General features: G+C 36.9%; 1 protein-coding gene across 1 annotated transcript; it reads left to right on the top strand.

The window, feature by feature from the left end:
- The first annotated feature begins 7752 nt into the window (after nucleotides 1–7752).
- LOC121382711 (conserved oligomeric Golgi complex subunit 1-like) lies at nucleotides 7753–38670 on the top strand. The gene is made up of 28 exons (XM_041512259.1): nucleotides 7753–7832; nucleotides 8438–8482; nucleotides 9176–9242; nucleotides 9787–9896; nucleotides 10297–10366; nucleotides 11210–11389; nucleotides 12298–12345; nucleotides 14089–14175; nucleotides 14738–14882; nucleotides 15331–15387; nucleotides 16233–16292; nucleotides 16799–16880; nucleotides 17248–17353; nucleotides 18123–18227; nucleotides 18892–18986; nucleotides 19832–19990; nucleotides 22786–22959; nucleotides 23322–23414; nucleotides 24774–24878; nucleotides 26016–26108; nucleotides 27367–27460; nucleotides 28017–28094; nucleotides 29769–29845; nucleotides 32722–32914; nucleotides 33592–33723; nucleotides 34436–34633; nucleotides 34924–35086; nucleotides 37885–38670. The coding sequence occupies exons 1-27, from the start codon at nucleotides 7765–7767 to the stop codon at nucleotides 35068–35070; spliced, it is 2868 nt and encodes a 955-aa protein (XP_041368193.1). The 5' UTR covers nucleotides 7753–7764; the 3' UTR covers nucleotides 35071–35086; nucleotides 37885–38670.
- The last annotated feature ends 26616 nt before the right edge of the window (nucleotides 38671–65286 follow it).

Here is a 65286-nt window from a genome sequence, read left to right as displayed (position 1 = left end):
GACTATGAGTACATACTGGTTTCACTGATGACTATGTCAGTACATACTGGTTTCCTGTGATGACTATGTGTCAGTACATACTGGTTTCCTGTGATGACTATGTGTCAGTACATACTGGTTTCCTGTGATGACTATGTGTCAGTACATACTGGTTTCCTGTGATGACTATGTGTCAGTACATACTGGTTTCCTCTGATGACTATGACAGTACATACTGGTTTCCTCTGATGACTATGAGTCAGTACATACTGGTTTCCTCTATGAGTACATACTGGTTTCCTGTGATGACTATGTGTCAGTACATACTGGTTTCCTGTGATGACTATGAGTCAGTACATACTGGTTTCCTCTGATGACTATGAGTCAGTACATACTGGTTTCCTGTGATGACTATGAGTCAGTACATACTGGTTTCCTGTGATGACTATGAGTCAGTACATACTGGTTTCCTCTGATGACTATGTGTCAGTACATACTGGTTTCCTCTGATGACTATGTGTCAGTACATACTGGTTTCCTCTGATGACTATGAGTCAGTACATACTGGTTTCCTGTGATGACTATGTGTCAGTACATACTGGTTTCCTGTGATGACTATGTGTCAGTACATACTGGTTTCCTCTGATGACTATGTGTCAGTACATACTGGTTTCCTCTGATGACTATGAGTCAGTACATACTGGTTTCCTGTGATGACTATGAGTCAGTACATACTGGTTTCCTGTGATGACTATGTGTCAGTACATACTGGTTTCCTCTGATGACTATGTGTCAGTACATACTGGTTTCCTCTGATGACTATGTGTCAGTACATACTGGTTTCCTGTGATGACTATGTGTCAGTACATACTGGTTTCCTCTGATGACTATGTGTCAGTACATACTGGTTTCCTCTGATGACTATGTGTCAGTACATACTGGTTTCCTGTGATGACTATGTGTCAGTACATACTGGTTTCCTCTGATGACTATGTGTCAGTACATACTGGTTTCCTCTGATGACTATGTGTCAGTACATACTGGTTTCCTCTGATGACTATGAGTCAGTACATACTGGTTTCCTGTGATGACTATGTGTCAGTACATACTGGTTTCCTCTGATGACTATGTGTCAGTACATACTGGTTTCCTGTGATGACTATGAGTCAGTACATACGGGTTTCCTCTGTTGACTACAAGTCAGTACATACTGCTTTCCTCTGATGACTATGTGTCAGTACATACTGGTTTCCTCTGATGACTATGTGTCAGTACATACTGGTTTCCTGTGATGACTATGTGTCAGTACATACTGGTTTCCTGTGATGACTATGTGTCAGTACATACTGGTTTCCTGTGATGACTTAAAGAGTCAAAATTACCAAATGTTTGACATCCAATAGCAGATGATTAATTAATCAGTGTGCTCTAGTCGTGTTGTTAAACAAAACAAACTTTCTCTGTGTGTGTGTGTGTGTGTGTGTGTGTGTGTGAGCATCGATGCTTGATTGTTGTATTTATTTTCTGTCATGATGATCTGTTTGTAAATTTATTTGAAAAGTGTTTGGAAGAGGCCATGATGTACGCTTTTGCTTATTGGCCAATCTTAAGCAGTGTTGCTGACAATAAAAAGTTTTTCAAATCACAATTAGCACATTGGTTCTTTTGTAAAGTGATCAGATCTTTGTTGTTTACTATAGTATTAAAAAAACTAAACAATTCTCATTTATAATTTATATAATACTCCATGACAAGTATTCACATAGCCCATGACACATCCAGGTTCAGTTTGAAACAACTAGTCTTAATTATAGATACATGTTTTATCAACATTAGAATACTTTCTCAAAATGTGAAAGACTTAATTTTCAGTAAAGAGTTAGACATTATGATAGTCATGTTTTCAGTTATAAATTGTATATATGCAACTAAAGTGAGTTTTAATTTGTAGTGTAATTACCACTGTTCAAGTAATGAATTAACAAGTATAAGTACCATATTTACTTTATAATAAACTGGGACCAGCTATTCCAAGAATTAATTTGAATAATGTTTTATTTCTCCAATCATAATCAAACTGCATACCACAGTCTTTGATGCACTAGAAAACTCCAAATGGGTATCTACTAGTATCAAATTGAGATAATGTTACGTAAACAATTATATATTTATTATTATTATTTTTTTAGCCATTATTGGTCCATCATGAGGAATTCACCCCCATTAAGAATCCTGAGTATGGGCCTGGTATTGTCTATCCACCGAGGGAGATTGATCCTTTGACCAAATAAAGCGAGAGCTCAACCACTCGGCTACTACTGAAAGCAGTTTACAGTTGGCTCCCTTGTGTACATGGTGCAAATAGCTCACTTGTTGGTTTTGTACAGATCCATGTTTGAAAGCTAACTATTTGGAATAGGAAGTTAATTAGTGATGGCCGAATAGTTATTTTTAAAAACCACAATTGGTTTTCACCAGCAGTGCAAATGTTTTATCTATAATGATATGATGCTTAAGTTTGCTTTTGAGAAAAGTGGGCCACGATCAATTTGAGTAATTTTCAAACAAGCTGATTTTGTGAAAAGTTTAACATCTAAACCTTTATTCAAATGAGTGTTTTTGTAAGGTTTGATGAGCACAGTTTCCATAAATATATGTGTGATATTCGCCAACTCCTGCTTGGGTGTGGTTTGTATGGGTATGAACATTCGTTAGTTAAAAATGCACCCTAATCATGCAATTTTGGCACATTATGATGAAAGTAACACAAACATTTAACTAAAAATATTTTAAATGAGTTCTCTTTATAATAAATTTATTACCCTTTTTGTAATTTCTTCATGACTAAAAATACCGGAAGGACTGGCACTGTCACTAACCCTAACCCTAACTCAATTTATGATAAGTATTTATATTGTTCTTTATATGTGGCAGTGCCAAAGGAAAGGCCTACCAAAATACCTGTATCTTTCATTATTTTAAAACCGTAAGTGGTCATTTAGAATGCCAGGGGGTTGGAATGCATAAATCACGGCTGAAGATTCACAAATAACTGGTCTTCTACCACTCGGTTCGATCCCCGTCAGTGGGCCCATTGCGCTATTTCTCGCTCCAGCCAGTGCACCACTACTGGTACAAAAAAGGCCGTGGTATGAGCCATCCTGTCTATGGGATGGTGCATATAAAAGATCCCTTGCTGCTAATCGAAAAGAGTAGCCCAGGAAGTGGAGAAAGCGGGTTTCCTCTTTCAATATCTGTGTGGTCCTTGACCATATGTCTGACGCCATATAACCGTAAATAAAATGTGTTGAGAGCGTCGTTAAATAAAACATTTTGCTTCCTTCCTGCTACCACTCGGTTAAACTGTGATGGGAGACCATAAAATGAAGACATTAGAATTGTCTGCCCTTGCCAACATGGCCTCTGACAGAAAGATGGGTGAGTTCCTGGTAGCGTTTGGATCGTGTTGATGATTGAAATCAATCAATTAAATGTAGCACGCACGTGCATAAACTACACAGCTACTCCAGTTAGAGACTGACATGTAAATATAATGGACACGGATGTCCGACACGTCAGAATTAGATCGGTTGCTCAGTAGGGACGTGGAGGTGTCAACTCTGATCCCACCGGCGTAACCGGGTGGGCTACCCGATTGTTTTTAAATCTTTAGTAGTAACTTTGGGAAAGAGTTCGACCCGTACCCCTCGGTATAATATGCGCCCGTTCCCCCCCCCCCCCTTTATTATTTTTAGTTAGGGTTAGGGCTAGGGTTAGAGTTACGGGAAGGTGGGGGGGGGGGGGGGGCGGCAGATATTTTTCTGTTGTATAAAGAATTGCCGAATAAACAGAAATGACAGAAAGTAAAATTAATTAGTTAAAATCGATTAAATCTGCAATCGAGAACGATAGTTAGTGGAAACAAAAGACCAGTCTGATCATGTGACACATTTGGCACCAAATAATGGCTTTTCAGTCGGAAATTGCCGAGTCGATCACAAATAAAATGTTTTCATTGCTCAAATAAAATATAACTTTTATTGCATGTATCAAACATACAAATGGACAGAGGTATGGTTAAATTACGTTACGGTAACTGTCGTAAGCTACTGAAGTTTTTCGTCATTTGCTTTTTCATACACACAATGCGGCTTGTTTCCTTTGATGTCCAGTGTGCAGAATGATGATTATTTTTGAGTGGAAAAAAGTATGCATTTAGAAATAGTGGAGATAAGTGCGGGAAAATGTAGTAGGGTGCGGGAAAATAAAGAGGGGCATAGAAAAATAAAGGAAGGAGGCAGAATGTGAAAGGAGGGTGGCAAAATGCAATAGCGGGGCAGGCCACTCCGCTTAAATGGAGAAGTGAGAACACTGGGCCTACCCCAGTAATTAAAAAAATCCACTACTAAATATAACTTATCTTACTGTAATTTCACTTGAAATCCATATTTTGTAATAGGTACAATTTTTTAATCACAAGATTTTCTTCAAACACATTCAATTTTTTTTTTTTTAATAGGAATTTTGCATTGGAATTTTTCCAGCATTCATAAAACGGGAAATTCATGTACCCAGTTTATGGTTATTGTAAGGAGATGCAAAATGACATTGGAATACTGACGTCGTTCAAATTCAAAATTAGCTATATTATTACAGTGCTTCACCACATTCCCCTGCGTGTGCTGTAACCTCACCGTCGTGCAGGGGTGTAACATTCTCTTTGAGAATGGCCAATACAGCACAAAATTGAAGTTTTGAGTAAAATTCAGTATCCGTAAAATTCTGTGATATTTGTGTTTTTGCACAGTTCTTTACACTGTTTTTGTTTAAGTCTTGAATTTTTATATTGATGTTGATCATCACTTTATTTATTTGCATTACCATAGTTTGACACCCAATAGCCGATGTATTTTTCGTGTTGGGGTGTCGTTAAACATTCATTCATTCATTCATTCACCACATTAAAATAAAAACTTGACTACAAACATTGACCATGTCAAATTTCTGTAACAAGCAGACAACGCTGTTTACAGGTTGGCATTTTAAAGTTTTTCATAATTCTAGACAAAATATTAATTTTAAGTTTTAAAAGATGAAAGAAACAAAAAGTACCTAAGTTTGTCAAATACTGTATATCATATCACAAAATTACCGTTGGATATATTTTATTTATTGTCAACGAAGCCAAAACAAGTGTCCTAAAAGTGACTGTTGTCAACCTTAAAACAACAAACAAAAAAGAAAAGAAAAAACCCAGGCAAGCAATTCCCCCCCCCCCCCCCCCCCCCCCCCCCACCCCCCAAAAAGAAAAAAAAATTGAACAACACGGGGAGAACCCAAAACACCCACAACAAAATCACCCCTAAAATGACACAAAACAAAACTCCACCGAATAACAAAACCCACCACTAGGCACTACTATTCCATCTGAGAATGTGCTATCATTTTAGGAATAACCTAGTTGTAAAATGCTCACCTGATGCTGTTGGTCTAGGATCGATCCCTGTTGGTGAGTCCATTGGGTTATTTCTTATTCCAACCAATGCTCAACAACTGGTTTATCAAAGCCTCATAGGTTATATTATCCTGTCTGTCTGAGGCTGCACATAAAAGATCCCTTGCTGATTAGCAGAAAGAGGGGCCCATTGCATGGTGGCAGCTGGTTTCCTCACTCATTATCTGTTTGATCATTAGCCATTATGTATCTTTGAGGCCATATAATCATAATTAAAATGTGTTAAGTGCATCATTAAATAAAACATTACTTAAGGAATAGTCTGGGAAAGGCTTTTGAAGTGCTGTGCATATTCAAGACTATTAAATGTTTAAGTGAACAACTACATTTGTACTAAAGTACTAATCAAAATTATACCCATGTGATTTTCCAGTCTTATATATTAGTTATGAAAATCTCTAGAATGAAAACCATAAAAATGTGTCAGTATTATCATGACCTGTTATGGTATTCAAACAACTGGTAGAAAAAATTACAATAAATGACCTGTTATAGATAGAAATATGAGATGTATTTACAATTTTACTGCAAAACATGTAATTTGGAACAGACTATAACACCCAGGTTTATATTGATTACACTTGACAGGTGAAATCACAAGTACTAAGCTAAGCAGAGAGGTGGTCTCAGGTGTGTTCAATATCAAACTTGGTGTTATAGTCTGTTTCATATTACATATGTTTTGCAGTAAAATTGTCAATAAATCTCATATTTCTATCTATAACGGGTCATTTATTGTCATTTTAGGTACCGTTTTTTTTAATACCGTAACAGGTCATGATAATACTGACACAATTTTATGGTTTTTATCCCAGGGATTTTCATAAATAATATATAAGACTAGAAAATCACCTGGGTATAATTTTGATTAGTACTTTAGTATTTTTATGTTTAAAATGTGATAGTACGAACAGTAAAAATTTGATGGCTATTATACAATTATACATAATGACTACTGTTAATTTAGTTTAACACCATAAATACACCTGACAAGAAGGTAGTCACATGATATTTAGTGTGTTATGTCATGTGTTAAGCAATGTATTGAAGAATATGGGTTACACAGTTATAAACTAAAACTTTTTTCAGGGCTAGCTCAGGATCAGCAGAATTTTTTTTCAAATTATCTAGAGAAAACTTGAAAAACTGCAGAATTAAAAATATTATTTCATGAATTATTTTGCCAAATTAAAATAAAATTTTCTAGTTTTTAAAATTCACAGTTGGTGAATTTGGATAGTGCCAGAGCTATCACTGCCCTTGTCCAAAGTGAGTAGACTTTTTTATATGCCCATCTATGATGGGCTGTATTATGGTATGACGTTGTCCGTACGTACGCCAGTCTGTTAACTTTCTCTTGTCCGGACCATATATTGCATACGTACTAGTATGCATACAGGACCATCAAACCTCACATGTAGGAACAGCTTGGGATGGCAGTGTGTCGCATACTATTACTAGGTCACTGTGACCTACTTTTCATGGTCTACTGCACATAACAGTAAATCCTTGTCTGGACCATATCTTGCATACAGGACTATCAAACCTGACATGTAGGAACAACTTGGGATGGTGGTGTGTCGTGTACTATTACTAGGTTACTGTGACCTACTTTTCACGGTCTACTGCATATAACAGTAAATCTTTATCAGGACCATCAAACTACATGTAGGAACAACTTGCAATGGTGGTTGGTCCAAAACAAACTGTTCATCCACCCCATTGCAAAAAGTTGACATTAGAATTGAATCATACCCGTAACATTAATTAATATAGATATGGTTTTCCATCAAACTCCTGATACATGTAGGCGTATCATGTACCTCACTGGTACTCGTGTTATGAATGATGGGCTTCTAGAATTTTTATAAAATCCACTAGCCATTGGATCAGTGATTTAAAAATTTACTAGCCACGATTAAAAATTCACTGACCATACTTTACTTTAAGTTAATAATAGTTTACTAAATACAGGAAATTCATATTTACAAAATAGACATAACTGCAACATTTGACGCAACAAAATTCACTAGCCATCGGGCATGGCAATATAGTTATTTACTAACCTAACATTGAATATCATTAGCCATGGGAGTGGGGCTACCATAATCTAGAAGCCCAGGATTATACCTACAGCTATAATAATAATAATAAAAAACGTTCAGTGTAATTTTGATGACTTTTGTGATGACATTTTATAAATTGCATGTTTGTTTGGTAATTATATGGAAGCTGTTTGTATCTTGGTTACAGCATTGCCTCCCCAAGAGATGGACATGAATGCGTTGTTTGAGAACTTGACCATAAGTGAAATCAGAGAAAAAGAGAAAAGAAACAGGTATATATTTGTGTTAACTAACACTTTTTTTTCTTTTTTTTTCTTGCAAAGTATTTACATATAATGATACATGTACATTTATGTATTATATTATATTTAGACATACATACATGTGTATGTGTGCAATATAATTATATACATTTATATCTGCAGGAAACATTTTATTTTAAAAGTATTTGATTAGGGACAATTGGTGATCTGCTGAAAATTGAGTAGCAACCACTTTTTAACATTTTGGAATTGTGTTACATGTACTGATCTCTGACATTTGCGTAGCAAATCGCAACACATTGCCGAACAAAAGGAGTATATCAATTTATGATTTAAATAATAATTTAAAAAAAATTGAATATGCCTATCAGTATTTGGTTATTCTTCAGTTCAACCAGTTATATAGGCCTCTATGTATGTGTTTGTGTGTATGCTGCACACATAAAGTCTTATTTGTGCTGGTACATTGGATTATATTAATCTTTATTGAACAGTGTATTATCGTACAGGAATATCGTTTATCTGCAGTCTGATTACTTTACTTACGGTCTATGCAGTTTACTCTTGTTTTCTGTATACATAATTATATAACCATTATTATTGTTATTTTATAGACTGGATATTGAAAGGAAGAAAGAAGATTTGAGAGTGATGGTTGGGTAAGTAGCAGTTCTTATAAACTGGTATGTCCTCGAGAGATAGTATACTGCACAGTATCATTTTCATTGTTATCACATGATCAATTTGAGTTTTTCCTTGTTCAGATTACTATGATTTGTATGAAAGCAGACTATAACATGTTTATAAGCTTCCTAACTACTTTGTGGAGACATGATTATTAACATGTTGCAGATCCTTTCTAACAGTCATCTATTAACTGGCTACACCCGACTTACCCCAAATGTTATGCAATGAAAGGTGAAACAGATGTGAATTTTGACAGTCCTGTCCTGTTGGTGACATCTGATCTGCTTATTTAGCCATGTATTAATATTGCATATCATTTAATATGTTACAGTGCAAAATTACTGTTGTGTACATCAAAGAAAAATATTTTGTTACCTGCCTTTTCCTCATTTCTAATGTTTTTGTGTTGGGAGTCCTTGTTTACTCAAACAAAAGTATTCTGATGTCATGTCAAAGTTCATACATTTACAGATTGGTCATAAACAAATTGTATGTATGTAAATAGACCTGTTTAAGCGTTATATAATAAAAATTTTAAAGAAAAAAACAACGTGTTTAATAGTGTAGTATTTATTGACTGGTTTTATTATATTTTTGTCAATTGGTATTTGTGATGACAAGTTGCAATAATGAGTTAATGTTTTAAAATGAAATGAATGTTTCAGAGAAAGGTATCGAGATCTGATTGAAGCGGCTGATACAATAAAGGACATGAAGGACAGTGCAGAAAATGTGTGTATCAGTTTTTCTTCATTTTTGACATTCATCATTGTAGAAACATTTTACTCAACTATGCGCCATAACTAAGAAATATTGATTAGTTTCATATATTTTTTATAGGAACTTTTCCTTAAAAAATGTCCACTTTTGTCATTACCAACAGTTATTGCCAGAAAGGGAGAACGGTCACTCTAGCTACCCTCCACACTCACCTAGAGCAGCAAATTGATCACCTTGCTGTACAAATTTTAAGAAGTTTTATTTGAATCTTTATGTAATGTCTTGTCTAACACCATTTCAGAAGAGTGATATAGAGGTTGCTTTGAATTTGCTCATGACTTAGTTAAAACAGTAAAAAAATATATTAAAAATGAAGATGGGTCTGTCTTAGTCACTAGACAGACCCATCTTCATTTTTAATATATTTTTTTAATGTTTTAAAAAAATTGTCCAATAAAGCAGAAAATATCTGATTTTTCAGATGATGTAAATCATAAACATTCTTACCAAATTGTTTCCCATTTCATCCACGTATTGCCTTTTGGTATATTAACAGGTGACAAAATCTATTGGTCACATGGAGGAACTGTGCAACCAGATCAGTCAGAACTGCAAGGGGAAGGGCATGTCCTGTCGCTCAGCAACCAAGTCTGACAAACCTGTCACGTAAGTCTGATTATTATTAGATACGTTCCCATTTTTAATCAGATGAGAAGGGGCATGTCCCATCATCTGGCAACCAAGTGTTGTCACCTAAAGATACATGCAGGTTACTAGTTTGCATCGTATGTAGAAGGGTATACCCGACATGTTTATCATATAATGGCAGTCTGTCATGTAAGTGAGTTATAAATAATATTGTATAGGTTATAAAATTTGTATCACATGAACTGATGATTTAGTAAAATATATAAAGAATGGGTATGCCTCACTTCAAATATTGTTCATATGGGCTGTTGGTTTTTTTAAATTATTAATTCAGGGATTTATTGTTATTGAGGATCATAACAAAACACTTCCTATATCAAAATCAATTTTTCTGTATGAATGTGCTTACTAATTCCAGGAAGAAACCAGACTCAGATTTCTACGGAATTGCTACTCAGATCAAACTTCTGTTAGATATGCCAGAAAAGGTTTGCTTGAGCCAAGACTTTTACATTTTCTATTCATACATTAACTTGCCCTCTGATCTATAGCATATTTCTCTTTTACCTGGATTGGTCCAAATATTCGAATAGCCAATCAAATGACAAACATTTTCTAATGAGCCATGGGCATCTTGTTCCAGTCACATGTTCGCTATACTCTTTAGGTTCTCCTTCTCTTATACAGTCTGGGTGTCTTTTCTTTTGCTCTCGCCATCTTCTTTTCATCAGTTAATTATTCTTTATGATAACGCAAGCAGAACATCCATGTAATCTTTCTACTAGAATAAAAAGTTAAATGTTGTACAAACTGTTTACAAAATATTTCTTTTTATGATGAGTTTTAAGTTACTTTTAACACTTATCATCTGTATATTTCTTACCTTGACAACCACCTCATTTAAGAAAACTAATTTCATTTTGTTATTTGTTTCAAAACTAAAGTGTTTTAGTGTCAGTTCTGGTGCCACATAGTATCAGAGATGAAATACCTTTGGAATTTTCCCAGAAACCAATATTTTAATTTGACCTCAAAACTGTTTCTATCCTTGCTTGATAAAAAGCTCACAAAACTAATTACTTTTTTTTATCTTTGTAATATAGTATATTTGGTTGTTATTGTCGTGATTCAGATATAGGTTTGGAATGTAACTCAATAGTAGAGTACTTTCCTGAGATTCTGTGCTGGTTTCCAGTAAGAGTAGCCTACAATGTATGTGACAATGGTGGGTTTCCCCACCTTCTCTTTTGATTAACTGTCGTTATAGCCATATGTTTAAAACTCTTCTGAAATAATGTAATCAAACCTTCCTCTTCTCTGCTTTGTCTCAGATGTGGAGCAGTGTCGACAAGCGAGACTATCTGAGTGCAACCCAGCTCTACCTCCTGGCTCGCCACATAAACACCAGCCTCACGCTGGACTCTCAGCGACTCGTGAACATCCTCTCATGGTTTCCTGTGCTGTCCAGGCAGTGGGCAGCCATCAGTCACTTCAAGACGACTATACTTCAGGTAAGGTTCATGATAGGTGAGCCGTATGCTTATAAAACTTGAGGAATGTGTGCTCTGGCAAAGACCTGTAGTTGTGACTTTAATGTCAAGGATGGTTTTTAGCTTAGTCATTTGAGTGCTTGCTTAAGGTGCATGCATCTCAGGATCAAACCACCACGGTGGATCCATTCAACTGATTCGAGTTTTTCTCGTTCCAACCAGTGCACAACAGCTGGACAAAGGCTGTGATGTTTGTTTTTCTGTCTGTGAGAAGGTGCATATAAAAGATCCCTTTTTGCATTGGGAAAAAAAATGTAGCGGGTTTCCTCTAATAACTATGAGTCAGAATTACCAAATGTTTGACATCCAATAGCCGATTGTTAATTAATCAATGTGTTTCAGTGGTGTCGTGAAACAAAACAAATTTTAAACTTTTTTAATGTCATAAGCATTACATATAGCAATGTCGAGTTTACATTTGAGCCATGAGTTCTGATTGGAATAGGTTGTTTTATGTTGAATAATATAATGCAATTGTCATATGTTATAGTTGGTAACAATAAAAAAGATAACATATGTACATATTACAGCATTATGGATATGATCATACAATGGAGTTGTAAATATAATTGGTGTGTGTGTGTGTGCATGCTTACATGTATGTTTGTGTATTTGAGTGCATGTATATCTGAATGTGTGCATAATTATATGCATAAGTATGTGTTTTAGTGTACATATGAGTATGTTTACTACTTTGTTTGTTTCAATTTGCATATTTCATGGTGTGCTGATCATGGACATTAGAGAAATGAAAAATAAGTTATTGTTAAGACTAGACAAACATACAGGAAATGTACCTGGAATGAATTAATTGTTAACAATGCTAGTGGTCATATTGATTGTCATAAAGTAGTGTAATTGTATTTCAGGGTTGCCGAGACTTGCTGCAAGACACAAGTGGAATGCACAGTGATCAGGTTGAATCATCTCTCACTTTTTACATTTGCATTAGGAGAAATGTAGCAGGTTTCCTCTGATGACTTTGTGTAAAAATTACCAAATGTTTGGCATCCAGTAGCCGATGACTAATTAATTATCAGGGTTGAAAATTAACATGAAAAACATGGTCGCCAGCAGAGCCAGTTGAAGAAAAATCTTACTGGCCCTTCTCAAATTCAACTAGCCCTCCAATTATCACATTGAAATTTAACGGCACAACCAAAATAAAAATTCGAATGTACTTTGTTCTTTATTGAATAATAACCATATGTTCACTGTATATAGTCTGTTTAGTTCCGTTTTAAACCCATACCAACTCAAATAACATGTTTTTAAAAAAGAAATCCAGTATAAATAAAAATGTTTATTTACAAATTACCATTAAATTATACAGATTAAATCTGGTTTTTAATACAGGGGTGAAGACAAAATGCAAGCCAAGGTATACAGCTTGACTTACATTGTCTGTTTAGTAAAAACAAATAATGCAGTACAAATAGAATAAAAGTAGAACCGCATGCTGTTGTATATAAACACTAGTCGGGGGTGGCAGTCCTCTTAGTAGGTATGCAATAGGGATTAAGTAAACTTTGTGGTGATGCAAGAGGGTGTAAAATCTACAGTAAAGGATTTCCTTGGGAGTGGCTGTCCTACAGACGAATCACGCACGCATGTACGTTTAATTTGGCTATTATAAATCCTACAGTAGTATACTACTAATAAAATAAATATCGAAAGGAAAATAAATCTGTAAAAAACTACATTTTACCAAAATATACAATGTACATGTACTTAGTTAAAATATTACAAAGCATAAAAAGGTACTTATTGTTTATTACAGTAATATGTGCACAGTTATGTCATCATGTAAGTCTTGGTATCACTTTAGATCTGATCTGTTCATATTTCATGCAAATTGCATAAACTTAAAACAATACTGACAACAACAATCAATTAAATGACCTATGGAATAAGCCCTGTAGTAATGGAAAATTTCATTGTTATTTTTATATTTGCGCATGCCTTCACGTTAGTGTGAGTTAAAACTACAAAATACATTTTGATTTTGTTCCAGAATAATGTAAGTGAATTAATTATAATTCCTTGTTACCATAAGATTGAATAACAATTGTAAAATAGTAGCTCTATTAGATAATTATGGCATATAGTCCTTTCCAGTAAGCCGACAACTTCCGGATTAAAAAAATATATGCAGTCTTCAATACGTTTTGAGCTCTATTTTTAGAAAGACCCGGCCCAAAGCCACACTGGTACTGTTAAAATATAGAGCATGTTCTATGTCTTCTTCTACCAGATCTGTAGTTCGCACCAAGACAGACACAGTGTGTTTTGTTGGATTCGAATCGGTTTCAGTGTCTTTCTTTTTGAACTGGTACCATACTCGCCAGATTGCCCAACAGAATACCTTTGTAAAATTCTTAAGTCTCCAATAAATAAAGGTCGCCACTGACGAACGGGCGACTGCTAATTTTCAACCCTGAATTAATATGCTCTAGTGGTTTTGTTAAACAAAACAAACATTTTATTATTAATGTTCATAATCTTCAAACTCTTACAGTGGTCATCCTGTTTAAAAGATTTTATTAAAAAATAATTTTTACTGTAACTGATATCTACATCACAGCTGTCATGGTTGATTGCAACTATTTTGTTTGTTGTATTCTCTGTGATGAATGACATAAAATATGTTGTTAATACAGGAGATTGCTGAGTTCCTGTGCTCCATCCTCTTGTTGGAAGACAGTACACCCAGACAGGTGTTTAACGAGTTTCTCCTCGCACGAACAGTAAGTTGTAACACTTGTACTTTCATTGTATCTTTTTCATAAAAAGGTTAACCAAATTAATTTTCAACATTGCAAAAAACTGCAAATTAAATTGGTGTCTGCATTGTCTGTCATTTTGCAGGATATTTCCAAAATATACACTCATGGTTTTCTGAACATTCTTTTCCCCAGACTTTGTGGTTGAAAATTATATGTTTGTAAGCTGACCCTCAGTTGTCACTATCACTGTTATTGAAGTACAACATGTCTATGATGAACTCTGTAAGTATGTACAAATATAGATAGTGAAACCACTTGGGTATGAATGTCAGCTTCAGTAGGTAAAGATTATAAAAACACAAGTATCACCACATTATCTGGGTCTTTCTTGTGAAAAAGGCCCTTCTTGTGTGTAAATCATGGCACCAAACATGTATTTTTTGCTAAAAGACTTTGGTCTTGAAAAGAAAAAACCACCTGATTATTATACTTTTGTACCAGAGTATTCTTATTGTTACCTTTGTGTTTATTACTGTAATAGTTATCATTGTCTTTTTCACATACCCTTTGTTTTTGTTCTCAGAAAGCTTTGCAGGCTGTGCTTCACCCGAACCAGCAGGGTAACATCAAGGATCAGGTGTGTACGGTTGTACGGCTGCTGTCGGCCACCATTCACCAGATCCATGCGGTCTTCTATAACTGTGAGAAAAACACTCAGCAGAATACAGGTAGAGACACCACGAATATCAGATTCTATTGTGTTGGTTGGCAGAATTAAAATAAAAATAAAATAATAATGCTGAAAAAATTATAACCATTGAAAGTAATGGAAGAGAAGAAATTACAATTAAAGAAGAAGAAAAGTGCCATAGATAGCTACGGCATGTGTCCAGGACAGTGTACTTCAATGCTAATTGAATATAAAGTAAAAAAATATTTCAAAAGGAATAAACTAAATATCCACTTATTTGTGATTTGTGTGATAGTTACAACATGTATGTTCCTAGATCCTGAGGATTTACTAACATAAACACCAACATATGGTGTATTTCAAATAAAGAAACACAACAATCATATTTCTTATTTACTTAAAAAAAAAAAGCCACTAAGTATAAAAATATTGTTACAATGTCTTGTATTCTGTTGGAGTATGATAATTTTTCATGTTGTTTGCAGGTACTTGCAATCTGTTGGCTGACACCCTGAACAAGGTTACAAGCAAATCTAAAGAAGGTTTGTATTGAATAATACTTTTAATTGACAGCCTCTGTCAGGTTATTTATATATTGTTGGGATTATTTTGAAAAAAAAAAATGAACTATCAATTTTAAGAGGACCATTTTTCAAAAACTGTTTTAATTATAGGCGCCATCTTACATCAAAACTAAGACAAAATGCCCGAACAGCCTAGGTTGTAAATTTGACCAAATATATCAATAATGAAGTGAATATTCATTATATTTAGTAAATTGTTACATTTTTGTACTGAGGTATACGTCTTTAAACTTTGCAGAAAAAGAACTGGACCTAGTTTTTTATCAACAATTGTATAAAAATTATGTATTATATGACATTGTTTTAAACCACCTGTAAGGAATGTGCCATAACAATATGGTTATATCTATCAAAGTACATAGTAAGAATTTGTGAAAAGATGTCATGAATGTCTTTCTATGAAATATATTATTGATTTGTGTTTTTATTGTTATAACAAAGGGGAACTATTTACTATCAAGTTAATATTTTGATTGTACCTACTGACTGAGCTCAATCATGCTTATTTGTATTAGTAAGTTACAGTTTGTGAATAATGTGAGTACCTTAAGAAAGATTTGGAACTTATATGGTTGTTATAGTATTTCCTATTTGTTCCATAAATTCTATACCTCAGTCTCACAAGTGTAATAATCTTGATATATTTATCACATGTTTCAGATGGGCATCTGTCTTTTAAACTTTTCATTTCATTTATTGCTAAGACCAACAACAAAAACAACATTTAATTTATTTTTTTAAATACTGTTCACTGAAAGATTTTTATGTTTTATTTTATTTTATTATTATTTTTTCAATTTTAGGTAGTCTTCTGGATTTGCATGGAACTATATCAGCCAAATGTCTACCTAAATCTGTAAGAGGTGAGGCATATTATCTACTTAATTATATTAGTGTTTTATTATGTTAGTGTCCCATGACTGGTGACTATAGAAAAGTGCATAATAGGTATATTTTTGTTAGCTATAAACTACTAGTATCCAAATAACTTAAGTTGTTTTATGTTTCAGAGAAAAAAATACTGTTGGTTTTTATTTTCACGTTAACCTTACCTCTAAACAGTGGCATTGCACCCTATTCCAATAGATTGGTCCTAACATCCCAACAGCCAATGAAAAGCTCACTATAAACCCCTTACATTTTTTGTCCATTTTCCAAATACTTTTCTCCAATGTTATTGTTATCCTTGAAAATTAATAGAGTATTCTATGTATTCATCATTTCATGGGCAGAACTCTTGGGCGAAGTTGAAGGTTATGCCCACAGCAGGCATGCTTGAACAGTTTTCTGAGGGAAGCAAGCCAAAAGTGACCCATACCTATACCACATATATATTCATAATTCTATGAACTCCTTTTTTTGTGTTCAGATTTCCATCCAGTACTGAGGGGTGTCGGCTCAACAATCACCTCACAACACCTACAAGACAACTGTCAACACTGGATCAGCACGTTTGTTAATTTCTCACATAATTACTGCAGCAGTAATAGATAGTTATTACTTCGTATCTGTCAAACACTTACTTCTGACATGGCTTTGAACAACTCTCTAATTCAATAATACATCATTTCTCGTGAAATGGGTTGGTTTTGTGATGTAAAAAAACAAAGTTAAAATAAAATGTTCAAATAGTTGAATAGCGAAAGCCAAAAATATTATAAACTAGTAGAGACTAATAATCCTAGATAAAACGGTATAGGTAAATAGAAAACATTTTTTGTTTCATGCTCTCTTCAGATTTTAAACTTGATTTCTTGTAGTTTATTTATCTAATTAATTTGCATTGCATTTTTATTATAAAGCTTTTTTTTAATGTAGCTGTGCCCAGGATGTGAAGTCTGGAGTTGGCATGTTACTGAGTTTTGTGAACTCTGTCAAGAGACTGGCAGATATTCGCGACACTGTCTGGGAGCTTCTAGCACAGGTGTGTAACTATTACATTGTTTACCTTTGGAAAATTATGAGAGCTGAATACAGCAGTGGATCTTAGAGTGTTCACTTAAGATGTTTGAGCAGCAGGATGGAGCTCAGTGGTAGAGTGCTCACCTGAGGAGCGATGGGTCACCAGATCGATTGCCCTTGATGGACTCTGGTTGTTTTTCTCATCTCAGTCAGTGTCCAGAGATGAAAGTCTATACAGTGTTTCCTGGTTTTCTCAGTTTGTCCAAAATTATTCATATTCTTCGTTCAAAACTTATGATATGGTTTTGGTTGATGCTTTGCATACATTCTGAATAGGGGTCTCCAGTTTCAGTCATTGTACAGCCCTAACCCTAGGGCCAATCTCAATGCCTGACCACCTATATTAAAATGTCCAGATCTTAATTATTTTTTTTATAATCCACTTTCATCGCTGAATGTAAGAGTAAGCCTGTGTGGTGGCTGCGGTTTTCCTGTCTCTTGAATAAGTGTCAAAAATACCCATGTGTTAAATGCTATATATAAAATAAACATTTCAAGTCGAGGTATTGTCAAATGTAGTATTATGGCAGCCATCTTGAAAAAAAGTGAACCTCGTCGGCATAGATTTTTCTAGACTTTTATATTTTTATTCTGGAGACCATTCTACAAGAAAACTGAATAAAAAACCTTTTGAATTGCAATTTGTTATAGGTTCATCATAATTTTGGCTGGACTAATAGTCTGTTTGTATTGCTTCTACAACAACTGAAATGGACTGTGTTTTGTTTCAGGATGCTGACCTAGAACGCTGGGACATGATTTGTGACCGAGTGTTGACAAACCGACTTCATATCTGGCCTGACTTCCTGCAAGTTCTCTTCACTGACAGAGTGATGGTAAGTTACTGTTGTCACCTTCATCACCACACACCTTCGTATTTAGCCACACTTTGTACACCTCTTTGTGGTGGGTAGGGGGAGTTGGGGTGGGGGGATCTTCTCGCTCTGAAGAGTACTTGCTTGTGGTGTCTGGGTCATGGGATCAAACCTCCTCATTGGTCCTATTTGATTTGTTTCCCCCTAGTCTGGAGTATTGAAGGGCTTGACATATGCTGTCCTGTCTGTTAGAAAGTACATATAAGAGATGACTTGCAGCTAAGGGAAAAATAAAGCAGGTGTCAGAATTATCAAATGTTTGCCATTTAATAGTTGTGATTAATAAATCAGTTAGTTTAGTGGTGTTTCTCTTCTTCATTGACAGTGTTAACCTACTTATTGTTTGATTGTTTTTCCCTTTAATACATAACCTCACCTCTCTCTACCCATGTACTGAGATATTCCAACCAGTTCATGGACAAATATACTCATTCTAAAAGTTCAGTTTAAGTATTAACGAAAAATAAAAACAATTAAAGTCTTGATGTTTTTTAAAAACAATACTGAAAGATGTATCTCATTTTAAATATTTCATGATTGTACATGTATGTGAGCTTCTTTAGAGATTATAGTTTATCCTTATATCAAGTGATAATTGTAACTTACGTGTAATTTCTTGTGACAGGCATTGATTCAGTACCAGCTTGACACAACAGCAGAGTTCACTAAGAGGAACATCTCAACAGTTATGATGAAACTGACCTCAGAGGTCAAGGACAGGTCAGTGAATATATAATTGCGATTGGCTGAGTATATATCACCCTCCTTTCCCCCCAGCCACAACCACTGCCACTTAACTGGTACATCAAAGGCTGTGGTATGTATTGTCCTGTTTTACTGTCCTCTCTTAGTGAGAGTCCATTTATAAGATCCATGGAGCAGGATGTAGTCCAGTTTTAAAGCTCTTGTTTGATGTGTGGTCAGTTTAGGATTGATCACTGTCGATGGGATCATTGGGCTATTTCTCGTTCCAGCCAGTGCATCACGACTGGTATATCAAAGGCCGTGGTATATGCTATCCTGTCTGTGGGATGGTGCATATAAAAGCTCCCTTGCTACTAATGGAAAAATGTAGCAGGTTTCCTCTCTTAGACTATGTCAAAATTACCAAATGTTTGACATCCAATAGCCGATGATTAATATAACAATGTGCTCTAGTGGTGTCATTAACAAAACAAACTTTACTTTACTTTACATTGGGCTATTTCTCATTCCAGCCAATGCACCATGATTGGTATATGTGCTATTATATCTGTGGGATGGTGCATATAAAAGATCACTTTTTACTAATTGAAAAATGTAACAAGTTTCTTCTTTAAGAGTATATGTCAAAATTACCAAATGTTTGACATCCAATAGCTGATGTTTAATATATCAATGTGCTCTAGTTGTGTCATTTAACAAACTTTTAACTTTAAAAGATTGATCGCTATTTTAGTGATGACTGTTTTTTTTTTTATCTTTCTCTGTGTTGACCAAATGTCAAAATAGCCATATTAGACTCCAAATTGTTAAAAATGTGTTGTGGTGTTGTTAAACAAACATTTCTTTCTTCCCTTTCACAGCACTATGCGCTATGAGATTGACGTTTCTGAATACGTGTGGACAGAGACACCTGGTGACATTCCTCAGAACTCTGTGTGGATTCCGACAGCCGCCAAGACTCTAGCTGATGGCGGAGGCCTCATGTTGAAGGCCAGAGCATACACTCCAGTAGTACAGAGGTAACTCATCAGGGATCAAAATGTTCACTGTTTAGTTATCTCATGAGCGTACACTCCAGCGGTACAGAGGTAACTCATCATGGATCGAAATGTTCACTGTTTAGTTATCTCATGAGTGTACACTCCAGTAGTACAGAGGTAACTCATCATGGATCGAAATGTTCACTGTTTAGTTATCTCATGAGTGTACACTCCAGTAGTACAGAGGTAACTCATCAGGGATCGAAATGTTCACTGTTTAGTTATCTCATGAGCGTACACTCCAGCGGTACAGAGGTAACTCATCATGGATCGAAATGTTCACTGTTTAGTTATCTCATGAGTGTACACTCCAGTAGTACAGAGGTAACTCATCAGGGATCGAAATGTTCACTGTTTAGTTATCTCATGAGCGTACACTCCAGCGGTACAGAGGTAACTCATCATGGATCGAAATGTTCACTGTTTAGTTATCTCATGAGCGTACACTCCAGCAGTACAGAGGTAACTCATCATGGATCGAAATGTTCACTGTTTAGTTATCTCATGAGCGTACACTCCAGCAGTACAGAGGTAACTCATCATGGATCGAAATGTTCACTGTTTAGTTATCTCGTGAGTGTACACTCCAGTAGTACAGAGGTAACTCATCAGGGATCAAAATGTTCACTATGTAATAAACAATTTTATTACATACCTATTCTTCTTACTATAGTGATAAAGACGTTTACAAGTATCACACATATATTTATGTGCAATCTGGATCAGAACTTGTAAATGGGGAATTCCCTTTTTATTTTTACTGGAGTTAGCTCCTTTTTATTAAACGTTTATTTTTATTAAAAGCGTAAAGGGTCATGTCAGATTTACAAATTACATGACATCGTATTTAAAACATTACATAAGATTGCCTCAGAGTGATTAATATATTTAAGAAAGTGTAGCTATGACGTTAATTAAAAAACATTTTTGTAAAAAATAAAAGAAGGTATGTAATAAATACAAAACTTCACATACGTTGTTTTCGCTTCCTATTTATTGCACTTGTTTGTTTTGCACAAGAACATATCACTCGACTGCTATGCGGTCTCATGTTATATATTCTTGCGCAAAATAAACTTGTGCAATAAATAGGAAGCGAAAACAACATATGTTAAGTTCTGTATTTATCTCATTAGCATACACTCCACAAATACAGAGTTAATTCATCAGGGATTGAGGTTTTCACTGTTTAATAAACAATTATCTCATTAGCTTATACTCCAGTGGTACAGAGGTAATAATCAGGAATCAAAGTGTTCACTGTTTAATGTTCAATAAACAATTATCTCATTAACATATACCCCAGCGGTACAGAGATAATACACAGGAATCGAAGTTTTCATTGTTTAATTTGCCATTATGTCATTTGTGTGTATTACACCAATACAGAGATCATTCTTTAGGAATTGAAAATGTTAGTTTAATTTGCCATTATGTCATTTGTGTGTATTACACCAATACAGAGATAATTCTTTAGGAATTGAAAATGTTAGTTTAATTTGCCATTATGTCATTTGTGTGTATTACACCAATACAGAGATAATTCTTTAGGAATTGAAAATGTTAGTTTAATATGCCATTATTTCATTATCATGTACTCATCAGTACACAGGTCAAGTTGTAACTGTTTAATATGACATTATCTTATTAGCATTTATTATCCACATGGTTCAACATAACCGAGTTAATAATCATACGAAGCACAAATGTAATAACAAGTGTAATGACGTAATTTTGGGAAGCAACGTCATAACATGACGTTGCTTTTACAGTCCTAGCTCAGACTGGGAATTTGAAATATGACGTCATTTCGTCGTCTCCTTCTAGTTGTGGCTAAAACATTTTGAGTTGGGTCTTGTTGTTCATAAAAAAAAAATGTAATAATAATATGGATAATAAAGAAATTATTACACTCGCATGTGAGTCGTACTGATTTTACAAAACTTGTCAGGATTCATGTATTACCCTCGCTCTCGCTCGTGCAATACAAAAATGCTGACACTCGTTTCGTAGAATCAGTATGACTCACAAGCTCGTATAATAATCTCTGTAATCTCTAGGGATGAAAATTGTAAGTGTTTAATGAATGAATGAATGTTTAACGACACCCCAGCACGAAAAATACATCGGCTATTGGGTGTCAAACTATGGTAATGTAAATAAATAAAGTGATGTTCAACATCAATATAAAAATTCAAGGTTTAAACAAAAACAGTGTAAAGAACTGTGCAAAAATACAAATACAAATATCACAGAATTTTACGGACACCGAATTTTACTCTAAACTTCAATTTGTGCTGTATTGGCCATTCTCAAAGAGAATGTTACACCCCTGCACCACGGTGAGGTTACAGCACGCGCAGGGGTGTAAGTGTTTAATATGTCTTTATATTGTTAACATATTCTCCACTAGTGAAATGGTAATTCATCAGGGCTAGAAATTTTCATTGTTTAGTTATACTCACTTTAATTAAATATTTGGGTCATTTCAGAATGCATCTAATAAACATACACTTCAAATTATGCAGAGATAATTAAGTAGGGCTTGAACATTTCAATTTTACCTGCTGTACTCAAAGTAGTTACATATTACAAAATTGCAGAAACCCTGTTATTTTCTAACAAGTTATCAATGGTTACATGAAATTTTGTGAGTGCCAGAGCTAGCCCTGACTATTATTGTGTTTTGTGATTTGTATTAAAATATGGTTTACAGTATGGTGAGATAAGACTACAGATTCAACCAGGATTAAACCATGAGTTTTGTTTTTCAGTTTGTGTCGGACGATTGACGACAGACTGAAAACACTGCTTGAGGACAACGAGGGTTACATACAACCCCCGGAGAAGGGAGACAACCCCGATATGACCAACCCGTTTAACCGATTCGGAGATGCTGCAACAATCCTCGCCTTTGTACAGACATCTTGTGGGAAGTGCATTCAGGAGTTAGTATTTTCATTAGCTAATAGTATCAATTACACCCAATATTTACACACATAAATGCTTACGTTGGATCAGTTGCTAGTATTATAACAAAATATTCAGATTTTAAAGTTTTATATATTTGTGCTGAAGCCTGCTCTAATGTTCACCTTTATTAAATGGCCAATTATCTAAAAACCTTTGTCTTCATATCTGTCTTAATATAGCAAATTCCTAAATCTATTTTATTAATTAAATTGCCAAACTGCTTATTCAAATATCAAATAAATACAGTTGTTTAAACAGCCCTGATTTTGTTGTATTTTGTTTGGATAAATGAAACTTGAATATTATTTTTGCTTGATTTTGTTTTCTTTCTCATCAGAGTCCTCAACCACTTGAACGAACAACTGAAACTTTGGCAGAAATCCCTGACAGCAATTCCCGATCCTATTACGAACATCATCACCAAGAACAAGTATGCTATCTAGTACAATTTAAGAGAATTTCTCAAACTTCCTGACTGCTAATAAATGTCTAGTATAATTTAAGACAATCTCTTAAAGGGACACACCCTAGTTACGTGTATTTGTTAACCATTACGGCGTTGTTTTTCGCTATTAAACCCCATTTTTCACAAATAAAATTGCACTTTACTTACATTTTATTATTTAGAATACACATTTCCATTCACCTGAAGTGCTTTTTGGTAATCCTGATGTTTGTAAAACCACGAAATGCATTTTTTGCATTTTTTCACAAGACGTGTTGTCGAGAAAAAAACGTTAAGCAAGCGAGGTCCAATCTATTTTAGAGGGGATATTTCCATTTCAATGTCACAGACGTTGGTATATCACGTGACCGTTATCATTTTGGTTCGGTTTGTTTTCTCGTGCACGGTTCGCGCAATCAACATCCGATTTGTTGTTGTTCATATGTGAGATTTTTCTTCACAGTTCGTGAACATTTTCAGTAACAATAAAGTTCAGACAAGTGAGTGTCTCAATACAAAACGTTACAAACCCTTAAAACCAATAATTTTGCTAAGTCTTAAGATATCTGGAGAGGGGATACAACCAGGACAGAACAGTTGGAACAAGTCCAGGAGAGGTGAAACGAACGCACCCCAAGTCTGTGAAATTTGTCGTGACGTAGGCATTGTTGTGCTTCGAGCGACATCTACCGGTGACATCAGAATACTAACTTTCAAAATTATTTCAAGCAATTGGGACATGGGGATTCCCATGGTATTTATCGATATAAAACCTGCTTTTTCACTCCATTTGATAAAAACGTGATCTAAGTGTGTTACAGGTTTGTAGATTAACCAAATTATAATTTATTTTCGCTGGATGGAACTAGGGTGTGCGGCTTTAATACAATCTCTCAAACTTCCTGACTCAGTTATGAATGTTTATAATTTAAGACAATCTATTAAACTTCCCGATCCTAAATATGAACATTATCACTAACAACAGGTACAATGTTGATTAGAATTTAAGACAATCTCTCAAACTTCATGATAATTTTTCAAACATTATAACAAAGAAAAAAATAGTATGCATCTAGTAGAGTTTAACACAAGCTCTTAAAATGTTTTTGTTCACTGATCTTTATTAATCCATTTTAATTAGCTTTTATAATTAACATTTGACATGTTTCAGTAAGAGATTTTTTGGTAGACATTTCAGTCCTGTAAAAACTACATATCATTTATGAAAAAAGGTACTTGTCACAAAAAGATATCTTTATTAGATTTTTTAAAGTTACTTTGTATCAGACATTGGTATAAACATTGGTGTTAGGAAGACATGACAATGAATGTTGCACATTGTAGGATTTTACTGGTGGCTCGGCTGTGTTACGCAATACCTGAACTGGTGCCTCGATTACAGCAGTGCATTCTGGGACCTACTGAATGGAAGAAACAAGAAGCCATGAGGTTAGCACATGTACATGATTTGCAGGACTCACAATGGAAAATACTTTTAGAAATTTGAAATATTTTCTCAAAAACATTAATAAAAAGTAATTTTTAATTTTTTTATTAGCCACATACATTTTTGGGGGGTCCTGTCTGTATGAATATCAGCTATTGTTAGTCCCCTTTTGGTCCAACTTGTGGGGACTATAGGTTTCATCTCCGTCCTTCTGGCTGTCCATCAGTCTTGTTTGTCTCACATACAGTTTTCAGGAAGTTTTTTCCACAATGCCTTGATATATTGAACTGAAATTTTGTATATATCTTTATCATGTACTGTTACTGATCAAGTTGAATTTTCATGGTATTTTACCTGTTTTGACAGTTATGGCCTTTGAACTTAGTAGATATGAAAGTGTGTTTTTCTGACTTTCTTTTTGCAATGTCTCAAGATATTGAGCTGAAATTTTGTGTATAGCTTTATCATGTTCTGTTACACATTAAATTGAAATTTCATAAGAATTTACCCATTTTTCACAGAGTTATAGCCCGTGAGTTTAGGAGATAACAAAAATGTTGACATGTATTGCTTTAGCAGTACTCTCAGAAAGCTTGTTTAATTTGGCTGCTGAATTGTTGTACAGCCCTGTAGGAATCGGGGTGGCCGAGGGGGCAAGTGCCCCTCCACTTGTGAGCCTTTAAACATTTTTTTTTTATATTTTACACGTTAATGTTTGCCATTGTAACCAAAATCTGATATAGAGTTTGTACCCGATCCGTCAGTGCCCCCCCCCCCCCCCCCACACTCCCAAAGTCGTTCCTACTGTTGTAGGTGGTTTTGCAGAGATGAAAGTTTTTCAGATTTATCCAAAATTCTATATTTTTAATGATCTAGGTTTTCAGCTGTTTGTCCAGAAATATTCATATTCTCAAAGTCCAAAACTGTACGATATCGTTTCAATGAATGCTTGGCATCCATTCTGAATGGGTGCCGCCACTTTAGACCATTGTGCAGCCCTAACCATAGGGCTAATCTCGGTACCCAACTACCAGTATTAAAAATTTTTGTATTTGTTTTGTGATCTACTTTCATCTGTGGTTTGGGTATTTATGCATGTAAAAAGAACATTGAAAAAAAGAAGTTTATTTCATTTTCAGCAAAAAGACGAGAAACCCTTCGAAATCGGTTGCATGTCAAGAATGGATTGCTATAAAAACAAAACTGGATCATTTTAAGCACCAGGCATTCAGGTTTGTATGCATATCAAAAAGTAGTGCTTGCCAGATATAGTAACAAAAGTTTGTGAATTATTATAACTAAAGAAAATAACTAAACCATTCTCTGATTTTAAGTTGTATATTTGTATTAAGAGACATGATGTGACTTCAAGATCACTGCAGATAAATACATCCTTGCTACTTTTAAGATGTGGTTGAAATCCATTGTCGATTTGCATCAACTCATCAACTTTTCAGTATGTTCTGAAGGGGTGGGACGCATCCCAGTGGTGAAGTGCTCGCTTGATGCATGTTTGGTCTTGAATCGATCCATGTCGGTTGGTCCATTGGGCCATTTCTCATTCCAGATAGTGCACCACGACTGGTATATCAATGGCTGTGGTATGTGCTACCCTGTCTATGAGATGGTGCATATAAAACATCCCTTGCTACTAATTGAAAATGTAGTGGGTTTCCTTTCTAAGACTATATGTAAAAAATTACTAAATATTTGACATCCAATAGCCGATGATTAATAAATCAGTGTGCTCTAGTGGTGTTGTTAAACAAAGAAAAAAAGGGGAAAACAAATTTTGCCTGAAAAAACCCCTATGTGTAACAAAATGCTACAAAATTGACATCTAATAACCTATAGGTTTCAAACAATTTATCAGGCTGACAACTTATACATGTAAGTGTAACTTATATTTGAACAAAACAGTGGATCAAAGTATTTGTGCTGTTGTTACATCAGGCCCTGTGCTTATAAATCTTTTGAGGTACAGGGCCCATATTTTTGAAGCTATCTTAGCACTGCGATATCGTAAAACCATTGTATGCTATGGCGTTTGTTATAGTGAAGTCTTAGCTTGAAAATATGTGGCCCGACTCAAGTCTTTAATAAGGTTTTAAGACTTTAAACATCATGGCTATGTCATGCAAATTGCTTATATATGTATATGATGCCATTGAAGATTTGTTTGTTTGTTTTGTTCAACGACACCACTAGAGAACATTGATTAATCGATCATCGGCTATTGGATGTCAAACATTTGTTAATTCTGACTCGTAGTTATTAGAGGAAACCAGCTACATTTTTCCTAATGCAGCAAGGGATCTTTTATAGGCACTTTCCCACAGACAGGAAAGCACATACCACAGCCTTTAACCATTTGTGGTGCACTGGTTGGAATGAGAATTAAAGATTTGAGTCAAGACACTAATGTTTTATAAGCACAGGCCCAGGTCTGCTTGTGAAGTTGGTATTTAATGTAAACTGTTTCTTCTTCAGGGTTTGGGTCAATCAGTCTGCTATGGAGATGATTAAAGATTTTTCTCAGTGTGTTCAAGCTGACAAATGTCAAGGAGTTCTTGCATCATGTACAGTATGTATCCAACACCGTTAATAGAAATTGTTTCAGCTTTTCTTTCCTCGCAGTTGGTCATGATTGAATAACTAGTGTGGTGTGTGTGTGTGTGTGTGTGTGTGTGTGTGTGTGTGTGTGTGTGTGTGTGTGTGTGTGTGATTAAATAGGCATTTCCTTCTTTCTTTAACACTCTAGAGTAAATATCACAACCATATAATTAAAAATTAATTAAATTCATTTGAATTTATACAGTATGTAACACCATCTCTTGATGATGCATTTATATAGGCTTATCGCCAATTTGCCAATCCACTTCATTTATTTGAATAAATATCATGGCATGCATGGCATGTTTAAGAGAAAACAAAATTGTGTTACGTAACGCTGTTCAATACCCCCCCCCCCCCCCCCTTGTAACGCCACATAACGCTTGGACTTACACCCCCCACCCCCTAAGCTTTACGTAATATTTGAATGGCGCCTAATGTGTTCATAAAATGTTATAAGTAGACTAGTGGGATACCGTTAGGTATTAATTGAGATTTTCACAGAAGATTACATTTCTGAATTACAGAGATGGGATGAAGTGGAAATCAAAGAAGAAGGCGATGAAGGGAAAACTCACAGTTCCAAGATTTGTGTCCCAATGCAGGTCAGTTTTCCAGGTTATCGTTAATACTATAAATGTGCAAGTTCTCCTGTTTATCTTTTTATTATCTACATGGTTACAATAAACTGTTAATTGATTATTGTATTTTTAATGGTTATCCAGGCTGTAAATTGAGTATGATTCAGTGCTTCTGTGAATCTAGATTTTGAGTTGGAAGTGTATGATATTCCAAAAGATCTATATTAAATCATAATTAAATTAAAAAATATATACTGTAAATCATGAAATTAATGCGTCATGATATTATTGCGTCCGTACATGAGTGAACAAAAATGCGTATTTTTATTAATGCGTCGGGCAAAAGTCCACATCACATAAAAACCACAGTTGTGTTCTTATTATATTGTTTGTTTGGGCTTCATCTTTCATGTTAAAAGAAGTCAGTAGTTGTTTTGACAGCTACTACATAATCTGAAGCTAATCGCATGGTGGGTCAACCAGGAAGCCCTAATTACTTAAAGTAGTGTAATTAGTATAACTACACCTTATTGTTAAGGGCATGCCTCGCACTTTTGTGTGGTGATTGCTTCTAATTAATCCACCAGTAGGAATAAAAGGTAAATGGGTCGCTATTGCAGGGAACAATATTTCACGCGAACGCAGACGTATTATTCTAACAAATGTTTTAGACTGATTTTATACACTTGATGTGCAGCACAGGAATAGACGTTAACAAATGGAATATATTGCAACAGTGACAACTTGCGACCAGTCTAACTTAAAATGCCATGTATAGAGTCGAGCCAAATGGTTTGAAGAAATATGCACGGATTGTTGGTTGCGGTTATATAATTTTCTACTGTTTCATTTTTAAAGGAATATATTTAGTAATAAAATTTGTTGATGATAATTTTACAAATGTTCAAAACAGTTTAAATGTATACAGTAATCCAGAAGTGTAAGAAAATTTGAAAAATACTCACATCGCAAAATGAACTTTTTAAAAACAAAACATTTGGAACATCACTGTATTATATAACTGCTATGATATTCCAGGAAAGTGAAAATAGAATGGCAACATCGAAACGAAAGAAAGATTCTTGAAGTATTCACAAAACGACATTTAACAAAAATTGTTTTTGTATTTTGTTTCATCTTTATATTATAAAAGTTTAGAAGTATTATAGTAAAATCCTGCACATTTTTTGTATTGGGAATGAGACTAAACAAAATGCGTCAAGTTATTATTGCGTTGATGTGTTCGCCGCATTTTTCGCATTAATTACTTGCTCGCATTAATTTCATGATTTACAGTATATACATGTATATCGAAATTTAATACCAATAGACTAAGCTTGCAGTTTGTAATTGATATCACCAACATTTCTCTCATATTGCAACAATCAATTTGTATAGAATAAATAACTAAATGACTGCCAGTAACATGGTTGACTTCCTAACCCTGTGGATGAGGGTTTTGATGGCAGGCACTCTTTGCTGATACTGTCAAATTAAAACACAAGCAAATATCAATGTGTAGTCATACAAAATTAACACAACTGAGATTTGCTTCTTTGCAGGTTATATTTATTTTGGTCTGGTATTTAAAAACAAACAAAAACAGCAGACCATATTTCACTTCTTATTTCCAGCTCTGTATTTGGTGCAATAGTTAATCGGAACCATGTGCATTTAATACATTTGTTGTATTTTCAGGCCTCCTGGTACGTGCAGGTGATGATCTGTGGAATGTGTCAAGATTTGAACAGAGTTGGTGGTCAGGCTCTCCCACGGTGAGTGTTTGAAGTATGTTGTTCATGAGTAGATGGTCTGCTATTTGTCAAGATTTGAACAGAGTTGGTGGTCAGGCTCTCCCACGGTGAGTGAAGTATGTTGTTCATGTGTTCAATATTATGGAAATGTTTACGAGGATACAAACTTTACCCTAGTGAGGTATTAATGCCAGCATTTGCTTATATAATAAAGCATTTTTTTAATAATAATACTCTATTCAAAATCAATATTTGTTTTACAGTGGGAAGGTGAGGTACATGTATATATATTTGAAAAACAAAAAAAACTGAAAATTTGTGTAAACCATTTCAGGGATTCAAAAAATTTCAAAAAATTTACTTGCTACAGGGCAAGTGCCAATCAGATAGTTACTTGACCAATAAATTTTCCCACTTGCCCATACTTTTTAAGGTAACCGACTGTGTTACTTCTATTTAATTTAAAACGGTGCTTAATAATGTAATAATATTGAAAGTAATTGGTTTTATTGCACAAATAAAAGATTTTTGCCAATAGGTTACAACACTTATTCAGGAAGTACTAAATGTATATGTCTGTCCAGTAGTATCCACTGTCTTCTCTATTTGTTGATTTGAACTTTATTTTTTAAATAGTGTCCATTTGTTGATTTAAAATTTGTTATTTGTTTGATAGTGTCCACTAGTTCATCTCAATATAATTATTGTGTTGATCTAGGTCTTAGTGGCCGTTGATGTGGCGAGATCCCTTTCCACTTGTGAGCCATTTTTTTACGGCTGGCATTGGTTGAAAAATGTTTATGGATTTTGGCCTTGTGTCATTATTGTGAATATATTATTTAACATTCTCTGCCCCAAAACACTTCTCTGGGATGTTTTTACCCAGTTCATAGCTGAGAAAAAGTCTCTCACAAACAGCCGTGGCTGGGCTCAAAGTAAACACGAGCTCTGTTAATGTTTTTAAATAGTGCATGATTGGTAAACAACAGAAGGGGACATCGATTGCAGCCTTGTATTTTTAATTTATTGAGCATAATTTATTTGTTAAAAACTATTAATAAAGCAGAATTTTTTTATATATTCATGTATGCTTAGAGGGCATCGCACCATCATGATTATGACGTAGGGCTAATGAAATCTAACTTGTCATGATTATGACGTAGGGCTAATGAAATCGAACTTCATCTTACCTGTTTATTTTACACGGACGTAGATTTACATTTGCAAAGTACTGAAAAACATTAAGTATGTTCTGCTACAAGGTTCATGATTCTAAACTAAAATATATCTTGCAACGTTTATAAGGATACAGTTCATAATATGTATATGCTTTGTTCAAGTGGAATCGGAAATTATAAACATGCTTTACACCCCCGTTCATTTGCAAAGAGTAGATTCCAGAGTCCACTGCGTTAACGTCTTAATATAATTTGAATATGACAATTTTTGCAAGGATTAAACATTTTGATTGCATTCACAAGGCCTGTATATTTTATTTTTAATACACCTGCGAAGTCACATTATTGCATCAACGCTCCATTATTTTTCAGTAATGGAGAGATGAAACCCTACTTAATTAACCCACTAAAATCATTGGTGTTAATTTCCATACTAACATATATTCACATAAAATTATTACTCAGTGGTGTATTTTAAGTAGGGGAATATCCTCGTAACTCTCCATTCCTGAAAAATAATGGGACTCGTCTCCATTATTTTTCAGGAATGGAGAGTTACGAGGACATTCCCCTATACATAAGCTGTAAAGTGTATTGGATGCTATTTCCAAGTTTGTAGATCATCGAACCGATTACTTGTACGAATTCAGTCAAACGTTCAGTGGCGGAAATTACCGATCTTAGTCGATAGTAAAAGGAGAATAACTCTAAAGTTGTTATTGAACTTTTCAACACATTGTTTTCCGTTTTGGTGTTAACGTATTGGCAAGAGTTCCAATCGTTCCTACATTTAGGGTTAGGGTTAGTTCTCCTTAGAGCTATGTAAATGCTCGAACGATCGGAACTCTTTCCAAAGGTTTTACCGAGATTTGTAACAAAATTTTAAAATAAAAACAGTTTTAGGTGTTAATTAGTCACTTGTCATCGGGCATATGCAGTTAACATAATTACTTGCCCGACATGAAAATTACACTTGGCACGGGTGTTGGGCGATGGGATTTTTGAATTCCTGCATTTATGGGTTACACAAAACAAATTGAGATAACCCATTTCATTTTAGCATCACTTGTCATAACCATGTACATGTAAGTGATGTCCTAAATTTAATGCGCAGATGAAAAATGGATTACAGAAAACTGGACTGGCGTGATTGATGCGCAACTGAAGTGATAATTTTCCCAAGTTTTTTAGTGTTCTGTCTCTCACCTAGAACTTAATTTATAGCTCATGAAAATATTGATACTTGTGACCGGCCTCTTAGAAATTAATTATCCATGAAATCAGGCATTTAGATTGCACCAAAGTCTAGTCGATAAAAGTTTTGCCCAAAATATGTGTGCCAAAAATAATTACGACTAAGTGAAGTACAAACATATTGACCTCAAAATATTGCAGCATAAAACAAGTCAAATGTTGAGTTTTAATTAGCTTAAAATAACTTGAAATACATTTTTGAATATCCACGACTCTTCAACATCTGTTAATAGCATTATTGTATTAGAAGGATCTTGCTGCTTTCAGAACAGACAACAAAACCTATTGCGCCCAAATTAGTGAGCCCTGGGCCCCATTTTACGAAGCGCTGTTGGCGCTAAGATCACTTTAAGGGCATAAGGTAGCTATGCACTTAAGGTGATCTTAGTGCTAAGATCACTTCGTGAAACAGGGCCCAGGACATGAAAGTTGTTTGATGCTATTTTTCCTTCCATGTTTGTGCAGGTCTGTGATCCATGAACTGGTCCAGCAGGTGACCGATGGTGTTCTCTCCGTCTACCAACAGCTGGTGAAGGATGCGAAGACGAAGAAGAAGTCGAGACGGGGCGGTCTGCTCCTCACCCAGCACCAGGCGCTGCAGCACATCTTCAACTTCAGGTTCATCCTGCAAACCATTCCCAGGAAGGACGAGAATGAGGTAGGTCTTAATATATGAAGGGTCCACAGGAATAACCTGTGATGTCACATGTTTGGTAAGGTGATCATTTGGATTTTAAACTCTGCAATCGTGGAATATTTGTACCTAAGAAAGCATAATTTACCAACAACTTTTAATATCCTACCATAATTATAGGTTTTTAATTTAGTGTATCATTGTGACCGTGACAAAATAAGACCTAAATACTCCAATCAGAAGAGGAGATGTAATGTTTTGACCCAAGGACCTCGGGTTATGCTCTACCGACATAGCTAGATCCCGTCCAAGCTCTTACCAAATAGACAGCATGGGTCATAGGATCGATGCACTTTGTAGACTTTAGTTCTCTTTATGTTTTCCCTGTCCCAGCCAGTGTGCTACATCTACTTCCAAAGCTGTAGTATGTACTGTTGTGACTATACAATAATGCATATAAAAGATCCCTTGCTGGTTTTGTTTGGTGAATAGCATATGTAGAAGCAGCAGGTTTCCTCTCTCTCTCTCTCAACCAAGTGTAGAAATAATAAGATACAATGTATTGTTAAACAAATATTCCATTCCTTTGTCAAAAATGTGTCAAATTGCAGTTCTCTCCCTTAGATCTGCTTTGGAAAATATTTAAAATATTTCGTTTACGTTTTTATTAATATTAACTTTTGTCTGTGTTTTGTTTGCAGACTAACAAGGCGTACCACAAGAAGGCTCACACTGTGTGTGAAGCACTCGATCAGTTTGTAGATCCGTTTGATCTCGACGTCTTCTCTCCATACATACAGTCCAACCTTCTAAAACAGGTGCAGCGCAACTCGGTAAGGTTCTCAGTTTATATCACAAATGTTTAGAGTCACAATATTTTGTATCTTGAATATATCAGGTGATATTTTAGGTTATGTATCAGGTAATATTTAAGGGATATTTTAGGTCATACATCAGGTGATATATTTGGAATATAAAAGGTAATCTTTTAGGGAATAAATTATGTGATTTTTGGTCATAACATCAGGTGAAGTTGTGGGAAAAGACTGTGTATCAGGTAATATTTTAGGGAATATATTAAGTGAAATATTATGAATGAATGAATGAATGAATGAATGAATGAATGTTTAACGACACCCAAGCACAAAATACACATCGGCTATCTGGAATAATAATTTAGGCAATCTTTTTTTTTTTTTCAACATATAGTTTATGTAATATTTTGTGATTTTCTTTTTATTCCTGTAGGAACAATATAGGTGTGTGGAGGTGGGGGGGGCATAATCTCTGGTGAGGGGAACAGTCTTAAGTAGAGGGGGGTCAGGGCACAAGCCAGATTTTAATGTTTATTTATATAGAGTAGAATAAAAATAGAATATTATCGTCCACAAGTATGGGATCTCGGGCCTCCCCCCCCCCCCCCCCCCCCCAGACCCCCTGTTCCTACTAGCCTGTTTATGAAATATGTGTGATATTTTAGTAATGTTTTGTGTTATTTTAAGGAAATATTTGTTAATATTTGTGGTATTATTGTTGCTATTGCAGGTAATATTTGGTGTTGTGGCATCACTGGACAAACAGGCTCTTCTGCTGGGAGGTCGAGGAGTTCCGACGGGCCACCAGGAACAGCACAACATTCTTCCTCTGACAACCTGTCCAAACCGCTTCCCACTGCTTCCGCTCAGCACGCAACAAAACCGGTTGTCCATAACGTCGGCTGTTCTCTCACAGACCATGTCAAGGGTAATATTTCAGTAAATTTAATAAGAATTTAAAAAAAAAAAAAAAAAAAAAAATATATATAGAAAAAGGTGACCAGATACAATATTTTCTTGAAACAATCAAATGCACTAATAAATAATGTAATCATCAAAAAAAAATATCCAGTAGCAATTTTGCATTAAAAAAATGTGTGCATTATGAATGTGAAAGCTTCATGTACTTTTCAGTTTATTATTATTGTAAAGAGACGTATATGAAGCCACAATGATGGTGCCAGAATATCAACCATAACGAGTTCCTCAATATTTCAGGGCCTGGATGTTGGGAGTGCGTCTCTGACTCAGGCTGTGGAGGCGGTGCTGCCCAAGTCATCGTCACAAGCAGATCTCAGCAGTTCGCTGTATGACAAGCTCGGCTCCATGGGTTCCAGCTGGTTCTCAAAGCTACAGAATAAATAAAACACCCGCCTTTCAGGTGAGTTACAAACTGGCTGGGAAATCACATCCTTCTCATACATGACCTGACCTCTGACCAATGACTCTTACCTCCTAGTCTCATTGGCTGGTCCGGACATCCCAACAGCCAGTGGAATCACTACAACCTTCCATTCTTACTTCATTTTGTCCAAGACATGGGCTAATGGTTTAAAAAGAATAAATAATATTGTTTATCATCATCATCATCATCATCATCATCATCATTGTTATTGTAATCATCATCACAATGATATCTATAAAGGGCACTTAATAAATATCATGTCTGTTTATAAAAAGGATATTGTGTGTGGCCTTTATATACAGGTTTATAAGCAGCTCGCCTAAAGATCAATCCCTGTCAGGTGGCTCATTTGGCTATTTCTTGTTTCAGCCAGTGCTATGGTATGTGCTATCCTGTCTGTGGGATAATGCACATTAAAAGACCCCTTGCTACTAACTGAACAAAACTAGCCTGTGATCTGGCAGCAGCAGGTTTTCTCTCACAATATCTCAAGGAACATTTTGTTCAGTATCCTGTCGGGATTTGCTACGAATGTTTCAGTGATTGCTACACAATTTTCAAACATTAAACAGTGATTGCTAATCAATGTTCAATTGACTAAAAATATTGCTAATCAAGATTTTGGAAACAAAATGTTCCCTGTATCAAATCATCCAATAGTATTGTTCGTTAGACCAATGCATGATAATTTCTCATTCAGAAATTATGATTTTTATTTTCCCCGTCATGAGTGCCTGTTGGGGTAATAATCATATTTAGTTACAGTTTAAAATATACTGAGATGTTAGTAAACATTTCTACAGGCCTCTGGGAATTGAAAATTTGCTTGAGCGATTTATGGGTTTCACAAGACCAGATACAGGCAACCCATTTTGTTTTTATGTAACCCATAATCACCATGTAAATGATGTCATAAATTCAGTGCGCAAACAAAAAATGGGTTACGCAAAACTTTACTTACACGAGCGACGCACGAACGAAACTATCGCTCTCGCAATTTTCAGAGACCTGAACGATAGTCTGGTTAACTGTATCATGTGTATGAAATAACGTTACCTAAATCATTAAAGTTTGGACATTAATTAATGACAAATTGGCTTTTGGATATCCAATGTTTAATAATTCTGATATGTAATGTAAGTTTCAGAGGAAACCTATTACATTTTTCTCCTTTATATGCACTTTGCAACAGACATAACAGCACAAACCTTTGATATACCAGTTATTATGTACTGGTTAGAACAGGGAAAAATGTAAATGGATCCACCGAAGGGGTTTGATCCTTTGACCCAAGAACATAAAGCAATCACTATACAGACTGAGCCAAATATTGATCCTATGTAATTAATACAGAAAATGAAGAAAATGAAAACAAGATCTGTTTTCTTTCAAGTAGGATAACTCTGAGGGTTTTTTGCTCTCACCCATGATGTATTTGTGTGAAGAAATATTTCTGGCTCATGATGCTGGGAGTTGATGTCTCAGACAGCTGGATGAATACTTTGAGATAACAATATGCTTTGAACAAGCCCAGCATACACACTTTCTTATTGGAAAAACAGAAAACTGTTTAGTCGTATCACACGCACAAACACAAACACAGGAGCACAGGTTTTGTCTTATCTGATAGGTGAGGTTTTTTGCTTTGTTGCAGCATTCTTGAATCTCAACATCTGTGGTACCATTTTAATTTTTTATTATTTTTTTTTTTACTACTGTACTTCAGTTATTGATAAACCAACCTCCACTGAGGGGATTCAAACCAGATGTTTATGGGTTCCCCCATTGTGAAAGTCCAGTACTCTGCTGACTGAGCTAATGGGGAAATTCCCACTAGCTACTGTCAGTAGGAAAAGTTAGGGAAACCAATGAGATACATGGTAGCAAACATTTAACCTCCCTCAACATAGCAGAAGTATGTGCTTTAAACATTAAGCCTTTACCCTGAATAGATCCCCGTTGGTGGGCTCATTGGGCTATTTCTTGTTCCAGTCAGTGCTTCACGACTGGTATATCAAAGGCCATAAAAAAATGTTGTCCTGTCTGTGGGATGGTGCATATAAAAGATCCCTTGCTACTAACGGGAAATGTAGCAGGTTTCCTCTCTATGACTGTGTCAGAATTATCAAATGTTTCACATCCAATAGCCGATGATTAAAGGGACAGATCCTAGTTTTTAAACATATTTTTCACCTAGATCCTAGTTTCAACCTGTAAAAATGGACACTAAGTTTGGTTAATTTACAAACCTGTAACAAATTTGGATACATCAGAGTGAAACAAGAGTCTGTGATATTGAAATACCCTTATAAACAGACTAAAACGCGACTTCATCACCATTACTTCTTGGACGCACGTACATTTTTTAAAATATGAAAAATGCATTTTGTGGTATCAGAAACACCAAGATGACCAGAAACACTTCGGTTGTACGGAAATGGATAATCTAAACAATAAAATATGGTAATGTTTGATTTCAGTGCTCATAAACGGCTCTAATAGTAAACACTAGGGTGTCCCTTTAATAAATCAATGTGCTCTAGTGGTGCCATTAAAAAACAAGGACTTTCTTTTAAAAATCCTCAATTACCTAGTCATAGGAGGGACTGCCACCTGTCTCTCTTATTCCCACTGTCTCATACTCCTAATACTCGATTCCCTAGTCATAGGAGGGACTGCCACCTGTCTCTCTTATTCCCACTGTCTTACGATACTTCTTTGTAATATTTTATCACTGACCTTTCGTAAATAAACTTTTTTTATTTATCTTGCAGTGTGGTGATACTGTGGTGTTTGGGTGTCTGTCAAATCTCAGAAGATTGTCTGTTTGGCAAAAATTACAGACTGTATTTAAATAAAAGTTTATGGGTTCAGTTTAGGGAAGAGAAATATTTAAAGCTGCTATCTCTCTACACAATATAACATCATTTACAAATGCAAAATACTAATATTTCAATATTTTAGTAATTACTGAATCTAATCTGCAATGAAACAAAGAAAAAAGAAAAAGAAAAAAACATTTCCAAGGAGTATGATTTTCCCATTCCTAAACGTTTTACAGAGTGTGACTTTTCTCTCTCCTGGTTTTTGTCAAAGACAAAAGTCTAAATGCAGTTATTGTAATCAAAATCATTCCTCTACACTACGCAGCAAGTTGGAGAGATGGCCGTAGTCATGAATTGCAGAAAACTATCATAGATGGACGACATAAAAGACATTATTTTTAGATGTTCTTAGTCACAGATTGAGAATACTTTGTGGGCTATGAAATTCACGGTATTTATATATTTTAATGTGGTTTCTTTATATAATAAGTAATATATTAAAACTTGTGTTTGTTTTATATTAGTAAAATGCTTTCCCAATGACAGCAACAAAGAATGAATGAAGGCACTTACCCATAGGCAGGAGGCAGGAGCACTCGCACGAGGTTCTTGTGTCGCAGGATCGAACCACTTCAGTGTATCCATTTAACTGATTGGGTTTTTTCTCATTCCAACCAGTGCTCCACAACTGATCAAAGGCTGTGGTATGTGCTTTCCTGTCTGTGGGAAAGTGCATATAATGATCCCTCGCTGCATTAGGAAAAATGTAGCGGGTTTCCTCTGATGACGAGTCAGAATGACCAAATGTTTGACATCCAATAGCAGATGATTAATTAATCAATGTGCTCTAGTGGTGTTGTAAAACAAAACAAACTATTTACTGATAGGCAAGGCAGTATATACTATGGCCTTTAGTGTACCAGCCATGGAACACTTGTTGGGATTGGGGGGGGGGGGGGAGACTAGTCCATCTACCACTGATCTATATCCCACTCCAGACTAGATCACACTTGTTGGGGTGGGGGTGGGGGGAACTTGTCCATCTACCACTGATCTATATCCCACTCCAGACTAGAGATCACATTTGTTGGGATGGGGGTGGGGGTGGGGGGAACTAGTCCATCTACCACTGATCTATATCCCACTCCAGACTAGAGATCACATTTGTTGGGATGGGGGTGGGGGTGGGGGGAACTAGTCCATCTACCACTGATCTATATCCCACTCCAGACTAGAGATCACATTTGTTGGGATGGGGGTGGGGGTGGGGGGAACTAGTCCATCTACCACTGATCTATATCCCACTCCAGACTAGATCACACTTATTGGGATGGAGTGGGGGTGGGGTTGGGGGAACTAGTCCATCTACCACTGATCTATATCCCACTCCAGACTAGATCACACTTGTTGGGATGGAGTGGGGGAACTAAAGTAGCGTCGGAAATAGAATAAAACTGATTTTCGTCGATTATGTCTTTCATATTAAACTGACAGGTAAATATTTTGTAAATATCTATTCAATGATACTCTACCTAATTTAGCATTTACTTGTTTGGGTTTTCATTGATGTACAAGGTGGTGTTTACTCTTGAAATTAAAAGAAAAATGTCAGTAAACAGGTGATTTGTGTACTTTATTGGAACAGACTATAACAAATTTTGATCGACATGTGTCAGTTTCATTTATCTTTAAACAAACTTTTAATTTAAAACTGCAAGTTAACTGAGTATTTTGAATTGCAGAATAAGTTATTAATTATGATCAGCATATTTAGGGAATATAAATTCAATATAAGTACATTAGAAATTTACACAGTCTTGCAACCACTTAAGGATACTATATCATAGTTATATGTGAGCATCTGTTTGTGATAAAGATTCTCCAATAAAAATGTATTTTCTACTAGTAGATAAAATAATATTGTTAGAATAATTTTTGGGCATATTGTTGAAGGTGTAGTCTTTAAATTTTAAAGCAAAATTTAATTTAATTTTTTTTATTTGCAATACCTGTGATTATGTAACCTGGAGATAGCACCTTTAATACATGTACATAGCACATTTAATATCGGTATAATAGATCACACACTCAGAATGGTTCTTGACAGTTTTGCTCAAAATTACTAAGAAATGTCTGCAAATATTTTATTTTGGAGAGGGATAGGGGTAAACCGTCATCAGAGATGGTCCCTCACATATTGCAACAGCAATGAAATTAACACATGTCGATCAATTTGTTGTATAGTCTGTTCCAATAAAGAGCACAAATCACCTGCTTATTGACATCTTTCTTTTAATTTCAAGAGTAAACACATCAATGAGAACCCAAACAAGTAAATGCTAAATTAGGTACAGTATCATTAAATAGATATTTACAAAATATTTACTTCTCAGTTTAATATGAAAGAAATAATCAACGAAAATCAGTTTTATTCTATTTCTGACTACTTTAATCCATCTACCACTGATCTATATCCCACTCCAGACTAGATCACACTTGTTGGGATGGGCGGTGGGGGAACTAGTCCATCTACCACTGATCTATATCCCACTCCAGACTAGATCACACTTGTTGGGATGGGCGGTGGGGGAACTAGTCCATCTACCACTGATCTATATCCCACTCCAGACTAGATCACACTTGTTGGGATGGGCGGTGGGGGAACTAGTCCATCTACCACTGATCTATATCCCACTCCAGACTAGATCACACTTGTTGGGATGGGGGGTGGGGGAACTAGTCCATCTACCACTGATCTATATCCCACTCCAGACTAGATCACACTTGTTGGGATGGGCGGTGGGGGAACTAGTCCATCTACCACTGATCTATATCCCACTCCAGACTAGATCACACTTGTTGGGATGGGCGGGTGGGGGAACTAGTCCATCTACCACTGATCTATATCCCACTCCAGACTAGATCACACTTGTTGGGATGGGCGGTGGGGGAACTAGTCCATCTACCACTGATCTATATCCCACTCCAGACTAGATCACACTTGTTGGGATGGGGGGTGGGGGAACTAGTCCATCTACCACTGATCTATATCCCACTCCAGACTAGATCACACTTGTTGGGATGGGGGGTGGGGGAACTAGTCCATCTACCACTGATCTATATCCCACTCCAGACTAGATCACACTTGTTGGGATGGGCGGTGGGGGAACTAGTCCATCTACCACTGATCTATATCCCACTCCAGACTAGATCACACTTGTTGGGATGGGCGGTGGGGGAACTAGTCCATCTACCACTGATCTATATCCCACTCCAGACTAGACTCACACTTGTTGGGATGGGCGGTGGGGGAACTAGTCCATCTACCACTGATCTATATCTCACTCCAGACTAGATCACACTTGTTGGGATGGGCGGTGGGGGAACTAGTCCATCTACCACTGATCTATATCCCACTCCAGACTAGATCACACTTGTTGGGATGGGCGGTGGGGGAACTAGTCCATCTACCACTGATCTATATCCCACTCCAGACTAGATCACACTTGTTGGGATGGGGGGTGGGGGAACTAGTCCATCTACCACTGATCTATATCCCACTCCAGACTAGATCACACTTGTTGGGATGGGCGGTGGGGGAACTAGTCCATCTACCACTGATCTATATCCCACTCCAGACTAGATCATTTCCATTTGAAACTGGCTAAAACAGATTTTAATATAGTGCAAGTTTTATTGTATGTCTTAGGATGACATTTACTTCTTTTTTTTTCATTCAGTATTTTGCCTTGTGGTTATTACGTGTGATACACATATTCATCTCCTGTATGTTATAGTTATATATGTATTATACTAAAATGGGAAGATATGATGTTATCGTTTTGAAGTTTATTATTATGCTTATGTTAATGTTATTAAGTAAACTGTAATTGTGGTGTAAATGACATTAAACATATGGTGATTTGCTGGATGTTTTGTTTAGTTTTATTGTAAATTAATTATTCATGCATGTTGTTTTACACACAGAAGAGGTGGATCCAGTGATGGGCTCAGGGGATCGGACAATAAAATATTCAGTTTGCCCCTTTTTTCAGCATTTAATTTTTTCTCACCATTGCGATGCCCTTTTGATGAGTTGGTCTATGTATCCCTTTCCCGTTAATCTGCCTCCCCCGTGAAATATTTCCTGGATCTGCCCTGTACTGGATCGTCTTGTACATAAAATTTAACTTGTTTCATTGAAAACACATTTTATTGCACAAAAAACTAAAGAATCGGGCACAAGTTTGACAACTTACGAGGCCCTCTTCTATACCCATACAATATATATGGCGACTTATATTACATAGCTATAACTTTAAAGTACATTTAAACAGTCAATTATTCAGTCTGGGTTCTTTTCTCTCCTGGAAAGTGTTTCTGGTACATGTTCATAGAATTTCTCTTGGCTTTCTCTCACAGTGCTCTTTAAAAAGAAAAGTATGATTAAACCTTTATTAACTACAATGTAGCTTTTTAAAAATCCGGAGAGAGCGCAATTTAAATAGAGAATAACTAGTTAATGACTTCGGATATCTGCTTTATCCTGTGAAGGTAAGAATGGGAAATTACGTGAGGCTCTGCCGAGATGGAATTTCTCATTCAGCCTGAACAGGATAAAGCAAATATCCGACGTCGTTAACTAGTTATTATCTTTATCTTGCAGACCATAGAAATTAAGTGAAAAAGGCTATTATTTCTGTTATTTCAGCCACATTGTACGATGAGCTAAAAGTCAAATGAGCGATGTTTGTAATGTAGTTATGCGTGTGACGTCACATGAGTGGCGTCAAGTCATCCTGCTACTAGCAGGGTATGACGGCTTTATCCGTCATCATAATCTGTCAATAGAAACGATGGTTGCAGGATAAAAGAAACAAAAGTGATGTCTCCTAAATTGTGTTATTTGATTATCCTCCCCCAATTTAAAAAAAGAAAGAAAGAAAAAAAAAAAAACCCACACAAAAACCCCATATATGTTTGCATGCATGTATAGAAAAGAAAAATAGTAATCTAGAAATGGAACTTGTAAATATAGGGGCCTATATAAATGTATAACTAAATTATACATGTAAATTGTAAATCAAAATTAAAATTTAAACTTTCCAACTGAAGAAGGTTCAGTGATACTAAAAAACATTTGAATGATGAGTAATATTAATACACACATTTATATATTTTTACATGGTCATTTCTTGAGGGGTTTTCTCTCCTATATTTACCTACCTTGGCCCAGGGGGCAAAACCCTCTTTTTTTTTTTTCTTTCTTCTGAAAATGGACATGCTATAAAAGGAACGCAGGTTCCTAGGAACAGTAGTCCTATCGGACCTCCATTTCTTAGGAACCATAGTCCTAACCGGACTTTCATATCTGGTTTATTTTTAAGTTGTTTTTCTCCTAGGACTTTTATTCCTACTGGACTTAAATTCCTTCTACACCGGGTCAATTTTTTTTAATTTTGCCCCATGGGTATTTACGAAGCGATCTCAGCGCTGAGACTACCTTGAGTAGATGTGGTACCTATGCACTTGACGTGATCTTAGTGCTAAGATCGCTTCGTAAGTAAAATGGTACCTATGCACTTGACGTGATCTTAGTGCTAAGATCGCTTCGTAAGTAAAATGGTAGCTATGCACTTGGCGTGATCTTAGTGCTAAGATCGCTTCGTAAGTAAAATGGTAGCTATGCACTTGACGTGATCTTAGTGCCAAGATCGCTTCGTAAGTAAAATAGTACCTATGCACTTGACGTGATCTTAGTGCCAAGATCGCTTCGTAAGTAAAATGGTAGCTATGCACTTGGCGTGATCTTAGTGCTAAGATCACTTCGTAAGTAGAAACCAGCCTCAGTGACGTTGTGGTTAGGCCATCGGTCTACAGGCTGGTAGGTACTGGGTTCGGATCCCAGTCGAGGCATGGGATTTTTAATCCAGATACCGACTCCAAACCCCGAGTGAGTGCTCCGCAAGGCTCAATGGGTAGGTGTAAACCACTTGCACCGACCAGTGATCCATAACTGGTTCAACAAAGGCCATGGTTTGTGCTATCCTGCCTGTGGGAAGTGCAAATAAAAGATCCCTTGCTGCCTGTCGTAAAAGAGTAGCCTATGTGGCGACAGCGGGTTGACCATATGTTTGACGTCCAATAGCCGATGATAAGATAAAAAATCAATGTGCTCTAGTGGCGTCGTTAAATAAAACAAACTTTTTCGTAAGTAGAATGGTAGCTATGCACTTTAGGTGATCTTAGTGCTAAGATCGTTTCGTAAAACTTGGCCCTGGTGTGCTGGAATATATCAATTTTTATTTTCTTATGTAGGCCTATGTATTTTTTTCTTCTTCCCATCTGTGGAAGGCAAATGAAATGGGAAACAACTATGATTAACTAACGTTCAAACAACCGAGCCTTGCATGTAATGCATAATTTCAATGGATATTACAAGACTTGGAAAAAAGATAAAACTTCAGAAAAAACACTAAAGTACTTGGTAGATTACGACACGCCTCTATTTAAAGCTTAGCTAGTATCTTTCAGTCATTCCATTTATTCAGACTTTGCAGTTTGCCGTTCCCAGGAGAGGTTCTGCATAAAGAGGCAAAGATCATTCTGTAATCACTCTCTGGAGTTTTGTCTTGGAAATCAAGCTGGTTGCCCTTAGTAACGTCAAGTAACAGCGTTGCAGAAACTTGAGGATGTTAACAATATGCAATTAAATGTTTTATTTATCATATGTATTCATGGGGGGCCAAGCCGGTGGATTTTGCCTTTTCCATAAATTCATTTAGTGACATTCGGTGTTGTTACCAATCCAATGGCTTCACTAGTCTAGAGCATTTCTGAAGGTCATGCAGAATGTTATGTTGGAGCTATATAGCTAACATTTTTAGAATTAAACATTTTTATTAAGTTACAACCTTACCTGACCAATGAAATCTCTATGAAAGTCGCACACTCTAGTTTCAGTCCGTGGAAATGGACACTATGTTTGGTTAATCCACAAATCTGTAACGCATTTGAATAAAGTTATAATAGAGTGAACCAAAGAGTCTGTGACGTTGAAAGAGGAATATACCCTTGCAACATGGACTACAGCTCGTCTCCATAACCGTTATTTCTCAGAGGCAAGTGCGTTTTTTAAAAATAAGAGGAGCGGGCTTTAGCTCAGTTGGTTGAGTGATCACCTGAGGTGCTTGCGTCGCGGGATCGAATCACCTCCATTCAACTGGTTGGTTTTTTTCTCGTTCCAACCAGTGCACTACGACTGGTTTAAGGCCGTGGTACGTGCTTTCCTGTCTGTTGGAAAATGCATATAAAAGATCCCTTGCTGCATTAGGAAAAATGTAGCGGGTTTCCTCTGATGACTACGAGTCAGAATTACCAAATGTTTGACATCCAATAGCCGATGATTAATTAATCAATGTGCTCTAGTGATGTCGTTAAACAAAACGAACTTTAACTTCAACTTTAAAAAAGCACTTTGTGGTAATAGGTGGATGGCCACGAACAATGATTAAAGACGGCTTCAATAGTGAAATATACGCCGTAGTGCCACTTCAGTGGTTGAACCGTCGGCGACAACTTGTCATAAGTCTGCCGTCATTGTTTTACTTTGTAACTAACCAGTGAAACAGCAGCCCGCTTTAAAGTATTAAAAATGGATAATCGTATGTTTTTGGTATTGCATAGGCAAACGATATCGAAGAATGGCGATCAACGGTAAGACAATTAATAAGGATGATTAAATAATATAACAAATATATCAGGGTTTTATTTCTCTAATTTTACTTCCATTGAATTTTAGCGTGTTTTACAAAACAATTGGGAATTTTCAGTTTTATTTCAAAAACATTTCATTAAGCTACTGTAAGTTAGAATTTAAAAGAATAATATACATGTACTTTTATTTATACCAATTAATATATCTATTTTTGCATTACGAAACGTTATAATGGATAGAAATGGTGTTTGTCAAGTGTTACGTATCGTTTACAACATATATCTTTGTTTGATAATAAAAATGGGAATTATTTAAATCCAGATTGGGAATATTTTACTTCGACAACACTAATACGAAAAAGCGAGACAGGACGTACCCTTTGCAATGATCTATGTTTCAGTTAGGCCTACTGGGACTTGTTGGCTACACGCACACGCACAACGTTTGCAGTTAGAACATTTTTATTGTTGTTTAATCATAATATTATTAATTCTTTTTAATCCAGTAATAATAGTTAAGAAAACACGTTTTTCGAAAATATGAACAAAGAAAATATCCCTCCCCACTCTCATACATAAAATAGAAATATGATGTGGAAATCTAACGTGTTCGAAGAAAATAAAAAATCAACGTGCTCCAGTGGTGTCGTTAAACAAAACAAACTTTAACTCAGTCAATCTTCGACCGTGATGGTATAAACGTTTTCTTTAGTCATGCTCAGTGTAAGAGTTCTGCGTCGACGGAATCGGAACTATTTTCTCGTGCCCCTATCCAGAAAGGTTCAGGCACGCCCACCATGGATCCATGTTTCTGGCATCGCCAGTCCACGGTTCCATGGCGGGGGGGGGGGGGGGGGGGGGGCTGCGTCGACGTGCTACAGATTACACGGAACCCAGACTTTAAAAAGGATGAACGTGTGCGTTACTTTATTTTCCTCCCTTAAAGCAGCCGGGAATTCTCACGAGCCCGAATAGACCGCTTTATCGCTGGCGGATCGATAACAAGCGTAGCTGTCTTCGTAATGAACATAAAATACATGTTTCATAATCAAATTTATTCATGACTTTCTTTATCTCCAGCTCGAGGATCAGGAAGAGTAAAATTGTAATAAATTCATCATGTCGGAGCTAACATCTCGCAATTTCTCGGCGGCCCGGCTTGTGGACGTGATCTTTGATTGTTCTGTGTAAGCAGCATCTTGATTGGATAATTAATGAGACAGCTTTTGTATCTTAGAAGTACTTGAGCGTCAAGATCGCCTTCCTTTTAGCACCGGCTTAGCTAATCTGCGACGTAGTTGTTACGCCATAGGAGTTCTGACTATAAATACTAGTATGTAATGGGTTCGCATATTGGTACTGGCTTCCACCCAGATTGAACCAAATCATATTTTATTAAAAAAAAAGGTATTGGGTTTTACATAAGCGTACGAGACAGAGGGGCAGGGGGCAATTGCCCCTCTCAAATTCGGGCAAAACTATATAGATATTCCGGCAAAATGTAGTAGTGGTAAAACTAAAATCGCCATTAGTAAGCCAATCAAAATTCATCTGGGCTGTGACGTCACCATCCCCTCTTGGGAGGGTGACGCTGAGAGGGTGACACCTCTCGCATGTTAACTGAATGGGCCAATGTGGGCCAGAACCATCAGTTTTACCACTACTAAATGTGCTAACCTGAAACCTTTTTACCATGTATTTCCATCATTCTACCGGCAATATTAGTATGTAAAAATACGCAATGATTCGTTTGCAACCCTATATAGCTGTTTGGCAGTAATGCTAATGTTATTATCCAGATTCGGGCATTTTCGTTTAAAATTGGGCAAAAACCAGCCTTCCCGGTACAAATATGGTAGCCCGTACGCCTATAGGGTTTTAAGGCCACTATACCGACTTCTCTCTCACCAATCACTATTAACAGTTAGCAGTTAACCCAGTGTCTCGGACAGACAGTTCAGATTCCCCATGGAATCAATCCAAATGTCTTGTAATCGAGTGATTGAAACCGCAAGTGGTAGTAAAGTCGGAGTACGCTTTTAGCAAATCCAGAATTCGACAATCAAAAATTATTCTCGTAGCATAGGGAACTAGCAAACGTTATAGAGCCATTATTCAACTAAAAGTTAATTATATATGTTACAGACAATTTGTGAAACGAGTCATTTCGATTAATGCTTGAAATGTTCAGTAACAAGTGGATCATGGCAACTATGTTACGAATATAGCTGGTTTTATCAGTTACTTTTCTGGAATGTATATACGAAATAATCCAGCTGCAATGCAGTTTCAGTTTTGAGGAGCGCTATATGAATTTCAAAACCTCGAATTATTTAGTCGTCCACAGCAAGATTACAAGTTCGAGTTATCAAGCGTTTAAGGAATGCTTTATTGAGCCATTTAGTAAGTCAAGGCCGTGGTATGTGCTATCCTGTCTGTAGGATGGGGCATGTAAAAGATCCCTAGCTACTAATGAACAAATGTAGGGGGTTTTCTCTCTAAGACTATGTCAAAATTACCAAATGTTTGACATCCAATAGCCGATGATGAATAAATCAATGTGCTTTTTGTCGTTAGACTTCTGTGCGATCTTGCATTTAAAATAATATATCCCAGTTCAAACATGGTATAAATATATATACAGACATAGCAAATATCACAAATCAGTGTTTCTAATAGATGTAAAAAAAATACCAGCAACATTTTTTTTTTTTTTTTTTTTTTTTTGGGGGGGGGGGGGGGGGGGGGGGGGTATTCCTAATCTATGATCAACAAAACATTACGCTCTAGTGGTGTCGTTAAACAAAACAAAATTTAACTTTGATCAAATGTTTGACGCCATGTAGCTGTAAATAAAATGTGTTGAGTGCGTTAAATTAAACATGTCTTTCAAAGAATGCTCGCGCAAGGCTTTTGAACTAGTATGCATATTTAACGATATATAATGCACATTATTGCTTAATATCAACAAGCATATTATTATATTTAATTAATAAAACGGTTAAATGTGACGGCTATTATATATAACGGGCGCAGCCATTTTGTACCCTCCCAGTGAATACGCCCTCTGGCGAGAAGGAGGTTACGTAATATTTAACGCGTCACGTCAGGAATTAGTCTTAGAACTGAAGAAACAAACGTACCTGATGTTTGCGCAATGTTCTGCGATAATATCCATCCCAGTGAGTCAGCAATAAGTATATATTATTTATCGATATAAAATAAACTACCATTGTCAAAGTGTCGAAATAACTGTATCATGTTTTGTCCGTGTTTTCTTAGTTAATTGGTCTATACCAGTACTTTCAGTGGCCTCTCCCTGTGATTCCTGCTTGCAGGGGACTATTTGGTAGTTAGACAAGCTGTTAATTACCACCGTCTAGACACAAAATTATGTACAGGCGGTATTTTTTAACATCACAAGGTATTGGGATATACCTGCCACCCCTAAAATGGTAATGGACGTTATCAGCCGTCATGCTTTATCACTGTAAATAATTTTTTAAAATTCTTGATTAAGTCGACTTTCCCATCTAAAATCACAGAACTGACCAATTACGTAGTCCCAAAGAAAAGAACATTATCACAAGGGTATCGCGAGTGGTCGTGTTTGCTCCAACGTACCCTACCAAATAGACCTAATAATATACATTTTTTCTTTGGATGTTTTAAGAGAGAAAAATACTATAACCCCATTCGTTCTATTAATACAAATTGAAATATATTTAGTTAAATAGTTTATTATATTATCAAGTCATTTATGTTGTTTTACAAGTCAGGTTTATGAAAGCGAAGCGCCATGTCGTAAATGACTGCGTTTTTTTTTACACTTTGCATACAGGAGTTGGTAGGAGCTGACATCACTTCGCCAAGCTAGAATACCGGACGCAACGAAAACAAAAGAAAATGGCTGCCCCCAGGAATAATCACTCTAAAATTACGCGTTTTTCATTTGTTAAAGTGTCAGTATGTGTTGGTGGTCCGGGTATGCATCTTTCCAACACATAAGGCTCATATTTGAGTTTAGTTCCACTTTTTGACCTTGAAATGTTGCCAACCGTTTACCATGGCAAGGAACAGCACGCGCAAAGGGTGGGCGATAATGTAAGACACGTAGCATCTGTGAATTTCATTGGCGGATTCAAATGAGGCGCTCACAGTAGTCCCGTAACCCCAACCCCACCCGTTTGAAGTGCCCTTTTTAATGACTTTTGGTGTCTTTTAAAATTCATCATTCACAATATGGAACACTAAACTGCCCTGAAAATGCGTCTCTGATCGTATCTACCGGGGAGCAAGTCCCTGAATCTCTATACTGGGATCGATCCCTGTCGGTGGACCCATTGGGCTATTTCTTACTTCAGCCAGTGCACCACGACTCGTACATCAACTCCTGTCTATGGGATGGTGCATATAAAAGATCCCTTATTACTAATGAAACAATGTAGAGGGTTTCCTCTCTAAGACTGTCAAAATTACCAAATGTTTGACATGAAATAGCCGATGATTAATAAATCAATGTGCTCTAGTGGTGCCATTCAACAAAACAAACTTCTCCTGAACCTCTACAGATCTCGCACCCTTTGGAAGCTCAGCTCACTTGCCTTCGACAATATTGTGTCCCCCTTCTCAGTTTACAAAATTCTGGATCCACCCCAGAATTTAGTAAATTTTTAAAGCACTTAACCCACACAGTAATCTACATTTAACGTGTTCTTCAGTTAGACAGAACGATCATTTCTAAACTAAAAGGACGCTTATTTCGCTGCTTTTTTTTCGCAATTACCCCACTAGTTACGACCCTGTAGAGCAGGTGCAATAGAACTCTAACTCATAACATCCTTCAGTAAAATTCCATCGTTAAAGTTACATGAGTTGTATGCAACTAAAGTGCACAAGTAATTAATAATTAAATAGGCTAAATGCACTGCGAGGATTGTCTTGGAAAGGAGGAAGTTGAAGAATAGGTTGTTGCAACCTCCACCTGTCTATCAAACACGGATATTTGGTGTCTGACATTCGGGTATTTTGATACTTGATTGTGTGTGTGTGTGTGTGTATGTGCGAGAGAGAGAGAGAGAGAGAGAGAGAGAGAGAGAGAGAGAGAGAGAGAGAGAGAGAGAGAGAGAGAACATTTTAGAAGCGGCTATTTGGTGTCGGACATGATTAATTTGATAATTTGATTGTGTGGTAGCGATTGTGTGTGTAGATGTGTGTGTGAGTGGGGGTGAGGGGGAGAAAACCATCTGTTGTCACATATTAAGTTCCCCATATTCATGGCAGCACATACAATGACCTCTGATGTACCAGCAATGGGAAACTGTTTTGGACGGAAACAATCTATCCACCAAGAGCGATCGATCCTTTGACCCACCGTACTTCAGACGGGCGCTCTACCTCTGACCTACATCCCGCCACAAAAAGAAAGAACGAATGAGCAGAGTTCCGCAGATTATTCATGGATCAGATGTGTGTCTCGCACGAAATGATTTCCTACATATAAAACATGAAACAATTACATACATACATTACATAAATATAAATTACATCAGCATTGATCACACGATTATTCAGTCAGCTATATATATTTTCAATATTTATTGCGTTAGACCTACTTGAATTCGCTTTTATATGTAACGTTTTCTTTATTCAAATTGTATTATTTAATAACACAGTCTTTATTCGATCATTAGAATGGAAGTTACCGTAGTACCGGATATATGTAGCTTTATTCAAATATTCTATCATTAATGGGACAGACGGTCCTCAGGGTTTTTTTTTCTTAATTCACTTGCGTATGTAACGTTTTTTAAAAATATTATTGAAATATAATTTTGTCTAGAATGGCTATTATATATGTATTATTTAACAACAGTGTCATTCATTGTTAAAGAAGTACCCATTACCGAATACATGTGGCTTTATTCAAATATTCTATCATTAAAGGCGCAGGCCTGAGTTTGTTGCCATTGTTAAGATGTTGCCTACTACAGACGATTTAACGACTAAAATAGCATATTAATAGAGAATAATTCCATTTTATAAGTAGTTTTGTAATAGGCGTCTTGATTGGTTAAAATGCTATCACGTGATCTAAAAAAAAACCCCGTTCATTCTTCCATGAACGTGAAAACTGCACTTTTTCGGTAAACAACGGAATCCCCGTTTCTATTTTTATCCCAAATTCGTCTGCACTGTGAGTGACGGTGACAATTCAGGCTTTAAACGACCCCGGTTTTGAACTGAGACGCATAATGTATATGACAGTCCACAAAAACGAAGATTCTATTAGAAGTTATAACAGAGAATGCTCAACAAATCAAAAGAGACATGAGCGCATCTCTGTCACATTTGACAAAAACACCAAACCGACAACTTACACGCGCGAAAACACATACGCCTTCGTGCACAATTCCGCGACCTGTCCTTTCCGAGAATAATATCACACAATCACAAACTTCCTCTGAAATCCACACACACACGGTAACAATGAAACCACTTTATCCCTTCACATTCATTTTAACTAATTCAACTTTTGACAACTGCAATTTTAATATAGGTAGTAGATAAATTTTCTAAATATTTTGACGCTCTCCCTCATGTTAATTAGTTCAAAATTCATCGAAAAAATGAAATATCTCTTCTAACTGTATATCTATTAGATCTCTCTGTATCGGGCAGTCTATACCCGAGTGGCTCGGCTCTAGGTATATCAGAGATAAGATCTGATATAAATATGTATATGTAGCACGATTAGTTCACTAGAAAACACAACAAAACACTATACACTTTGGAATCTGTATTAACTCTAACGCTGATAAATGTACTTGCCGCAGTAGTTAATTAACAACAACAATATAATAACAACCCAGAGCTAATCACTTAATTAGTTAATCACTAGGTGTCTAGTTTACACAATATTCTAATCACTTCACCGTGATACAACACACACACGTGTGATAATTGAGAAACGCTGCCAGGGGAACTTAATTAATAAAGGAATTACAACTCTATTCCTAACTGGTTAATTTTTAATTAACCCTTAAATACTCATTCAGTAACCTTGTAATACAGAATTAATACTGGTACATATCACAATAAAGACAATAACCTACAGTTTACCTAGGTCCTTTAGGATGACTGGCTACGCTTTAATATTTTAGAACAGTGAAGCCTACAATTTACTTCGTCAGATTACCGGAGACACTCTCTAAATAATATTGGTATAATACGGTATTAAAATATATAAAGTCACATCAATCACATCAAGGTTATACAACAGAGCAGAAAAATATATTTACCAGTCCAGTCGGACAACGTTCCCCGGGAGCCTTCCAATGTTTCTCCTCGATATCTCTAAAATCCTATCTATTTATTCAAAAATCTCAGAGACAGCGAATATCGCCTGGGGGCACAACGCAGTACCTCACCTATCATGTGATATTTCCACAACTCCCAGAGACGGTATATTTTCTTAGATGGCCAGACTTACTGTCGCCAGTTCGCTAGAAATACCCCTGTTGTAAACCGCACTACCGGAGGTATTACGTAACTACTGGCCACATGGCCTCCACACCTGGTCTAAGTGCATATTGGGACGCAGCTCTACCACCATCGCGCGGGGGTATTACGTAACCAAGCTGCACACGGCCCTCTAAAACAATTAACATCGCCACACGCGAAAAGATAAGAGCATGTTCCGTCACAAGTGTGTAAAACTGTTTTGGTATTTATCATCGCATGAACGTCAAAAATATAACGTTCAATTCTTAAATAATACATGAGTGGCCGTTAGATACCTTTTATCTCACGAGTTGTTTTAAAATGTATCTAAAGAACGAAAGCGAGTTGTGAAATAAATGGTATCTAACAGACACGAATGTATTATTCTATTTCTTACATATCCTAAAACAAACCCACCCCAAAAAATCAACAACAACCCCACCCCAAAAAAAATACACAAAAAAAAAAAACCCCACCCCAAAAAACAAAAAACAAACACCAGGTTTTAAGCAAATTTTAACATCTTTTTCGACTAAAAGTTATTTACAGCCGTTGCACTTGTAGCTGACTTACGCGTCACAGACACATGATTACCAGGTTAACTATAAGTCACAGTGTAATCGATTTCCACCGTGCTGTTTTTTATTGGACTTATGGCATTGGTGACCTGGTCATCACCTAGGAGCAGCCAGTCGTATGTCTTGAAAGTGTTAACACACGTACGTGTGTAAACAACTATGTATTATAAAAAATAAGGCATGGTATTCCACACCGACGGGTGTGTATGAAAATGCATTTATTTCCATGCATAAAATATCAGTAAACGTTTATTAAATGTGTTTTTGATCGTCCTAGATAAAACAATTTTTATTTAGTACGAAATTATTGGGAGACCAAATTCAGTTTTAGACGTAGCCCAGTGCAAAAGCTCGCCTGATACACAGTCGGTCTAGGATCGATCCTCGTCGGTAGGCCCATTGGGCTATTTCTCATTCCAGTCAGTGCACCACGATATGGTGTGTTATCCCACCTGTGGGATGGTGCATATATAAGACCCCTTGCTACTCATGGACATATTTAGCGGGTTCCCTCTCTAAGACTCTAATTAACATCCAACAGCCGATGATTAATAAATCAATGTGGTCTACTGGTGTCATTACACCCCCCCCCCCCAACAACAACAACAACAAGAAAGCCCAACCCCAAAACCTTTAACTTTAGTACGACTGGATTCCTGTCTTATGACGTCATATCAAATCTCATGAAGCATGCACAAAACCTGACAAGTTGACTATCGGCACGTAGATAAGGCCTTCAAAGACTGACATGTTGCACAAAGACAGCGAACTTGTCAGCAACATCCGCCTGGCATAAGGTTACGGAGTGTTCACCTGAACTGAGAGAGAGAGATAGACAGACAGAGATAATGAGAGAGAGAGAGAGAGAGAGAGAGAGAGAGAGAGAGAGAGAGAGAGAGAGAGAGAGAGAGAGAGAGAGAGGAAGCTTGTTCGCTAGAGGTTGCCTTAAACCAAATCACATTCCACTGGTGGTTAAGTTAACATGTTTGACAAATATATATATACATTTGGAGAGAGAGAGAGAGATAGAGAGAGAGAGAGAGAGAGAGAGAGAGAGAGAGAGAGAGAGAGAGAGAGAGAGAGAGAGAGAGAGAGAGAGAGAGAGAGAGAGAGAGATGAGGGAGAGACAGAAAGAGACAAAGACGGAGACAGAGTGGAGAGACACAGAGAGAGAGAGAGAGAGAGAGAGAGAGAGAGAGAGAGAGAGAGAGAGAGAGAGAGAGAGAGAGAGAGAGAGAGAGAGAGATACAGACAGAGACAAATCAAGGACAGAGAGAGAAAGCCAGAGCCAGAGAACAACAACTACAAAAATACTTTTACGTGAAAAGGCCACGTGTTGCCAATGTCGCGATCCCCATTAGAATAAGTGCTATTCGTTGTCATCATCAAACATGAGCAATAGAACGCGATCCCAGGTCACTACAAGTTTTCAATATTTATTCCATCTTGGCGACGGCTTTCCTAAAGACCATTCCATGTCTGAGAATAGGCCTACGTGCCATTGGCAGTATGACATGCAATAATCTGCTTACCCAGAAAGAAAATCCACAGCGCCATCGAATTTTAATGTAATCATAGTTATTAAAAATAGAGTTGTTTCAAGGCTCGTCTGATTGGAAACTGATTCAGATATATTATTTATAGACAATGTGTGAAGCTGCCTTTTCCTCTTTTCTTTCTATCTCCCTTCCTCTCTTCCCCTCGCCCTTTCTCTTTCTTCAACCCTCAATTCCTCTTTCTCTGTCTCTCTCTCTCTCTCTCTCTCTCTCTCTCTCTTAATGAGATTGTATAACGTTCAGTTTGAGCAGTTCTGTTTGAGACAATGCTCTGTTCATTATGAATACACGCGAGCCTGTCACCCTGAGGACCCGGGTTCGCGACCTGTGTCTAGACTGGAGAGAATTGCGTGTCAAGACATCATATCAAAACAGATAATAATACTACTTTCTAGTCGGCAATCTTAACATGCAATATTTCAGAACAGCATTATCATTAAGTAATTACCCTTCCAAAGCATTGACCCTAGTTAGGCAGAGCGAAATATTTTCTGTTGTTACAGCTTTTTCCTTTACCGTTCTGTTCCACATGCAACTTTCTTCTTAAATTATCAATGTTGTGCAAATCCATTATATTTCTGGTTGTTGTTGTTAATATGTAATAGCTAACAATGCATTTTATACGAAACAGACACGACTAATGTATTTAAACGACAATGGATTAACATGTCAGAGAGTTTAGTCAAGTAAGCATAACGATGGACCAGACAGGAATAGAGGAGAAAAGAAGGAAGAACAAGCCCATCCCTACCCGTGAAAAAAACAAAAAACAAACCTATAACAATACTGGAAAAAAATTTATAAATAAATTAAATACTAGTATCCAAAAAGGAAAATGAGACTCCACCACCTCAAAACACCATATACCAACCAACCAACCAAACATGCAATCTCCCCACCCCCCACCCCCCCCCCAAAACAAAAACAAAACAAACAACACACACACAAAAAACAAACAAAAACCAACAACAAAAAAACAACAACAAACAAAAAAAACCCCACCCAACTCCAAACAACCCAAAAACAAACAAGAAATAAATACACACACAAATGAAACAAAATAAAATAAAACAAAACAAAAAACCAAACATCCCTCTCCCTCCTCACCCACCAACAAAACTAAAAAAAACCCCAATAACAGCAGCAGCAGCAACAGCAACAGCAGCAGCAACAACAGCAGCAACAGCAGCAACAACAACAACAAAAAACCCACGTTGAATTCCTATTGGAAAGTAGTACATTGAAATTGCCGTGATCTGCCGCCATGACGCAGCGTGCATTCGCGTTGATTATATTGTGACTTCTTTCCCTAGAGAGCTCTTCATCTGATGGAATGACAAGACGAACACGCAACATAGCGACACAGCGGCGCCGGGTGCATTATTCTTGAAAACCGACTGCGGGAACGCCGAAACAAGATTCTACTGCGACAGACGATTCCGGAAAATTTCAGAAGGAAGCTGTTAAGGCCCACAATGGACTGAATATCAATATTTATTTATTTATTTTGTAGGAAAAATAAAATGCTTGTTTAACGATGTCTTCGCACACTATGTTTTAAGCAGGGGCTATTATGCAGGAAATGAAAGTGCCACGCCAGTTTATGCTTTTATCTAGCGGATACTGGGCATAAGTCGGGGGGGGGGGGGGGGGGGGGGGGTGTTAGTTTAGGAAGGTCAACTGCACTCGCGAATGCTGGAGCATATGGTTTTGCATCACAAAAATAATGAGAGAAAAAACCCGCTACCGCTACTCCAAGGACTTCACTTTTTCCATTAGCAGCAAGGGGTGTTTTATAACGTTTGTTTGTTTTGTTTAACGACACCACTGGAGCACATTGATTAATTAATCATTGGTTATTGGATGGCATGTTTTATATGCACCATCCCACAGACAGGGTAGTACATACCACGGCCTTTGTTACATCAGTTGTGGAGTACTGGCTGGACGAGAAACGGTCCAATGGGTACACCGATGGGGATCGACCCTAGACCGATGGCGCATCAGTCTAGCGTTGTACCATGTCCCGGTCATTCACCTACTCACGGAATCGTTAAAACTCGTTTTGTGTAGGAACCAGTACTGAGATGCGAACCTGTTAGAGCAGGAGCTACTACTAGGAGTGATTTATTTATTGGAAATTACCAGATGTTTGATAGATATTTATGAAAAGGTAATTCTAATTTGGCAATTCATAAAGTAAATTCTTAAAATAAGTGCAAAAATCGATTTAAAAAAAAAGTGCGATTGCCTTGGCAGTAATTATAAAATAATACACGTCAATTCAGAAGAAATTGTAAAGGACCTCAAAAAAGAAAATACAAATTACTTTTAAACCGTTTAATTTTAAGACTGTCTGTCTCTCTGTCTGTCTCTCTGTCTGTCTGTCTGTCTGTATCTCTCTCTGTGTCTCTCTCTCCATCCCCTCTGCCCTCTCTCCATCCCCTCTGCCCTCTCTCAATCTCTCTCCCTCGCTCTTTTTGTCTCTCTCGTCCCCTTTGCCCCCTCTCTTTATCTTGTTCCCTTACCTCTCTCTGTCTCTCTCCCTCTGCCCTCTCTGTCTCTCTCTCTCTCTCTCTCTCTCTCTCTCTCTCTCTCTCTCTCTCTCTCTCTCTCTCTCTCTCTCTCTCTCTCTCTCTCTCTCTCTCTCTCTCTCCAAATGTATATATATATTTGTCAAACATGTTAACTTAACCACCAGTGGAATGTGATTTGGTTTAAGGCAACCTCTAGCGAAAATGTCAGAAGTAATAACCTCTTGTCTAACTGGTACTGGACAGATAGCCTACCTCTGGGGCCCACTTGGCATAACACGGGGTATCAGCTTTCTGTCGTAATAAATTCTTTATGACGTTCGTCCGTGGATGATTGACACCCGGAGCAACTAAAACTGAGCCAAGGGATCGCCGTGATCCCATTAGTCTCCGTGGCACAGTGCTGACGTCATTGAAAGTAAGCTGGGAAGGTACTGTGTTCGAGTCCCAGTTCCGGATCCAAACCAGAAAAATTACACTGTCAGTGTAGAAAATGCAGAAACGGAGACAGGATTTTGTAAGCAGGACATCCAGATAAAAACGAAGACATATCTGTAATCCACAGTTCAATAACACACATAGAGTATACACGGCATTGTTTCCAGAAACACTCAAACCGTCCAAGATATACTCAAATTTAATTAAAGGCCATTGACCTTTTGGTTAGTTTGTGCTAATGAGGGCGGGACGTTGCCCAGTGGTAAAGAGTCCGCCTGATGAGCGGTCGGTCTGAGATCGATCCCCGTCGGTGGGCCCATTGAGCTATTGCTCGTTCCAGACAGTGCACCACGACTGGTATATCAAAGGCCGTGGTATGTGCTATCGTGTCTGTGAGATGGTGCATATAAAAGATCCTTTGCTACGAATTGAAAAATGTAGCGGGTTTCCTCTCTAAGACTATATGTCAAAATTACTAAATGTTTGACATCCAAACCGACCGAGCCTCAAGCGAGCGCTTTACCACTGGACTACGCCACGCCCCTACACCAATACAAAACGTGAGAAGGATGACATTTATTACACTGTCAACTATTGCCTCTCTCCCATGGCACCAATAATCTATTTTGCTTGTGTCCAACTCATCATCCCACTTTAAAAAACCTAAATTTGACACTGGGTTCACACAAATCCATAGTCCTTATTTCTAGTTCAAAAAAAAAGAAAGAAAAAGACAGATAAACACAGAAACCCACGCCCTCTCTTTAAGTTCGATTCTTGGCGTGTATTTCCTCCCGTTAATTGGATTCGCCAGGGCCCCCGTCAATATTAACACTATTCTCCATCTACATCGAAATTCGCGTCGAAATTGACGGACGCCAAAGCCACAGCGGTACTTAGGTTACTTTGTTTTATTTGACGGTAAATATTTACATTTTCCATTACACCGGCTATCAATAGCCGAATGGACGAGCGGTCAACACTTTGACTGACCAGAAAGTAGACCAATTTCCTACAGCTAGACGCGATTATTGGTTCTAACGTTGTTAATGGGAGAACGTGTCAGTTGAAATCAATACTCAAAGAGAAACCACAAGTCTCTGAGAACGTGGAATTGAAATTTCCACTTCTTAAAGACTCAGTCAGAGGTACACAGCCGACCTACTAAAATGACTATCGAAATATTACCTCATATATGTATATACAATTAAAGAGTCTGTCCAGAGTATGTCGCGATTGTAAGATGTTTCAGACTATCAGAACGTTTACAACGAATAAAAATACGTATTAAATATAATATACATATAATATAAGTTAATTAAGGATCCCACCTCAGTGGGGGTTTTGTTTTTGTTTGTTTGTTTGTTCCTTTTTTCTTTGTTTTCTTTTTTTTTCTTTGGAGTGGTGGTGTGTGTTTTTTTTATAATCAAAACTGTGTAATAAAATGTTCTTACTCGCGTCCAGTCTGAAATATGACTGACAAATTAATATTATTAAAACACACCACAAATAATGATGGCAATGTTCAGTATAGTCTCTTTAATTCTTTCCTAAAACAAATTTGTTCATAGTTGTGAAAAGTCCAATTGTTATCGACATTTTAATGCCGGTAAGGCAGGATATGTTCCATTTTCGCGAACACCTGATATCATCACTGTTATGACAGTGATTAATCAGTGTACGTCATCACAACTGTACTTATTCAAATGAGCTGTGTCCGCTGCTGGGTTTGATTTAGTGGGAGTGGCAGTCATCTTTGTGGCGGTGCAAGAGGGGTGAAATCTCCAGTAAAGGGTCTCCTCGCGACTGGCTGTCCTCCTATAGACGAGGCACCAGGTAGAGTTTCATGCAGCCAACTTATCAACCACTATTTTGCCAAATACCCATTAACAGTTTCGTCGTTCAGATTTATAGGTAGCACTATACCAATTAATTTCTGGCTGGGTCGAAGTTCGAGGTGCACCGAACTTTTGATAGAGAAGTTAACACCACAAGTCCTGTGATTGGTTATAAATGTGAGTGTGTTAGTTGTAAAAAAAATTAGTTTCATCTGGGCTAAAAATGTATACAATTTTAATTCATCTAGTACCACTGTGTCAAGTAGCCTTGTGCTTGGAACATGTATGGGGTACATGTAAAAAAAAGTACTAAAATTTTGTGCGAAACTAGGGGTGTTGTAAAAACATCTGGTTATACCGAAAATGAGCCACGAAAGGTACCATTTTCTGCAGTTAATACTTTGAGGTAGGGGTTGTAGTACTGATATTTATGGGTCATAGTTTGGTTGATATATTGCATATAGTGTTTTTTAAACACAAACGTTAACATGGTCGCCTATGGGATTTGAATTGGTATAGTCCAACCTATAAGGGGTTGGATCTAGCTCAGTTAGTAGAGCGCTTGCCTGAGACGTTTGCGCTGTAGAATCAAACCGCCTCAGTGGACTCATTCTCTGATTAGGTTTTTCCCCCGTCGCCACCAGCGTCCCACGATTGGCATAATAAAGGTCGTGGTATGTGCAGTCCTGCCTGTGGGTAAGTGCATATAAAATATCCCCTGTGGCTAATGAACAAAATGTAGCGGGTTTCCTCTGAAGACTACAAATCTTTGACATCAAATTCAAATAGCTGATGATAGTAGTGTCGTTTAACAAATAAAATGTTTTTCGTAATTATAAATCAAGAACAATAACGTTTAAAGCGAACGTTAACTTTACAAATGTTTACAAAATGACTTGTAGTAAACAACGCAGAAGAAAGGGAACGTAAACTCATATAATGCTCCAGTTATTATCCTGAGTGCTTGGTTTTGAACCCTGTCTAGTTTTTGTTGATGTGACTTTGCTGCTGTTGACCATGCACTGGATCCGTACTCAAGATGTGGTCTGATTGCTCCTTGGTAGACTCTTTTCAGTATGTTATAATCAGCACCCCACTTGGTGCCAGCTAGTTTTCTCATTATGGCAAGTTTTCTTCGAGCTTTGGCCTCGGCTTTATCCAATTGTGGTTTCCAGGTCTGTCTCTTGTCAAAAGTGACCCCCCGGTATGTCTGTTGGTCCTCATACTGGAAAGGCGTGTCATCAAATTTGAGGTTGCCTGCTTCCTGCTTTGTGCAGAGTGAGAAAAGAGTGGCAGCTGACATGTCTTTGTTGATTGACATGTACCAGTCTCGAGTTCAAGATGTAATATTGTCAAGGGCAAGCTGCATGCAATATGTTGCTGTTGTTGCATACTCCTCCGAGCACCACAAAACTAGGTCATCTGCATATTGTGCTGCATGTATACCTTTGGGTAGTTGTGCGACCAGGTCATTGATGAAGATAATGAAGAGAGTAGGTGCCAGTACTCCTCCCTGAGGTACTCCATGGCGTATGAGTACTTTCGTGCTGTGTTGGCCATCTACCATTACTCTCGCCCTTCGGTTGTGAAGATAAGACTTGGTCCACCTGTACATGTTGCCACATATACCGGTTTTTTGTAGCTTTGCTAGCAGGCCATCTTTCCAGACCTTATCACAAGCCTTTTGCAGATCATTGAAGGAGACAAGAACAACCTTCTGTGCTTGGAAAGCATCTTCGATTACTTGTGATAGGTAGGTGGCCTGGTCTTCTGTGCTGCGGAACTGTGTAAATCCTGCCTGCTCTTGAGTGATGATGTTTTCAGTATCAAGTAACTGTTGAAGCCGATAATTGATGATGCGCTCTAGGGTCTTGCAGACACAGCTAGTTAGGCTGATGGGTCTGTAGCTGCTTGCCTTTTGTTTGTTTTTACCTTTTTTCAGTATGGGTATCATCACCGCCTCTTTCCAGATTTGTGGCACCTTGCCTTAAGACCAGCTTAAGTTGAACATGTTCAACAGTTTGGATCGCGCAGTATTGCCTAGGTGTTTCAGCATTTCATTAGTAATACCATCCAGTCCTGGAGATTTCTTATTTTTTAGATGTTTGAGGGCATTTTCAAGTTCTGGTAGAGTTATACGATTCATCATGGAATCTTGCAGAGTAGCTCTACTTGCCGTTTTTTTTTCCCTTCGTGCTTCTTTCACTCGTGCGAAGCTTGAAAAGTTCCCATTTGGCTTTCTTGTAGTTCCACCTTGGGGGCTGCTAAGCTGTATGGATTTTGCTATCACTTAATGTTAGGAGGACCGGTCGATGGTCACTTCCCTAGCTGTGGTTCTACTTCTTGACTAATGACTCTATGGATATCGTCAGTATAGAAGGCAAGGTCAGGGGAGGTTGTGGAATGCCAACGCCTGGAATAGAATGTTGGTTGGTCAAGTGGGTCATTGATGAGAATAAGGTTCTTTTCATCCTGCCAGCTTTCTATCTCCTCTCCTCTTTTGTCAATGTTGTTGTAACCCCAGCTCTGGGATTGGCTGTTGAAGTCTCCAACAAGTAGGAAGTTACTGTCTGATATCTGGATATCATCAAGGGAGAGTTCTTTGTCATTTAGGCAGTAAAAATGTACAATGTGAAGCTCAGATGTTTTTGTTTTGATCTTGACCCCATTGAATTCAGATTCCTCCATATATCTATTGGTTTCAATGGCAATGATGTTGTTTCTAACCAGAGTGACTACCCCACCCTTGGTTCTTCCACTGCGATCACTTCTGAAGGTCTGGTAACCTCTGACCTTGAAGCTCATCGATTCTTTCAGATGGGATTCTTGGATACAACATATGTTGATCTGGTTTTGATGCATAAAGTGCTGAAGCTCAGTCTTCTTGTTTGAAACTCCCTCAGTATTCCAGTGCATTACGATGATAGGGGTGTTTTCTTTTGTTGCTTTTGTCTTGCCAGTAGCTTTACTTCCTCGTCCCCTGGCTCCGCGAGACTGTCGGGAAGGACTTCCAGTAGCTGAGGGTGGGCTCCCTCGAGGTAAGGAGCCCGGTGTAAACGGAATGCAAGTCCGTAGGAATAGTTGTCTGGCCGGACTTAGTCTCCTAGAAATGCAGATCCTAGGTCTAATATACCTAGGAATGCAAGTCCTAGGCCTTACGTTCCTTAGGAATACTGGTCTGACTGCCAGGATATTAAGTCCGGGTCGGACTTGCATTCCTGGACAATCAAAATTTAAGTCCGGTGGTACATATAAAAAATAAATTATAAATGTAAACAAAATGAAAAGCAGTTTCCTTTCTGGTTTATTTAATTAACTTGGGATACTGGCGCCTCTCCTTATTTAAATATTTTCTAATTATTCCAATATTTTCCATTTATATCATTTGCAAGAGTATGTACACATTTTGTTGACCTTATTACACGAGCAAAACTAAGGTCTTTATTCATTGCGTGTTGTTCCAACTAATAAATGTTTAAACATTTAAAAGTAACTCGAAAAGATTTTCCATAATTCGAAGCATGTATTAGTCAACTCGCAGATAAGTATAACTTGCTGATATACCAACACAATTATCTGTTAGACATTATATACTGGTATTTGATAATAATAATAATAATAATAATAATAATAATAATAATACTAATACTAATAATTCAACTATAAAAATTTGATATTTGCATTATATAAATTATCTTATATAATTTTTAAGTTTGTACCTTTTTGTCAGTAATGTTGCAGGCGTGTGTACGTTGGGTGTGAGGTGGGGTGGCGTGGTCTAAACACCCCTCTTCAAAACAAATTTCTACCTGCCACAATCTAGACCTCACCCCTGCATAATTTACTAAACATGTGCCTGCTTTGTCAATTTTACTCATTTTCAAAAATGAATTTGGTCTAACATATGACATATCAAACTCTGGGCTCTATGATATCTTAGTCCCAAACAACCATACTATCGATACCAAATTATGTTAAATGGTTATCATTAAGGTTTATCAATTAATAGAAATAGAGGGTTTTAGCAGCTCAACTACACTGATTAAGACAAAACAGTAACCCCTGAACAATTATCATACTATCAATAATATGCACACACAATTTACAAAAATATTTTTAAACAGACTAACTATTCATGACACTTTTACACCTGACAGTTTTGGTCACAATAGGCATTCAGGCTCCCTTTTTGGGAGTAGGGGTAGGGTAGGGCAAGGCTGATTTTTATTGCCCGAATGAAACGAAAATGTCCGGATCTGGAACACAACGTATATTTATATTCGCATTACTACCAAGACGCTATATAGGATTCCAAATAAATCAGTCTGCATTTGTACATGGATTACAACTAATATTGTGAGTAGAATGATGGAAATACATGGTGAAGATTTCAGGCCAGCTCATTTTGCCCGAAAGTGTCCATTGGCCCCCCCAGCACTGGGGGAGTGACCCCCCCCCCCCCCCCCCCCCCCCCCCCCCCCGTCACCTCCACCCAGTCTCGAACGCTTATGATGTTCCTTACGGCCAGGTATAACAATGCAGAGACCCTTTCCCCAACTCGTCTGTTATGCTTACGATGGACAAAACTGCCATAAGACAGTCAGTGATAATTAATTTCAAGTGTTTTGATGCCATTTTTAATTGTTCATCAGTAAAAGGTAATTTTTCATGCTTATTATTCCTGTTATTTTTATATTGTTGTAGGGCCTAACTGGTCATTATAGTACTAGTTATTAGTACTAACTACTAGAACTAAGTACAGTTTTCAAAGTTTTATTTCAGGGATTTTCAGGAATCATATATATATGTAATAAGCAAAATATCGGATATAAATTCCAGAGGACTAGGAATACTAGGATTGAAAGTCCTGTGGACCAGGAGTACCAGGAATAAAAGTCCCACGGACTTATATTCCTCGGAATCCCCGTGCCACAGACTTAAATTCCTAGGAATACAAGTCCCACAGACTACAATTCCGAGGAATGGAAGTCCGATCGGACAAAGATTAAGAAAATCACAAATAATCAGATTGTGATTTACCGTCAAAATATAAACTTATAAAACATATTATTAAAAATTATGTTGGTATATACAGAAATTGTCTTTTGCTGTTCGCCAAATGTTAAGTTTTTTGGAGTTACCAGTTTTCATATATAATATATATGGGCTACATATTGTTTTTTAGATA

The sequence above is a fragment of the Gigantopelta aegis genome, chromosome 2 (assembly GCF_016097555.1).
Source record: "Gigantopelta aegis isolate Gae_Host chromosome 2, Gae_host_genome, whole genome shotgun sequence".
Taxonomy (NCBI): Eukaryota; Metazoa; Mollusca; class Gastropoda; order Neomphalida; family Peltospiridae; genus Gigantopelta; species Gigantopelta aegis.
This window is presented reverse-complemented; position numbering and strand designations above follow the sequence as displayed.

Bases quoted from the DNA above. Each gene is read 5' to 3' on its own strand.
- LOC121382711 (XM_041512259.1), top strand. From the start codon at position 7,765: ATGGACATGAATGCGTTGTTTGAGAACTTGACCATAAGTGAAATCAGA. The intron at 18,987-19,831 runs GTCAGTGAATAT...TCCCTTTCACAG, and splicing joins ACCTCAGAGGTCAAGGACAG to CACTATGCGCTATGAGATTG. The intron at 22,960-23,321 runs GTTAGTATTTTC...CTTTCTCATCAG, and splicing joins TGTGGGAAGTGCATTCAGGA to AGTCCTCAACCACTTGAACG.